Here is a 72,089-nt window from a genome sequence, read left to right on the forward strand (position 1 = left end):
GAGAAGTGCGATTTTGCAATGTGAACTTAGTAGTGGAAGGCCCAAAAGGTTTTTCATTGTGGTTATGCTGCTTGTGCAGTGGTAGTTTGAGTTAATAACACGTGACGAGTTGTTCTGAGCCATTTCCAACAAATGAGAAAGAGTTTCCGTGGAAGGATCCCGTATGAATGATGCGTATTCAATTTGAGAGCCTAGGATGCTTTTGTAAAAATAAAGCTTTACTGACGAAGGGTCGGAATGAAAGTTGCGTTTCAAATAACCAAGCATGCGGTTAGCTTTGTTGGCGATGAATTCGATGTGAACTTTCTATGATAGGTCGGATGTAATAAGATGGCCTATACTTTGTAAGATGAAACAGATTGCGGAGGGGTGCCGTTTAAGCGATACGAAAACGAGTTAGTAGCGGCACGACAAATTCGCATGGATTTGCACTGGTCAGCGTTTAAGGTCATCTGCCACTTACCACACCTGAAATAGATAGTGTTAATATCATCCTCTAGCGCATGCGCGTCATTAGTTGTAATTTAACAGAAAAGCACGCAGTCGTCAGCGAATAAATGAACTAGAGAAGGAATAATATCAGGCCTTTTATTTTTATAGAAGACAAGAAGTAGTGGCCCTAATAGTGAGCCTTGGGTGACACCCTACAGCACAGGCTTAAATGAAGAGCTTGTCTCATTAGCCACTACCAATTGTCCGCGGTTCGTGAGAAAATTCTTCATCCATTTTAGCGTGTTATTATGAAGAGACAAATTTCTTAATTTTAGTAGGAGTACTCGGCGCGAAACTATATCGAACGCTTTCGCAAAATCTAAAAAAAGTTGTAATCGGCAAAACAACTACGATCAAGAATACTATGCAGCTTGCAAGCGAATAGCAGTAGTTGCGTGTCGTGTGAAAATGCCTTACGAATGACATGTTGTGCTGGATAAAAAAAATGAATTAAATTTAAAAAAAAATGCTATGTCAGAAAAACGTATGCGCTCAAGGATCTCGCAGGGAACGCTGGTGATTGATATGGGTCTATCGTTGAAAGGTGAATCTCGGTGCACTGATTTAAATACTGCAACCACCTTCCCTTTTTTTCATTCCGATGGCAGTTCACTGACGCATAAAGAGTGGTAAAAATTTTAAATAAAATAATAGAACAACACTGTTTAGTACTTTTAAGGAACTCTGGATTAATACAGTCAATACCTAAAGCGTGCGATGTTTTGGTACTGTCAATGATTTTACAAATTCCATTGGCATCTATGAGCTGAGGGGCATCGGGATATAATCGTAAGAATGAATTTCTGTGGTATCACAAAAAATAATGTGCGTGAAAAAGAACTAGAATTGGAATTTTTTCGTACACTAGCACACTCACATTCCGGTATCGGTTGACTGTTTGAATCCGTCTAGGCTTTTGTTGTTCTCTCGTGTGGGTTTATTACGCAGCATGTCTGCTAAAGTGTGACTAAGGAAGTTCATTTCGCGTTTTAAATTGCAGATACGTACTCTTCACCTGCTGCATGGTACTGTGACCAACGGCGTTCACTATTAGTCTTCTTGGCTAAGCGGTTAAAGCTTTTTTTTTCTATTAGCTAAACGCCTGATATTGTGGTTATCCCAAGGCGCCTTAGGGTTATACGAAATTTCTCGAACGGGTATGAAGTAGCTGCTGAGGTGTGCTACTTGATTTTTGAAAAGGGTCCAAATAGACTCAACAGTACTTTCAGCTCAAAGCCACTTACAAATTTACAAAAAATGCGTCTAGTTTCTGGTTTATTCTTGTGAAATCGGCGCTGCTGTAATTACGTAAGATCCTGGTTCCCCTAGAAGCATTTCGCAGCGGTAAATTGATGGAAAAATTTAATAGGGCATTATGGCTTAATTTTGGCCAACTTAGTCTGTTGCAGCCGCAACGAAAGCGCTGACAGGTTTTGATGATCAGACGAACACTGGTGGGGATTTGCATGGCGAGCGCATTGAACACAAAGGCGCTAATTTCTTTCAGGACGTGGCGAACGAGGTCTTCCTCCATCATGTATTTGTTGGGGCGTTGACAGAGGGCCAAAACATCCTCAATGTATGACGTATATGACTCGCCTGGTTGTGGAATGCAGTCTTGCAATTTCTTTTTGGCCGCTTCTTAACGTCGGGAGGCAGTCCCCAAAATGCGAAGCAGTTCAGTTGTAAAGCCGTCCCAGTCAGTCAAATCTGCTTGGTTGTTGTAAAACCAAGTTTCTGCCACCTGGGTAAGGGACCACGACACGTTCTAGAGCTTGAAGGAGTCGTCCCACCGATTAAAGGCACTCACACGGTTGTAGCTGTCAAGCCAATCTTCTATGTGTTCCCCGGTGAGTTAAGCGACAAACGGGCGGTCACGCTGCCGGCATGTGACAGTTTAGCCAGAGGTTGGAGTGCTAGCCGTCGTCGCATAGGCCGTAGTCATTGTGGCAAGTCGCCGACTGGAACGGAGCTCTAGGAAAGTGCTAGAAGGGGTCGCGGCACGAGAGATCGATGTTGGCAACCTCCACCACTTGAGAGACGCTGACCAGGGGTCGTGGTGAAGCGTTTATTGCAGGGCAACAGCACGACAGGCTTCGGTGTGCGACCATCCAAGATGGAGCCCGAAACAAACACGCCCCACGGCGAGATGATGACGGTCAGCACTCCGTGAATGAAGACGAAGAACCAAGTTGTGGGAGTGTTCCTAGCTGGTGCAGGTAACCGTGAGATTGATCAGAGCAGGACATATTCGATAACGCTGTGACACGGGGCTCACAATTCGTGTAATCTCAGAACATGGGTCAGGGCAAGTTGTGTACACTAAATATAGTATTGTAGAAGTCGCAGCTGTTATTTAGTGGGTTTTAAGACCATTTGAGTTCGACTAAAGTGCGCACATAGGTTGAGAAATCATTGCTTATTGGATAATGCGTGACTTGAGAAAGGAATTGGTGGAAACGAATTATTTCCTTGGTGATGAAAGTCTGCCAACATGAAAACAGAAAATGAAGGATAGCCAGTGATTCCAATATTTATGGCGTCATAAAGTTCAGTGACATATGTGGCTCGGGCATTAGGGGGGCGATAACACTGTCCTAATTTATTCTACGATGAGACAGTTTTACCGACACCCATACCATTTCCAAGGACGATGATATGTTAATATGAATGGTTCAAGCTGCCGTTTGACAGCAACTAAAACTCCACCACTTTGCCTCGCCTCCCTATCACAAAGGAAAACGTTACGCGTTAGGGGAGAGTAAAAAAATTCACTATCACGGATGTTTCTATGGAGCCATATTTCTGTTAGAATGATAATGTCAGCTGCACAAGAGTGCATTGCCACGGGAATTTTAGTGCGCTGTTTTAATAAGCTTAGAATATTGTGATATCTTGATTATGCTTCGGATATCTTCACAAGGCATTACATAATTTTTTATGGACTTTGCCAAGAATACTTAAGCGATAGAAACAAGGGTGAAGTTGTGACTGCCACATTCTTTAACTCTCGGTGCAAGCTTTTCTTCCACGCCCGTTGGAAAATGAGAAGGGGAGCGGGCGGGTTGTAGCTTGGGCGGTTTGGTGGATATAAGTTTTCCTCTTGATAAAGTGATTACTACAAACTTGGGAATTCCGCTTCAGCTCGCAGGTTCCCATGCTGTGGCTCAAGAAAACCGATAGAACGAAGCTCACGGTTACAGAAAACACTGTAAACTCCGCGACAATTCCAAGGCCACACGGTATTCTATCTCGAACGTAAGTGCCTTTTCCTTCAAAGCACACGTTTCGACATACCCCACCGTTAAGACTAGCGCGTAAATTGTAGTCATTGAAACAGGTGGAAATTAATTTAAAGTGGTACAAATGAATACAAATAATACTAGTTTTCTTCCTACTCAGATAGCATGTAGACTGGCGCAGAGCGCCGCAAAAAAAACGCTCATGTCAATACCGGCCGTTTCCAAACCTAAAACCGAACAAAGATTAAATAGCCGTAAGTGCATTTAAGAAAACTAATAATAGGTGTTTTATACCTACGCATCTAAGGTGGAGCCAAGTGTAGATAACTGCAGAAAGCCCTCATGTCTTTTTAGCCCATAGCCAACTTTAGGGTCGTCCGACATGTTTGCGCAGCCGTTACTGCATCTAACAACCGAACACATCTGCGTAGACTTCGTTTTGCTGCACATATCCGCTCATAACGCCCCTACAACGTTTAACGCACCGAAGCAAACACGGAAAAACGACGGAAGTATGCGCAGTTCAATGCACCGGCTCATTCCACTAACGACGGGAGCGAACAGTGGTGGCGCCCCCCGCCAAGCTGCGAGGTCTCTATACTCAGAAATACTATACTCACGTGCGTAATACTTACGTCCATGCTCACTTGTCATCGTAATCACACTTAAAATCTGGGTGTGTACTCACTCATCATCGCACTCACTCGTGAGTTTGAATACAAATGAATAGACATGAGTGTTATCACGTGTGAGTACGCCGACCTATGCTTGTCAGAAATCCTCTTTTCTCCAGCCATGAAAAATACTCAGACGAAACAGGGCTATTCGCCACAGAGTATAGCAGGCGGAAAACAAAAAACAGTACCCAACCTTTGCAACCTCTTCATCGCCACTCCTAGAGAAAACAAAAAAGAGCAGCACCTTTTTTAGCAGCGTGGCTGCAGAAAATCTAATGTTTTACTTCCATAGAAAATACCACAATATGAACTTCGCCGAAAGAACCGAATACTCTTGATGTGGCTCTCTTCAGTGACAAAAGACATGACAGTGAAAGAAGGAATGTCTTAAAAGGTGGCATGGTCACGTTAGCATATCTCAAAAGGGAGGTGTTGTTTGATAATGTTTTATTCAACGCCGTCTCACATTAGTGCGCGACAGAATTTCATTCAAGCTTGAGATGTAGCCATAGGATTTCGGAGACTCGTTGTGATGGCCAGAGCCGCGTAATTATTTTATATGCGAAGCATCTCATGGTCGGGGCTATGTCCCTTCCTTGTCGTTGTCGTTGTTGCGCTGTCCACACTCCCATTACGCTTGCGTGGCTTGCTGAACGCCCGGTGATGTCTTACCCTTCAATGGCTCCTGGAGCAGCAGTGTTGCCGGTGTCTTCCTGGGCCTGCACGAGACCAGAGTTCACGCGCCTTCGACGTTTCATTGTCGTCGGTAGCGGCGTGCGTCGGCGAGTCTCAGCGGGCCGTCATTACAAGCAGCCCACAGCCATCCGAGGAACGTGCATAGACCTCATCTTCCTCAACTGTAGGGTTCCTCCACTACAACAGCCCTTGACTTTATATTTCACAGACCGTAAGGCGGTCATAATCAAAGCGGAAGGAAGTACTCTACTGCTGAGCGTGAAGCTTAAGCATGCGTCTCGGCATGTGAAAAATCCTATGTGTACTTATGGCGGCGACTTTTCACGCTGCAAACGGATCATCGTGCGTTAACGGCATTGCTGTCTACCCAGGGAACAGGTCGACTAGTTTTTCGATTGCAGGGGGGTCGGAACGACTTTTTCGGTACAACTACAAGTTGGAGTACAAGAGAGATTCGGAAAACAAGGTCGTAGACGCGCTTTCGCGCCTGCCAGTTTCTGCTGCCATCGATGAGCAAACTTCCCTGCCACAGCAAGACGCTTCTGTTCAGGAAGAGGTCGTACTCCTCGTGGAGCCGCTCTGCATTGCCAAAGAGGAATTTGAGCAGGCCACGCGTAGCGACTCAACCTTGAAAGGCGTCAAAGGCTACGTGTTGGCGTCTTTGCCCCCGCACATGTTCATTTCAAAGGAAGCCCAGCTGTACTTCACTGTGCGGGAACAACTTTCTGTCGTCAATGGCTTTATTCTGCATGGAGAACGACTTGTTGTTCCAAGGTCTCTCTCACATCAGGTAGTTGCCATTGCCCATGAAACGCATCTTGGAATAGTTCGAACGAAGGCACGCTTACGACAACGCTTTTGGTGGCCCGCTATGGTTCGGCAAGTAGAAGGCGCCATACAGAACGGCAGTGTGCGCCAAAGTGCAGATAAGAGCGCGGAGACCACTGTTGCTCCCCTTCAACCCATCCATCTACCTGAACGTCCGTGGCAGAAGCTGGCCATCGATATCGTTGGTTCGATCAAGAAGGCTCCTCAGGAATGTAGATACGCCATCACATTAGTTGACTGCTTCTCCAAGTGGCTCGAGGTGAAGTTCAGCAGGGAGGTCACGAGAAGGACAGTCACCAACTTTTTGCTTCAAGTATTTTTCCGGGAGGGGTACCCAGTTGAAGTGGTCGCCGACAATGGGCCTCAGTTCTTCTACCAAGAGGTTGCCCGATTTTTCAAAGAGCGCGGTATTCGCCTGGCACACTGTTCAGTATATTACTCTCAGCTGAATAGACAGGTTGAACTCTTCAACCATGTATTTAAGAACTTCATCCAGTTTGCCCTTTTGGAGCAGAGAACACTTCAGGAAGCCGTGACGGAGCACTTTCGAGGTTTACCGCTGCACACCACATGCTACCACTGGGTTACACAACACTGCTTTTCCATGGGAGGTTGCCTCAAACTCGCTTAGACATTGTTGGTCACCCGTCTCCGTCATTCTTCATTGACCCAGTCGAAGAACTTCGTCAGCTGAGGTACAGAGTGAAGCAGAAGCAAGCATACAGCAAAATCTTCACCGGCGGTCGTCGGGCAGCGAAGACCGACGACCATCGGGCAGCGAACTGTGGGCGACAAGGTGCGTGTCAGGAAGCCAACTGTTGGATTAAAGGGGAACCTCTCCTTCAGCCATCCTAGAAAGGTTATACTTGGCATACGGCAACGCCACATGGCACACTGGCGCAAGCATCAGCCCTTCATCACTGTTCCAAGCCAACTACTCCAGGAGTAACAGCACGTACAACGCCCGGGGGTAGTGAGCACAGTTCTGCAGTGACTGTGCAACACGTGCCAGGTCAGGAGGAAGTGCAAGCTACCTCTGGTTTGCCTTACGTGCCACCAGCACGGCGGGTGCAACCACCTAGAGCAAGAAGGCCACCCAACAGATGTCTAGAATATGTGTAGTCAGTCCCTTGCTCGGTGTTTCCTAACCGTTTGGAAATTATTTTCTTGTGTCATTGTGCGCAAAGGTTAAGTGAATATGTTTGAAACTTTCTGTACATATCTCTCACAAGTGTTTGTTAACTGCAGTAACCTGAGTAAACCACTAACGCATGCACCTGAAATAAGTAAGAGATTATGTTGTAGTGTAATTACATTCCGCACGACAGATGGCGCTCCAATCTGTTATCTCTATATATACATGCGCACATCATCAATAAAGGTGGTTGTTGGTTAGCCAGCAGTGGTGGCTCGTGTGCGGAGGCCGCTCAGGTATAGGCCGTCGGCCGCGATACTACAGCAGTGTTACTACCTTTTTTGTAATGCTTTGATACTGATAAGGTTGACCAATCAGTTGGCCAGGTAGCATTGTCAAGTCTGATTTCCAAACTTCAACCATAGTTCAATGCATCTAGAATAGTTACCACTCCTTTTATCATATTGCTACGTAGAACTGTTCGTAACAAACATGACAAGGTTTGGTTTGGTTTTCCGCTAGCGTGACGGTGTGTCCTTGTTTATTTTAAAGTTTGTTTGTGTTTTCACACATTTTAGAGCTTCTTCACTATTGCGTCTGAACTGACTTGCGCGATTTTAAACACTTCGGCTTCGGCGACGGTGCTTCGCGTGACCGAACTGAGGTGGCCATCTTCGGTTTGCCGGAATGATGGTTAGCGGGAAAACCACAGTTTCGTCTGTCTTGTAAAGCAGCAAAATACGAATTTGTCTCACCATGGTTTTCTTACCCAAGGTTATGTGTTCAGGTAACTAGGGTATTAGACTAAGAAGTGAACGTGTATGTTAAAAAAGAAATATGGCTAAGAAAAACAAAGTAGCAGAGCGAACAGAAAGGCTGGGTGCTGGTCAAACGGGACAGAACTGGACGGGCGTCTACTTTAGTGCTGTAGCTTCTCCCAAGACAAAATCCGCTGTGCTTGTAAGGTTGGGGGATACAGTTTCCAACAAAAGTGTCTATGACGCCGAAACCGTATTTCTTGATTTATCTATTATCTTTATTCGGATATGTTAAAATGGGTATCGTGTTCCATGCGGAGAGAGCCGCGCGCAGGAGCGCAGCGTGAAGAGCAAGTGGACAGCATCCAGCTCACGAACATGAACTGGTTTATTGGCACACAGTGCGCGCTTCTTATATGCGCTAGCGGTTGCTTATCCCCAAGGTAACAAAACATAACAGACGCCACCTGTCGGCGCTATCACAATGGGTACTAAAACAAAAACGATTATACTAGGCGCCACAGTGCACGCTGAGGACACGATTGGTTGTGAAAAGTCTTGAACAAAATCTTCCTGCGGTGCTTTGCTTATTCGATGGCTGAATGAAACAAAAGGATCAGAAGTTATTCGTGTGTGACCTCAGCGTGGAATTGCGAAGCATGCGATCGGGCCTGCATTTTAAGTTTTTACGCAGGAACACATAGCCGAAAAAATATTTGCGGATTTCATGCTTTGAAGTCAGTGCTCTGCAATGAAGCACACCGTATAATGCAGGCCTCCAGAACAATTTAGAATACCTGAGGATGTTTCATGCACGTTGAAGTCTACACAAGCACGTTTTCGTTTTTTGTTTACACCAGAAAACCGGGAGCCGGGTCCGGGGGTTGAAGCAGCGTCCTTGCAGTCGCCAGTCAATGGCTCAGCCACCGAGCAGTGCTTGGAGGCCCCGTTTGTCAAATATTTACACTTCTCGGGCTGGCGACCTGTTAAAAGATAAATATGAAATGCCCCAGTGTGCACATTACGGGTGTAGGCCTTCGACGTTGCGCAGTGCAGCAATATATTTTCGCCCAATTGCCAGCACACTGTAACATCGTGGGAAAGGCAAGGTTGATTTTCACATCACCTGCGGGTGCACGAGAGTCCAACATTTCGTTTGCTCAGATTCGCATCTTGCCCGCGCTACCGCCAGTAGCATGTCATAGGAACATTGGGCGTGTACATTTGCCTCTGTTGCAGCGACGGATAAAGGGTTTCTATTGTTGACGGATCTGTTTGGGAAAGTGCATGAGAAGTTACTAAACCGATGTAGCGAAAAAGAAAATTACAGTTTAGTATTGGCCCCGCATTAACCACACATGATGGTTCAACCGTTTCGTCGTGAACCGGTAAACGTTGTTTCTTATTTCAGTTCAGTTCCGCTTCGGGTTTTGCGTTCTGGAAAAATATCTGTTCAGGTTACGGTTCAGATGCGGAAAAATACCGGTTTAGTTCCTGTTTTCCGTCCAGTTGGGTTCCAGTTCGACGCCCTGCTGAACATGTATTTAAGATTGCAAGAGCAGGTGTCTAAGGAGTTGCGTCATTTTTATCACCAGAAGCAGCAACTGCTGTATCCTGTTAGTGTATATTTTTGATACAGTAAACAACCAAAGCTTTCAACCGCGTCATTTCTCCTTTTGCCTGGTTCATTCTTCTGCCAGATATTGTTCAGTTCGTTCTTCGTTCAGTCTGTGTCGGCCTGTATTTGGTTCGACCTGAAATCGCGACTTACACTAGCCTCGGTTTGCTTTGACAGAACGGAAAGCTCGCATAGTGAAGAGTTCAAAGCATGCACCCTAACCGAGGAGACTCAGGTTTGTACGAGAATACCGCAAGTGGTCACCCGACTAAACGACAGGGTCGTGAAAGACATCGATCGCCCAACGTCATTTCTGATTGATTGATTGTACGGTTTAACGCGCCGACGACGCGCAGGTGATTGGGCGCGCCGTAGTGGACGGCTCCGGTATACTTTTGACCACATGGAGATCTTTACCGTGCGCCGAAATCTCCTACACACGGGCGTTTTTGCTTTTCGCCTCCATCAGAAAAGCGGCGGCCGCGGCCGGGAATCGAACCCGCGACCTCGTGCTCAGCAGGGCAACGCCTTAGCCACTGAGCCACCGCGGCGATTCGACGTCATTTCTGCTTGCCACGTAAGATCTTTGAAAAAATAATGTGCGACTTACAAAGGCCAGAAACGTTATTTTGAAAACAACTGAATCACACCGTAATACCCTAGGCCAAAACATTTCATGGGTCATGAGTATAATCGCTGATGCGCCCCTTGCGGCGCTTCTCAATATGCTCACCCGAGAATTGCACTGAATAATGTTGAATGTATATTCATTTCCGGCAAGGTTGACAGTAGGAATGTAGGTATTGCAGTTCCAGAGGAATGGGAAAGAAGTGTCAAATGCCCAAAAACCTTGTCCAAATATTTTTTTAATTTTTTTGCGGTTGAAGGTGGTACGCAAATATTGCGTGTGAAAATAAACACACCCAGTTTATTCATTACCGCCAGGTTACCAAGGCAGCTGAGATGACCACCAGAAGAGCTGGTTAATCGTGCTGTGGGGTTTCTCGAGATAAAAATAGTACTTCCAAAAAAACGGAGATGGTTCCAACGTGTTTTGTGTTTGTGCCATTGAAGTACACCCGTAAACGAACAGAGCGGAATAGCTACAATGAGAAAAAAAAATATTGCTCCGTCAGCCCTCTTGGTGACTCGATGACAAGTGTCGTGGTGGCTACCAAAACGTGATCACCATTCTCCGACCTTCCAGTCTGCAGTCAAAATACCAAAGTAAGTCTTGCAGACCTGGAAGGACGTAGATGAAGCTGGGCGACAACTGTAACTGATTTTCTCGGTTTAAAATATGGCGCGGCGGGGTGAATACCATAAGTGGAAACCACGACCAACTTTACTTCGGACCTGCCCAGCCAGCGGCGCTCTATGGGAGCGCTTGCGCCGAGTCTCGTTTCGCGTGAGGCCGCTAGGGGCGCTTTTACGCACTGTTGCGGCGAGCGGCGGCTACGCTGGCAGTGCGTGATCGAGCGCTAGTAGCAGCCGTCTGGCGCGGGAATTCGTGTTTAATCAGACTTCAGTTAATTCATTTCGGTAATTACGAATGAATAAGTAGCAGTTTTACGGTGACCATCCCTGAATGAATGTTTTTTTTTTATTCAGCGTGTTAAGGTGGAGCGGGGCCTTTTGACTGGCTTTCCCGTTGTGAGATGCGTTACGGTGCACGCGACCCATTTAGTTTCGTGGTCTTATATGAAGTGATGCCGAAAAGAAATAACATTATCTCACGTGCTGACAACGGAACTGGCTAGCTAACCAAAGTGTACAGGTTTATACTCGCAAGGGAAGGTTATTCCCGAGTTTGATGTACATTGGGAAGTTCATAGCATAAACGAAACTCATGTGATAAAAGCTTCTGAGGAACTCTTTTTGTTATAGTAAACACAACAAAATTGAAGCTTTCTGTTAAAATTCCTGATGAAGTGTAGCGGTTTTTCCTTGCTATGAGGATGCGGGCCAATTTTCTATGCTCGGAAACCAAAATGCAAAAATTCAAGCACCGAAGGTGCTAGTTACGGTCTTACGCGCACAAATTAGCGACGATGATTTGGCCCCTTCCTTGCAAATAAATTGGAAATTCTTTAGTGCGAGTGCATAGGAAGTGCCACAATGACCTGCTACACAACTAACTCAACAAAGATGACATTTTAAGCCTATTTGCAGGCTACTTTTATTTACATACACAATGCCATGGTTTAGGCACACAAGGCCACACTGTACTCCGGTTTTCAGAACATTAATTAACGCTAGTATTGCACTATCCTTTTCATTTTGGCATTTCCTTTTTCAAAAGTTCATTTTCGTTCACAACCATACACTTCACTTGAACAATGGAGCACAGTAGTCACACTTTCAGCACTATTCTGGAGTCTGGTTTTCCGCAATGTTTTTCCCTTTGCCACAATGGCCGTCTTCTCCGGAACAAAATTTCTGAAACAAGGGAGGCTGAACTTGTCCAGCAAAAGCTCAACCATTGCCCAGGTATGACAATCCGTTGAGCAGTTGTGGCTAAAAAGCTTGTTTTCCAGTGCAGCTGGTAGCATCGTCCTCACAAACAGTGCCATCGGTGTTTTCGTAGCATATCGCAAGTTCTGCGAATGCTTGGGCCACTCTTTCCAGTGCACTGACGAATTACAGGAACTGAAGTCTCGGATAAAATAGCCCACCCCGTCCAAAGTGAAGATCATCGCAGTGGCAGGCCCAATGAGCGAGGCGCTTCAAGCCGCTCCACGCAGAGTGAGCACTTAATGTGTTCTTCGACGGTTCTCTTACGGAAGCCCGCAATGAGGCCCAGTGTGCTGGCCTTGATGCTTGGAACTGGATAACCTAAAAAACACACCAATAAATTCGGTGGGAACATGAAGGTACGCTTAGGTGTAGAGACAGCGCACAACTGCTCGTTGCTATTTAACACCAATCGTCCATATTAAAATACGATAACTATGCGGAGCGAAGCATGCTATCTTCAATTTCTCGGGATCGGTTAAGCGATAAAGCGCATAATTTCAAAAACAAAATACAATTGTGAAGGAAAAAAAATAAAAATAAAACAAAAGGGTGTTCTCATCTTTTCTTGAGATTTTCTTTATCCATTTGTCTCAAACTTCGGTGATTGGGAACTCGTGAAAGAACACATTTCTCACCTGACCTTCTTCAGATCTACAATAAGGTACAAAACAGTATACCATCGTGCTCCTTCAAAAGAAAAAACTCGCTTCAGAGGACTGAATAAGCTGTATTTTTCACGTCTGAAACTTCGTGCTTAACATACAGCAGACGCAACTGCTGCAATAGCGCGTTCTGCATGGCTGCGCGCACGCGTGCAGCAAGCGCGGCAGCAAGGAACGACATTGCGTAAGTAGCACACTCCACTAGCAGCGGCAAAAATTGTCCCTGCGACGGCGGTGCTGGGGCCGCGCTCGCTGGGCAGGTCCGAAGTATAGTTGGTCATGGTGGAAACTAGATTTTGGGTGTTACTTTGTCTGATGCGGCTAATTCTATTCCGGAAAAGTACGTGTAGGGAAACAATTACAGAGCGCTGGGCGCCATCATTTGAATATTACAAAAGCAACATTTTGGTACGAGGCATTAACATTTATTCAAAAAGGCTGCACATGCTCAAGAACCAAGAAATTGCGAAGCTGATGACGTTAAAACAAATTTTGTTCTTGAGAAGAAGTGTATAAACCGTCAACTATACTGATCCGACTTGCGCAATCGTAAAACACGCCTCCAGTATCTTAAACCGTGCGCATTGTGCAATGATGCCGCTCTTATGTCTTCTGTAGCCACAGCATTACTTCCTCAATCACTACACATCTTTGGGACAAGTTTCCGAAATAATGAATACCTTGTAGCTCGAATTTTGGCGGGCTTGGCTGCTCAAACCCTAAATCTGGTTCTTCAAATCTGGTTTTGCGTTGTCGAGCGACACCCCACAGTGTGCTTACAGGGTCAGTGGTCATCTGATAACCACGACTCTTCACTGACGTCTTTTTCAATCAGAATGAGCAGTCGAGAAATCCTATCGTTCGTGAATTTTTCACGGTGTGAAGGTGGGGTGCGAACACAAATAGAGGACGGGAAAACGGCACGGCTAGGAGCTAACGGGAAGGCGTCCGATTGCCGCATTTATACCCCTTTGCCGCCACGCGAACAAGAAGCGTGAAATACCAATGGGAGTGATCTCTCAATATGGCGGGACTTACAATGGGCGAGAGATAAGTTATCACAACGCATAGCAGAGCATAGTAGAACTCCACGCATTCTAGATGCCTCTAGTTGGTGAAAGCTTGAGGATGGCACATTGGGAGTTAAGTGTTGTAACATGTATAAAGGGGGAGTACGCTCACTTCAACCAAAGTTTCAGGGAAACGAACATTGCCCTTTTTTCTGATTGATGTAGAGAGGGCATCGTAAGGGACGTTTGGTGATTTGTCGCACCGCTATGAGCGCTCCGTGTCCTTTTCTAGCCAGTTGGACGACGCTTTGCCGTTGGAGCGCTGGTACGACCAAAATAATAAAAAGTTGCGACAATGAGTTGAATGTAAATATTACTTGCAGGATAACGTGCTAAAAACTAATAATGAATGAGTTCTATGAACAAGGAATCTTTGTTCGAAGAACCGACGGACTGGGTAGAATTATTGCGTAATTTGTGGCCTCTCCGAAAACTTGACATATTGGTACGTCTGCATTTCAGCTGGAATATGTGTAGGAGAGAGCTGATTCTGCTGAACTTCAGCGGCCTCATTCGTATGTTCATGGACGTCATGCGTATCCTGAGGGCCGTTTACCCATCTTAACCTGCATTTAAATTTTCCTAATCTTAAGCACATTCGGGTAAAATGTTCCCGCTTACCAATATATACTTCATGTCAATAGTTTTTCCCAATTTCAGGTGTCACGAACTACAGTGATACTTGGCGGCCCTCTGCATAATAACCAGATCGTTAGGGGTATCGTAATTTAGGCATTGTTAGGAGACAAAAGGAGTGAGCAGCGCAACATGAGGTGTGTTTGTACCTTCAAACAGCCTTTAGGCACCTCATCTACCCGTAGTTTGGCTGATGATCAGCCCTTTCTTAAAGTGCTATTGCCGATGGTGCAGCCATGGTGTTATTTCCATGCATGCACTAGGCAGTAGACTTCAACAATCCCGAAAAGGAGACAGGGACTGACTACATGTAACGAAAAAATTCGGAAAAACAACGTCCTCCACTTTTTAGACACGACTACTACAGCACAGCGAATCTGATAATTTATAAACTATGGATTTAAATATTGTATTTTCGTGAGTTAAAGCTCCAAACACAAAATAGAAGTTGATATTAAAGATGACTTAAACTGTCGTAGCAAAAGACGCCGTAAAAGGTCTATACGAACAACCGTAGTGTTGGCATATTTTTGTATCTTTCTCATTCTTTGATTTACAGGATTTATTTAAAACCTTCAGTGAACAATTTTTCTTACCTCACAATCATTCCTTTACGGAGTTTCTGTACCTGAAACGAAATTGCTCTTTCGTTGGTGTGTTTTTTGTTGCTCTTCGTGCTTTAATTAGCGGTCCATCAACCCGCGACCTTTGTTACTGAGGAGGCTGAAGACCGAATGAAAATCTGTTTTTGGGAAGTCGTGTATTCCATGCGCTGGTGTAACTACTACACGAGGTGCCCTAGTGCTTATACAGCGCAAAATTACAGAAAAGGGCTTCACTTGTGTTATTTCTTAAATTTGTTTTGCCTTGATGTGTTCAAGGTAGCTTTTGTATTAGTAGGAAACATTGTATAGGAGAAACAAAATGTTTCATATATTGTTTTAAAGTCTTCACGGGATTAGGAGTTAAGACCGTGCAGAAGAAATAAGCCCTCAGCAGGAATATTGCGTGGTAGACGCCAGGCTGTTTTGATTTTTATCTCGCTCAGATTAAACTGCGCAATATACCATCACTATACTGCTATCCTAACTGCTCTCTAACGAAAATAGTCGGCAAAAAGAACGCACCTCGCAGTTATGCTAAACACCCCCTGATTAATCGAACAGGACGCTGGGAGGGGTACGTTTTGTGCTCCCTCATCGTCCCATCATAATACTATGTATGTCCACGCACCTTTACATTTATTGTTAAAAAACCAGTCCCTAACTAGCAGCGTAATTATAATTATCGTCACGTGCAGCAGCAGGGTGTTAGGGACGTTGTTTGACGATGGTGTTACGTTTTGCCGAGCTGAGCTCCAGCCCGATGCAGAAAGTCGAAGCCGGACACTGAAGAAGAAACGTTTATTGAGGCTCACTTGCCGACAGATGAGAGAAAAAAATTTACGCCATATACACGGAAGGAATGATGATAAGTGGGGCGAAGCTCGAGAGGGGGAGATCATCGGTAACCGTAACTCTCCCGTGAAAGTTCGCCCATTACATCATTAAGAAAGACGTAAGACTGTGTGCGTACATTGTACAAATCAACTTTTATTTTCGGAGTCAATGCTCCCAGGCCCAGACCTGGTGAACGACCCCGCGCCATCGAGGACTACCAGCCACCTCTACCACAATTTGTAACGTAGGATGGGACACAACGGTAAAGAAAGAACTTTTATTTAAGGCGAACTTGTGCCCGAACAAGACAAGAGGAAACGAGCAAAGGTCCTTGCGTCTCGTTCAATCTCCGAGAGCGACTGCCTGCGTTCGTGGCGTGATCTCTTGCGTGATCTCCCCCTCGCAGTGCACGTGCGCTCGCGCCTCCGTTGGTGAACACAGACAAGCTCGCGCTCCCGGTGCCGAGTTTGCGCTGCCGGTTGCAGCCGGTTCTTGCGCGTGCAACGCAGCCTACTTTGGGACATCTCCGAAAGCATGCGGCGGTGACGTACCACGAGACACAAGGGATGGACAGACCCATGGCTTTAGGAGCTTCGCCCCTAAAAGTAGGCAGCGGCGGAGCTCGGATTTGTTTTTGAGCACCGCAGTCGCGAGGGAGAGTGGGAAACAGCACAATCATAGCCCACGTGTGTCCGGCCTCTCCCGTTCTTACACATGCGCTCAACTGCAGAAGCTTTTCAACTACTGGTATAGACCTTACGCAAAAGTGCCGCCATCTACCGGAAGAAAAACAAAACGAGCGCGCGACGCCTTGCTGGGGGATGGCGGTCGCGGGATTGCTTGGTACGGAACGTGTGAGGGGCTTTCTGGGCTTGGCGATCCTTTTATATTCAGATGTAAACGCACCAAAACGAGCAACGAGTGAACTGTGGACCTTTCTCTGTTGCCCACATCTGCGAGCGATTTCGTAAATACGCATTATGCCTACAAAAACCCGTCAGGGAGGGAGGCACTGGCGAGGAAGCTTTTGGAGCTGTCGCGTTTCTTCTTTTTTGTTGTTGTTGTCTTTCAGAACGCAAACGTTGAAAGCACATCCGTGTTGGTTCGCATCCTGCGGGTTTCTCAGGAGGTCATTCCTGAAACCCTTCGAGCCGATGCGGGCTGCCCTGAGTGAGAAATGGGGGAAGAGGGGGGCACTCCGCGATATAGCTATACGCTAAGGATCTTCTGGAACGCAGAGGAAACCTGCAAAAAACAAACAAAAAAACACCTAATAAAATAAATTGCATACCTGGTATTTTTTCAACAGCGGAGTGTTATAGCTGACTGTAATGTGCAGCGCGTAACGCGTTAAACATTGCTAATATATTACCAATAAATTGCCCATGACTGTAATGTGCAGCGCGTAACGCGTTAAATTGCTAATATATTACCAATAAATTGCCCATGAATAATTAAATTACCAATTATTTGCCTAGAGCTGGTGAACGCGTGCCTTTCGGCGACCGCCGAGCGTCCTTAGCACACGCAAAGGCTTTAGTAAAAAAAACTGCGAAAACCCTAAAGAGCGAGAAAATGCCGAGCGCTCGTAAGGGCGTGCCTCGCGGCGACCGCTGACCATCCCCTGCTCGCGCCCCGGACAACAAAACTGGGTGCACACTACCGCTTAGAAAATTCCGCTCGAAAAATTTGATGTTGGGAAAGTATGCTACGGTCGAACAGCAGGCGACGAGCGGTAAATGACCGATACACGGGTTACTTGCGTACGTTAATTTCGCTACTCAAGGCTCTACGTGAAGGTTGCAACTTTCGGGGATCCCTTATTTCCTGTAACGTTTGGAAAACGCAAGAATACTTGGCACTTTCAAAAAGGCCACCGCATGTCCAGAATAAAAAGAAAACACGGGCGCGCTAGCACGAGCGGCAGACTGAAAAATCATCACACACGATAAAGTACGCGCAGGCCGATGCAGTGCGCCTCAACTATCAGCAGGCAGGAGTGCTCGGCGGCAAATACAGGGCTAGAAAATAGCTCACTTTGGGACTTTTTTTAGTCCTGCACATATTCGTTTCGTGACTATACATGCGATCTATCTATAATTTTGCTGCGCTAATGGGAGTCGACACCCGCAAGTCACTTCACGCAGGGCTCGAATAATAAGCTTCCGCTGAGAATTAAAAAAAAATATGTGTTCGCTATATCCGTGGTCGTCGTCGTATCATCTTTGTGCACAGCAAGTTACACGGCAGTATTTCGCATCTTGGACAACGATAAATGCCGACGTGCGCGTCGCTATAACCCTGGCCTATCGTGTATACTGCGGTATCCGGAGATACGGGAATCCCCCAACATGGCGGAAGTGCTCGCTGTTCCCGCAGGAGGGCGCCAGTTTTTGCATAAGGTTAGAGTTTCTGTATATGCTCCCTACGGGAGCAGAGTTGCGCATAGGTCCGCCATCTTGACCGCCGAGCAGCCAAAGCAGCGTGGGAAAGCCAACCGTCGGGCTTGAAGGAGTCGTGCGCACCGCGCGAGGGGAACGTGAGCGCGCCCCGACGTCATTGCTTTTTTTTTTTGTAACGCGCGCTTTGCTTTATTATTAGGGGTGTTTTGCTATAACGCATATCCTAATATCGGGAAGATATGGCGGTGCAAAATGTTCCGAAATGTCCCTCCAGGTCTTAAAGGAGCCATGAAGAGAAAACAAAAGTTTGTTTTATTCGAAAGATTAGGTGTTTCATAGTACCTCAAGCGCTTTCCCGGGAGCAAATGATGCTTTATTCACTGAGAAATAAGGCAATTTAAGCCAAAATTTTAAATCTCCCGCTAAAATTGAATATTCCGTGACGTGTACAATGGCGTCATAGAGCCGGTCCATGAAACAGATACTTAGTATGTCGGCTCCATATAGCACCCACACGCGGGAGTCGATCGAGACGGCGGCCATTTTAAAAATACTAGTAAAACCTAGTGCACCCGCAGAACCTAGTCATGGAATCGCCTGATCAGGAGAACAAAACTCTCGCCGAGGAGCTCGGGCTTGCATTTAACAACCTCACACCACAAAAACGCTCAATGCTTTTAAGTGCACGAGCGGCAAGAGTTGTGGGATACGCGGTGGACGGGAAAGCGACCATTCCGCGATAGCCACAACAGACGAACGCCCAGCCGTCGGCACCGCTGCCTCGTCAGCCCCGTCGCGACGGACGAATATAGACTGGTACGTATGTGCCGTATTTTGATTACGGTTAATAATAGTTCAATTTCAGTAGCAGTATCACTTATGCCAGTTGGCCGGGGTCGTGTATGGGAAGCCGTTCGCGCGAGCTCTCTGCTTCGACCAGAAAGATACGAGCGTCAATGCGCGGTGTTTACGGCATTTTTTCCCCAAGGTCAGAGCGATTTGACGAAGTCGGCGACGAGCGCCAGCATGTCCCAGGAGTGAGCTAACGTAAGGGTCCCTGCCGTAATCACTTCCTCGGAAATGAAGCGAGCACACTCGTACTTCCTTTAGCTCTCTTTCTCCTCCGTTTGCAAAGTTCACAAAACGTAGCCACTTGCTTCGCCTAGGTTCGTCGTTGGGCAGCACATGAAAGGAGATCTCCTCACCGGCGGGGATGTCGCACTCCCTCGACGATTTGCCCGTACTACATGGGCATTTCAAAACGCAGCAACGAAATTTCATTGTAAAGTACTCGAACAAACTGAAGTTTTCAGTGGTTGTAAACTGGAAACGAGCTCGTAACGACAGCAGCAAGCCAACACCATTCGAAACTTACGCGACGACTGGCACTATCTCGACGCTTCTTGCTGTTCCTTACTCCCCTCGTTTCTATTTTTACCTTTGCTGGTTGGCGATATGACGGCCAACCTCCTGTGAAGGGATTACGATACGAAGCAAGGTCGCGGCTGTGCGTGCTGAAACGGTTCGTTGGCCCCGAAGAGCCTCGAACCCGAAAATTCGTCTGCGCGACGGCGAGATGTCGAGCTCAGCCGGCGCTAGTTTCGTAAGCATTGGCGCACACGCTTGCGAGTTTGTTCGGACCTTCAACCGTTTACTCACCTTTCTTTGTCATAAAAAGAATGTGCAGTATGTTTCACGGGCATTTAGCTCGCTATACAAACTGTAAGCCCTGCCTAACATGCGTTTGCTTTTGCCGGCCTCCGCCAATCGCAGAGCATTCCCAAGTGACATCACAGGTTCTGTTGCGGAAAATGAGCTGGTGGGTCGCATGGTCATTTCCTTTTTTCCTAATTATGTAGCTTTTTTGAGCGAAGTTTGCGTTATAAGTGGTGTCGTTATGGTTCTAACGAGGCAATCTTTCGAATGAACCAAACTTGTGTTTTCTCTTCATGGCTCCTTTAACAAACATATAAGTGTTCCTATAAATTTAACGAAGACATGACTCGTTTTGCTCAATAAACCTCCATACTGGTTAGATGCCTGGTATAGAATCAGCACGCGTGTATATACACACTGGGTTATTTGGAACTCAACCTACAGTTTTTGCTGTCTATAGTGCATGTCGGCAAACTTTCATGCCTTGACAACGTAAAGTGATGTGCCCAGGCATCTAACCAGTATGGAGGTTTATTGAGCAAAACGAGTCACGTCTTCGTTAAATTTATAGTAACACATATATGTTTGTTAAGACATGGAGGGATATTTCGGAACATTTTGCACAGCCATCCGATATTCGGATATGCGTTATAGGAAAACTGCACTCAGGAGGAGGAGGAGGAATAAGCGGAGGGGGAGAAAACTTTGTTTAACAATTAAGTCGATCTGGTTAGCCTGGGGAGGGGCGAACCATGCAGTGTATAAGGGTATTCAAAAATTGCAGGTCTCTCTCTTGCCACACGGCGTGTTTCACCCCTTCCAGACGCGAAGAACAAATCCTATTCTACTCGGGATGGCGTTCTATGATTTTAAGAAAATTACTTTTACTCTCTTGTCCTGGACTGAGGACCCGGCCCACTAACCAGATCGATTTAATTGTTAAACAAAGTTTTCCCCTCCTCCCCGTACTACTCCTCCTCCTCTTGAGTGCAGTTGTCCTATAATGCATATCCGAATATCGGGAAGATATGGCTGTGCAAAATAGAGTTAGGCGTCAGATTCTCATGTAAGCATTCGAACAAAAGGAACAGTCAGCTGCTAATAACCGACAACAGCGAAAATGGAAGACCAAAACAAATTATAAGCCTTCAGGCCTGTCGGCTTGACCGCGTACTGAAGTTGTACAAAAAAGATACTCTTCATGTACTAGCGTGTTGCGGCTTGTCGCTGTCGCGCTACGAACTACGAATGCGGCATGGCAGCTGCGCGAAATGTACGAAAGACGCCGACAGCAGAGGGCAGCAGCGGCGTTGCAGCCGCATCGCCGGCTTTTCTGCGGTGCGTGGATGCTTTTTGTGCACGTGACGGCGATCAGCGAATAGGGTCGTGAGCGGCGAATGGAAATCAAAGGCGCAACTCTGCTCCCGTAGGGAGCATATACAAGAACTCTACATAAGGTCTATTGCTTCGGCGCTGATTGAACGCGCACACACGACGCACGCCCACGCACACACACGCAGGCGCACGCGCAAGCGCAAGCGTGCGTGGGTGTGCGTTTATACTTGCCACCACTGGGACAAAAACATCTACATTTTGGTGTAGGATAGTTATGTGGGTTACGTCCCGGTTCTGCTCGTTAATGCATGTATATTTCGGTGCAGGCTCTTTTTGGTGAAGAGATATTAGGGACACGAACATCTCCAACCCACACTGTGGAAAGTTTTCTCTCTTGCATTTATTCCTTATCAGTTGTAACCGGTGTAACGTACAATGTCTGTAACTGAATACACAGTGTTCAAAGGAAAGACAAAGTCAATGTTGCAGCGCTGCGGAAAAAGGCGCTGAAGAATAATTGCGAGAAAATAAAGCAGTGCATTTACTTTTTTCTGTAAGTTTGGTATTTCTTTACATAGACAGCCCTGTTCTCAGAATTTCTCGCTTTCCAAAATAGACATTTATGAAAACAGTTAATAAAACGTTTTTATTTTGTGGCTCAAATAATATTCACCCAAAAGTCTCAAACGGTTTCAATTGAATTAAAATAAAACTGAGCGTGAACAGGCTAATCAATGATTTATGATCATGTCCCATTGCCGACACTCAAGCAAGTGACTTTGCGGCAACTCAAACAAATGACTTCAAAGAATGCTAAGGACACCTGGGGTTTCACGATTTTCCTAATTACCCCTTCTCTAATGACTAGGTAACAAGTAAAGCCACGTAGTGTACGTCAAAGGAATTTTGCGTTCCTGCGTTTTGTTATCTTCTCCAGGTTCAGGTATCTCGTGACCATAATGGCTAAAAAGAACTGGTTATCGCAGTTAGTTGCGGGCTAGGCTAGTAACAGAAAAAAATATCAGCTTTCACCGCTTTCAGTCGTCGCAATCTATTTTCCACATGTCAAAAATGATGATCACAGAACCTTTTACGGACGCTGCCGGAAGGGAAATTGTTCTATGCAGAGGATATGACCACAGTACACAGCGCACCCAGACGCTGGCTGTTTCCCAGTCCCTCTGAACACCCTGTTACACACAAAAACATAGCAAACGACGCTTTCTGAAAAACGTGTGAGGGATAGTTGTGTTTTAGTTATATCATTTGGCCTATTTGCGACTTTTTTGTTCTTGGTTGCGCGTTATTGAAAAATCCCAATACTGCCGTTTCCATAAAAAAGACTACATGGCATGCCTTTCCACAATGAGCAGCGTCTGTCCACGTGAAGTGATTCTCTTTAAGGCTTTCCCGCATACCCCGCGTGAAATCCATTGTTAAGTGTATATAATTACAGGATAACATTGACGAGTAAACCACGAGATTTCCGGCTATGCAGAAACATACGCACTTTACCGGCTTTTAAAACCCTTCGTGTATACCTTAGAATACAAGCAGGGCTGCTGGTTGGTCTTGAGCGGCTCTTTTTGCATTGAGTGCATGAAAAGCCATAGAAACTGCCCACGGTGTTCGGCTTAAAGGAGAATTCGTCTTAACCAAGTTCGTTTTAACGGGAGTTCACCTTCTACCCGCTGGTATAGACGCACCCTGCCGTTCCCAAATCATGCGGCGTAAAATTTTGCTGACAGTTATTTATTTTGCGAAAATATAACATTGAATTTCCACTCGTTTTCAGGGCGGCGCTTCGCCGGTGTTGTCAGCTGAGCTAGCTCCACTTCTCGCGTCCGCTTGCATACTCCCGCTTAAGCAACCTTATGCTATAGCAGAGCAACCTCAGTTTATAGGACGGCAACGTTGTGCGTTAACGCTTCTTGCGAACTGTTCTTTTTTGCAGCGTACGCAAGAATAAAAAACGATAATATTCGTCAGGAAGTTACACCACCCGAATGTGTGATATTGACGCGCGTCGCGACGATCGGGGCACCTCGCTCAAAAGGAAGCCGAAAAATTGTCTTGTAGCGGATATTGTCTCGTTTATCTCTGCAACTACTTATTTTCTATTTTATTTAGTATACTAATATTTCAACGCCCCAAAATGCGTTACAATAAGTGCAACTCAGTTGTCTCTGGGTTGTATTTGAAAATATAAAGAGGGCGGTTCGGGTTGTCCGCTTCAGTACTATCCAGCTCTTGTTGACACGTGGGGGCGCTCGATGTTGACAAAACTCCAGCGCGGAGCCCTATACGGCGCGGGGAACGAATAAACCAGCAAACTGGAGAGACGAGTTAGTTGGTGAACATCCATTAGTGAAACTTAAGCAAAAACAGACACAAGGAGCAAAAGTTTGTAGAATACAAAAAAGATGTTTGTCATCAATCATAACCATGCGGAAAGGACTACGTTGGACAGTCGGGCCGCTGCGTCAACACGATGCTCAGAGAGCATTGGAATAACTGCCAGCAGAGTACTCACCCGGAAGGGGGGGGGGGCGGGGCTCGCCCATCTTTGCCATCATTGCCGCCAATCTCTCAGCGTTCCAGACTTCACCAAGACAAGTGTCATCGGCCGAGGCCTAGAGGATAGAAAGAGAGATTCTTGAAGCCTTTGCAGTCAAGAACGCTTGCATAAGCATGCCGTCAGTCACCCTCACAGATAGCGGGGTATAATTTCTTACACCTGCGCAGACGTGCTGAGACGAAATGGCGTTTTTGACGGGTTGAAATCTTCTTGTTATCAATTTATACCGTTGATTCAGACGAGTGTCTTTTTATGTGTAACTGTGTGTTGTGGAAAATAAATCAGTTGTTATTTCGCGCTTCGTCCCATCCTTGCGTTCTCTTCCCTTGTTTTAAGTTTCAAAACAGCGCAGTCAAGAAGATGCATTCACACGCTGGCAATAACTAGAAACGGACACCCTACTAACCCTTTCACTGCCACTCCCACGATCATTCGAGCAAACACACACGTACACACGTTTACCTGCGTTGCTTCTTTACCTAACTGCCTTCCACTTCTTGACAATTTATTTAAAAAATATTGTGGGCATGTCGTGCCATGCATTGATGTGTCACAGAAATGCATAAGCCGTGTCAGGTAAATTTCAGACAACAACTGCATCAGATGTTTCTTCACTCAGGTTACTTTGTCTTATATCAGTGGCATGGCCGCCCTTGCCATGGCGTGTCAGATTTGACTAAAACACCAAAGAGAGCCTCGCTATCTGTGTGTTAGCAGCCAGCTGCCACTTAGTGCGGTGCATTGTTTTAAACAATATTACAATAAAAAGTTTTCGAAACATCCTGACATCGTAATAACAGGTAATTATTCTGTAAATAGTTAAGTGTAACCTTGAATAGATTCTTCACGTTTTGCAAAGAATCATACTGGATTCCTACAACATTTCTCGTAATTGACAAGCCATAAGAAAATCATGGCCGTGAAAATGTTAATTGTCTTTTTCAATATGCGGAACTGCTGACAAAATTTTGCATTCCACGAAAGCGTGCGGTGAGCAACGTCGATGCAGCCCTTGATGATTGCTTGACACATAAGCCGCCCCTTCCTGCTCACATATACGTCAAACCGTTGGCTTCAGCTACGCACACTGCCGAACTGAAGGATCCCTGCTGGGTATCGGTTTATGAACGACACACCTAGAAGCACACTGTAATTGGAGAGAAATGACTGAGCTGAACTCGTGCACTGTTGAGTGAAGCGAGCGTGTCACAGCTAGAAGTGCTTGCGCATCAGTTACTATTTTTTTACACAACCAAAATTTCAGCACTTCATAGCTCAGAGCCTTGATTTGGTGGGCCTTATTCACCAAATAGTGCACGAGCCCACATGACACGCGCAGTGCATCGGTATCACTAGCCTTCATTAGGGGCTGGGGTGTGCTAGTAGAGGCCCATCCATTGCATTGCTTGCCTTCTTAAGTTCGATAATTAACTATAAATCTTTAGTTGATTGAGCGCCTGCAGTATTTGTTGTTAGTTTCTGTGTGGTAAGTAGTCTCGGATAAGGGTACGTTGTAAACTTCCTTAACTTCCTGCACTATTTACAACGATGCAGCTGCCTATAAAAACAAACCCCAAATATTCGCAAATATTTTTGGGGCACCTCCTGTACAAGTTATTTTTTAATCTACCGCAGGTGTCCACCCGGGTGTTGTGGCCACGGCGTTACGCAGCACACGCTAAATTTCGACTTTGATCGGCAGACGCGGGCAATTCTGGATAGACAGGCTGCACGAACATGCCCCGCTGTTAAAAGCGTTGCGTGGTGTGAACTAAAGCGTAGACCTCTACTACAGCACCATTATCGTAGCCAAGGTCCAGCTCAGCATGATTTGATGCTGATTGTCGCGGAAACTGAACCGGTAAATCCGGCAGGCTCACTAGGGTCACCGATGCCTTCAGAGCAAATGAGGAGGGGCGAAGTGGGGGAGTCTAGTGAACTACTGATCCACAAATAACCCAAAAAACTCCAAACAAGTACTGATTGTAAAAAACGCGCACTTACCCTACTACAAACGACGTTTACAACGCGAAATTCTTCTTCACTGCAGTCTTGAGCTTGCGAACAACAGCACACTTTGTTCGCATGCAACGATATCCATCAGTTACGACGCCTGAAGGAGACGGCGATGATCGTAATACCTGCGCTCTAACCGTCCCCGTGTGTCCAACACACGCGTGTGTCGGAAGAGAAGACATCACCTTATCAAATTCCTATAAAGATGACTTAATACAAAAATCAAGGTATACAACTGAAGAAAACGCACCAGCAACAGGCAGCGCACATACGCACAAACAAACATAGACAAAGTAAGAGGTAGTTGCAAGACTGCAATAATAACTGCTCTATATTTAATGAAAGTCATGTTCGTACGCTAATATTGGTAATAATCGTTCTGTTTCCTACAAATATAATAGTTTAAATCTCACAATTAGGATTTTTCTATGCAAAAGTAAATACATATGAATTTACCCTGAGAAATTGGCGCTGATGTTTGAAAAGTTGGCTTTTTTTTGCTTAATTAATTCACGGTAGTTTCTTGACGGAGAGAAGTTTTTCACTCTTGGATTAGGAAGGGGTGGCAATCGGTTAGTCCGGTAAAAGAAGGGGGAGAACTGATAAAACGCTCAGTGCAAAAAAAGGATTTGCGGCGGTTTGAACCTTGTACTTTCCAGGCAAAAGCGGGAAGGTCGAGCATTGAACCCCTGAGCTATCGCGCAGAGTCTGATTTCTTGCAAAACGTTCATACAATTACTTTCGTTCTTGGTGATTATTGTCGCTTGTTGTTGGTTTTCCCCCATATTTGAGAAATTATGGCAGTTATCACGCTTTTTCCTCACGCACAGATCATGCAGACGAGGCCAAATATACTTTTGGTACAAGTGATTTCGCGAAAACTCCCGTATATACTCAAGAAAAGCTTTCGGAGATCATTTCCGATTCTTCTCGGCAAGCCACGGTAGCCATTTGTGAATTGGAATATGCGTCCCTGGCTTTAATAACACTTGTTTGTCACGCACCGATCTCACAAACAAGCCCCATCATGCTAATCATTACAACAAGCGATGCCACTCCAAGCACGTCAAGCGCAGCAACCCCGTCGTGCAAGACGACAGCTGACAGCAGTGCAGACCTGTGATATCCATTGATGTGTGTGTGGAGGTTGCAAAGGCCACCAAAGCAGCCCTTCGCGATTACAGAGATGAAATTCTCGTTGGTTCAACTGCTACAAGGACAGCCGCAGTTGTCATTGCTTGTTGCTTTTGTGTTTCGGTTTCGGCCAATGTGTTGCCGTGGGACTTGGCTTATTTGCTGCACTTCATTCACACGCCGCCTCACAAATATTTACTTAGCTGTACAACCCCAAACTTGCAGCTACGTTTAACAATACGTTGTTGCATTTGGCAGCTATGTGAGGAAGTGTGAGCCAAACAACGTGCAGTGCGAAAAATTGAAAGTGCCTTTTTTAATGCCGCTTCTGAAGCAATTGCACTGCTTAGTTATAATAACAAAATCGTAATGGAAAATACACGAGTGAACCTGCTGGTGTTACCAGAAACCATTTGACCACATTTAAAATAATAAATAGACAACAATATTGACCACCATCACAGCAGGTTCTCTGTACGATAACCCTATGCATGCTAGCAACATAACAAAAATGGCCTCGTTGAAAAAAGCCCTGTCTACTTGCCCTCTGAGAGATCTGTATCGTCATTTCAGTTTGTGATCAATGAAAAGCTACGCAGGCTGCAGTAATGAACAACTGTGCTTGCCGTGGTATGAGCATAAACATCTTTAAAGGGCAGTCTGAATACTCATAACACAAACGTCTACGTGCAGCTTCTTAATATTCATTGTTGAATATGCCACCGTATGCTGCGGTATGCAGTCATATATTTCACAAGGAACACCTAGGGCGCGCTGCAAACCGTTGTCGACGCGATCGAACACCAGCTGGAAGGCACCGTACTGAGATGTTTGCCGAGCGAATCGGAGCTCCTAATACTCCCACCCACCAAAAGCAGATGCAGGGCCAGCCAACGCAAATACGAAAGATCCCAATCGTCACCAAATCCGGCATATTTATCCCAGAGTTCTACAAAGTCAGGATCCTAGGCAAGGTCAGTGAAACGCACTGAAGAAACGGCGCAACCGTTGCCCTTCTCACAGCAAAAGCGGCCAAAGCGATGCGACTTCTTAAACGAGACACGTCCCCGAAGGCAGGCATGAGGGAGGAGAGCCTAATCAGGCTATTAAATGCCTTCATTTTCAGCCACATCACGTACGTTGCAGTTTACCACAGGTGGCTGCCACACGAACGCCTTCGCAGCGGTCTTCAACGAGGCGTCGACCGGTGCCACGAGGATGGCAGCAAGCGTGAGAAGCGCCGGAGCAGAACAAGTAGGGTGCGGGGCCGTCGCCAACACAGACTGCCAGACGGTGCTGACTCGAGACGGGGCTGTGCGAAACTTCCCCAAAGGATTTGATTTGATTGATTTGATTATCGGGTTTAACGCGCCGACGCAACGCAGGCGATGAGGCGCGCCGTAGTGGAGGGCTCCGGATTAATTTTGACCACCTGGGGATCTTTATCGTGCGACCAAATCTCGTACACACGGGCGTTTTTGCTTTTCGCCTCCATCAGAAAAGCGGCCGCCGCGGCCGGGAATCGAACCCGCGACCTCGTGCTCAGCAGCGCAACGCCTTAACCACTGAGCCACCGCTGCGGGTAACTTCCCCAAAGGACAAATATGCAGGGAGGCCAAGCGCGTTTTGCAAGCGGCCGAACTGCGAGACAGAAAAGTGCGAATAAAGTGGTTTCCGGCGAAGGCGACAAATTTCGACGCACAACGAGATGGCACACGGAACGGAGCAAGTGCTGACGAACCGCGTCCCGGCGACCAGCCGTCTCAAGTGGTTCGAAGCCACGGGCCACATAACGGACTAGACTGATCTCACGAAAGACTACCGCATGACTTGCAGGACTCTCCCGTCCCCACACCCAAGCCTGTGTCGAGCGGAGGTGGCACTACTGAGACAGCTCCAGACTGGATCACTACCGAGCCAAGGACTGATGCATCGCATGTACCCCAAAACATACCCGTCCGACCAGTGCATGGTCTGCCAGAGGGCGCCTGCAGATCACACGCACATCTTCTTGGACTGAATCAAATACCCACAGGAAGAAAGATCAAGAACGATCCCACCGCGGCCTCAGGCAGCGGCGAAGAGCCACGACCAAGACCAACAACTTTGAGCCGTCCAGCAAGTCACTGGGCGCTCGAAAGGCAGAAACCCGTTCTGAGTAACCGCAACCCCGAAGATGACGTAGGTCCTCTTCGGGGCGCGCGAGGGCTATATGTGTACGTCGCCAAGTGTGTTTAAGGTTTCAGAATGATTAATTGAATGGTGGGCGAGATAGTCCAAGTGCCAGCGCGCGCAATGTGCCATGCCCTGGGGTGGGGACCGGTGTGCCTCCAAGTGTTATAAGGTGGGGAGAGGGGATAGCTGACTGAGGGAGTAGAGGAATCAAAACACAAACTATGACTAATAGCATCCTTGATAAACGTGCACGGGAGTTGCCCCCAAAACCGGCGCAGTGCACACTACTCCATCATGGTGTGCACCAGCACGGAGCGTTGGTCGAAATCAAACTGAGTGTTCTGCCCTAGCTCCAGCTCTAGGGCTGTTAGAGCAACTCATAAAAGCACTAGTAAAGCAACGTAAAATGACGACACGCGACAACAGCATGATATTATTAAAAGCCAACGATGATATATACATACAACTTATATCCCTCACTCATATGCGACAAGGTAATTCCACTTTTCTACTGAACAGCTGCCTACAAGCTGCTTCTCGTCTTTTTATGCTAGCCAGAATGTGAGTGCCTGTTATTACACGTTCCCTACTTCCACTACCGCAAAGCATGTGGGCCATTCATGGTCAAGAAACTACGGTTACTGTTCGCGATAATTCAGTCAAACAAAGCAGATGTAAAGCTGCAAAATTACTTTTACTGGCTGGCCATGCAATGCAGCCTTCTTTGCAGTACAAAACGTTTCTGCATGTCACAGTATGTTGGCATGCTCATTTGAAATGTCTGGCTGGTATTAGCGTCCTGTACAGAGTACATTGCATCATTGTCTGAGGAATTCACAAGCAACTCATTCTTCTGAGCAACAATATACAGCTGATTCCGCCTTTACAAATGTGCGCTGATGCACCGTCCGTGCAGCAGACGGTGGTGGAAGCCACTTTGCCAAAGCCGTTTTCGATGCCTGTTGGGATTCGACCCCGGCACTTCGTTGCCTTTCTCGGTGCACGACGGGAGAAACAAAAATTGTCCCCCAGTGGTGCACCCCCGTTTAACGAGGACAGAATGTGCACATTGGTGCAGTTTGTAGAGGATGAAAAGACGCACCAGCGCGCCCTGGTGAGGACCGGTGTGGTTTGTCGAGGATGCTATAAAAAACGAAAAGAGGTCTAAAACTTAAATTTCCAAGCAATAGTTGCATGCAGAGTGCATTAAGCACAGGAAGACTAATGGAAGATGTACACAGCAGATACAACCTAGAGATGCCACTGGAAAAAATTCAAGGGAACACACGCGCACATGTAGCTATTTACAAGCAATCCGTTTGCAGTTGTCAGCTGACAATCACAGCTACACCCCAAAATAATACGTACCCAATGACCACACTAAAAAGATGTAGGGGACTTGTACATTGCAATTCCATACCAAGCCCTTGCTGCGAATATCCGATTAGGCTACTGTAGCAAAACTAAACGTGGCTTCTCAGTGTCCTTAACTTTTGCTCATAGAAAAAACAAATGGTGTAATTATTGATTCTGCCCTGCTCGTACAGTCTACTCACATTATTTAGAACTTGAGGGGACCTGAAGAGTATGTTTGAATGACCAGAAGTTTTGATATATTTATTTATTTATTTATTTATCAATACTGTAGGTCTTCTGCAGACCCATACAGGAAGCGGGCATAAAACATCCCAGGTATCTGATTAGATACAAAGTCAAGGAAATACAATATTTCGAGGGACGATACGCAGAACAGCGGAACACTTACAATAGCGAGTACATCGATAGTACTTTGGTGTTCTTCCCATACACGAGAAGAAAAAACAAAAATACTAGAAACCGCGTTCTACGCATGACAAACAAAGTATGCACAAAAAGTACAAAACACCACTGCAAAACACATTTTTTGCTATCACAACAATAAGAAGAACAACAAAAATAACTATTCAGGCTCTGTTACCTGCTCCACAAATGAACAAAATTGGTCAATAGTTGTAATATTAACAGCTTCACTTGGTAGCGCGTTCCAAGCGTTCACAGCGCGAGGGAAAAAGGAATATTTCAATACATTGCTATGCGCACTGAAGGGACGTATGCATTTATCGTGGTTCGTGCTACTAGAACGGCAGCCAGGCAGATGAATATAGTCGTCTTTACAGATTTTAAGGTGACCGTGAAAAAGGAGATAAAAAAACTTCATGGAAGCAACGTGACGCCGGCAAGACAGAGTTGCTATGTGCGCTTGATTGCGCATGTCCGTTGCACTGTCGCGCCAAGAGTATTTTGAATAGATAAACCTCAGGGCCCTGTGCTGCAGTCTTTCCAGTTTGTCGCGAAGGTAGTTTTGATGAGGGTCCCACACTATACTTCCGTATTCTAGAATGGGCCTGACTAGGGTTTTGTAGGCGGTTAGTTTAACTGCTGAAGGTGCTTTGCCCAATTTTCTACGCAGAAATCCTAATTGTTTATATGCCTTGGCGCATGTATTGGTCATGTGCTGTTCCCACTTTAAGTCTTGCGAAAATGTGACTCCCAGATATTTTACCTTGTCAGCTTTACTAATATTAAAACCATTAAGGCTGTACACGAAAGACAAAGGTCGTTTTTTCTTGGTTAGGCTTATGAACGCGGTTTTAGACACATTTATTTCCATTCCCCACATCTGGCACCATTGGGAAATGTTTGGTAAAGAAGAATTTAGCTTTAATTGGTCATCAATACTGCGTATTGTACTGTAAATGACGCAGTCATCTGCGAAAAGTCGCAATGTTACACCCGGTTCCGCACAAGAAGAGATGTCGTTAACGTAGATAAGAAATAATGTTGGCCCCAAAACAGACCCCTGAGGTACACCGGACAAAACACTGAGGCAGTCAGAATCTATGTTGTTTAAAGTTACATACTGAGAGCGATTGGTTAAGTAAGCCGAGATCCATGCAATTATTTAACTATTAATTCCAAATGATTCAAGCTTGGATATTAATTTGGAATGAGGCACACGATCGAAAGCTTTCGCAAAGTCTATGAATATTGCGTCATCCTGAAGTTTGGAGTCAATTATGCCAGCGAAGTCATGCGTTATTTCTGTAAGTTGCGTTACCGTGGACAGACCCCTACGGAATCCGTGTTGCTTCGGGTACAGCATATTGTTAGACTCTAAGTAGTTTATAATGGCTTTGTTGAGGATATGCTCCATTAATTTACAACAGTAGGTCGTTAGCGATATGGGTCGGTACGTGTCCACCAGAAATCTGTTACCACTTTTATGGATCGGAATTATTCTTGCGCGTAGCCAGTCTCTCGGAAGTGCACCAGTTTTCAGTGAAAGCATAAATATTTTAAACAAAAAAGGAGCAAGTTGTTCTGCATAACGCCTAAGAAACGCATTTGGGATTCCATCTGGACCCGGCGATTTCTTAGCATCAAGTTGTAAAAGCAGGTTCAAGATACCTTGTTCGGTTATCTCGATTTCCGGCATGGCAGAGTCACGTTCAACAAGCGGCCCTTGGACTGGGCATGCTTGGGTGAATACCGATTGAAAAAAGGAATTGAACGAGTTAACTATTGCATGCGTATTTTCAGTGACAATGCCGTTGATTTCCATCTTACGGATTGGACTGTCCGGCTTAGCAAGGTAACGCCAAAATTTTCTCGGTTGTGCCGTCATAAAATCGGTTAGGGTGTGTGAAAAAAAATTGTTCTTCGCTTGGAGCAACAGGCTTTTAAATTCTTGGTAAAACTGGCTTATTACAGCTGGATCGCATTTACGCTTCCGCATTCTTTTCAGCTTCCATTTCATATGAATTATTTCTCGCGTTATCCAAGGAGTCCTTCGTTTTGTCCTCTTACGTTTCGTAGGAATGTAGGTTTCTTCACAGTGAAAAATTGCTGCCTTAAATTTTAACCACAAGTTGTCAACATCATCGGGAGGTTCAGCGTAAAAATCGTCTAACTTCATTTCTAGGTAATCAATAATGCTTTCATCGGCCGCTCTGGAATAGTCTTTAATAAATACATGTGAATTTTCATTGCCACTTTTTACCGGGCTAAGATTGGGAAATTCAAATAGAACCAGTTTATGGTCAGAGATTCCATCTTCCACCGTAACTTGAGCATTTATTGAGCTAGAAATTAACGCAAGATCTAAGATGTTTGAAGCAAGCCCTTGAATGCGTGTCGGTTGCGTTACTGCATTGCGATAATCAGAAACTTAGCATGGTATCCAGAAGTTGCTCGCAGCTATTTGCCTCTCTATTGCTGACAGTTAGGTTATCCCAATCTATTCCTGCCAAGTTGAAGTCGCCAACAAGTACTAGCTTCGTCCGATAATGCATTTTCTCGAGAAGATGGTTGTGCAATTCCGTAAGGTAAGATTCAGGTGCCCCAGGTCGTCTGTATACTCCACCTATTAGTAGAGGCGTGGTTTGAAATGTGACAGTGCACCACAGACTCTCATGGTTCGGTATACCATGTTCTTCCTGGAACGCTAGGCCATCTTTTATAGCGATAGCCACTCCGCCTCCGCGGCTATCACGGTCTTTGCGAAGTAGGCTATAGCCATCTGGAATTATTTCTGAATCATGGATACTGGCATGAAGCCACGTCTCGGTAATCACTAAAATATCAGGCGCGAAAGCCAGTAAAATCTCCTCTAGTTTATCCGTTTTGTTCACTATACTTCTGGCATTGAAACATAACAAAGAAAACGACGGCGTACCTGCTTGGCTTCATGTACTTGAACTACTGCCTTCGTGGCCAGCAGTTTCGGAACGCGCCGGCTGCAGAGGTATCCTTTTTCCAACTTGGCTATCCCAAACGTACAGCGTGTCCTTTATTTTCAGTTTATCGAAAAGAAGCACAGCCTTATAGCCGCTGTCTCGGTTAGCTTTTGAGGACTCCCATAATTTCCTGCGTGTTTCACGGACTGAAAATGAAAAATCTTCGGACACCGATATGTTCGTGCCTTTCAACTTTGAACAGTTGCGCAGTATTGCCATCTTTTCAGCAAAGTCATAAAAACGCAATATGACGGGACGATCCCGATCAGCGATTCTTTTGCCAACACGATGAACGCGCTCCACGGTCTTCACTCCGGCAGATGGCTGAAGATTTTGTTCTCGACCTATTTCCTCAAAGATGCGGGGCCTTCATCATCATTTTCTGGTATGCCGTATATCACGATATTGTTCCGGCGGCTTCTGTTTTCCAAGTCGTCCATTTTACTGCATAACTGTGCGACTTGCTTTTGAACCGCATTAACAGTTGCTTCACACTTTTCAACTTTTTCCTTACAGTCGTTGAATGATGCCAGTGTATTCTCAATGAGAGACAAGCGTGTTTGGACTCCTCGCATTCCGATTTGAAGTTCAGTTTGGGAAGCCTTAATTTCTGTGACGGCATTTAAAATCTTCTGCAAAACATGAGAATCGGGACCAAGATTACCCTCTACATCAGAATCGGGACCTCGGTTTTCCTCTACGTCGCCGCTCAGAATTAGCAATAAGGTAACTATACGAGACGCATCCATACAACATGACCACAAACAGCCGGGGCTCGGCAACACCACAAGGCATGCACAGCTAGTTCTGAAACACTTGGTGAAACAATTTTTTTCACCAACCTGTGCATAGAAGAGCACGAAATTTAGCATCGTGCGCCTGGCGGTGCCACCGAGCCCACTGAAGCTTGGACGTAGGCGTTGCCCCAATTTATGCTGTTCCTCGTAGGTCGCGGGGGTTGCTGGGCTGCCGAAACTTCTATCGATATGGACCACGTGACGCTTCGCCGAGTCAAACCGGGGAAGCGATATGGCTGTAGCAGGGGCCAGGCCAACTTGATACGATGCTGTCGATGTCACGGATGCAGTGTGTCCCAAAGGCGCCGGAAGCGAGGCATCGCCGCGCAAACCCAGTCCCAGGAATACCTGTGCATAGCGGAGCACGAAATTTAGCATCGTGCACCTGGCGGTGCCACCGAGCCCACTGAAGCTTGGACGTAGGCGTTGCCCCAATTTATGCTGTTCCTCGTAGGTCGCGGGGGTTGCTGGGCTGACGAAACTTCTATCGATATGGACCACGTGACGCTTCGCCGAGTCAAACCGGGGAAGCGATGTGGCTGTAGCAGGGGCCAGGCCAACTTGATACGATGCTGTCGATATCACGGATGCAGTGTGTCCCAAAGGCGCCGGAAGCGAGGCATCGCCGCGCAAACCCAGTCCCAGGAATACCTGTGCATAGAAGAGCACGAAATTAACATCGTGCGCCTGGCGGTGCCACCGAGCCCACTCCATATATGACTCCAGGCAAGAAGACACCACACGTTATGATTGGGCACGGATGTGAATCACATTTTTAAACACTTTTACACTTCAACTACACAAAACAGATAGAGAAGAGGGGAAAAGTCCAGAACTAGTTTATTGGCAGTCTACTGCTGATCCAAAACCAGCAAGCAGGTGCCTGTATGACATGACTGGTTATTTTCAACCTGTGAAGTGATGTCAAAAATGAGCGTTTTAAATTTGGCCAAACTCTGAATATAATTATGGTTCAGAAAGTTGATCTATACTAATTTTTTGCTTGATTTGTTATGCTTGTTTACCAGCCGCAAATCATTTATTTTTTGTATACCCAGTTTTACTACTCCCATAATAATATATGGACCGAAATTGTTGTCTGTTGGTGCGAAAGTAGCAGATATTTTCCTATGTGGACAACTAAAAGTATGAATCAACTGAATGACTGAGCTCAAATTATGTAGCCCTTAACTATATTGAATGAGTAGAAGCCGGCGAAAAAAAATTTTAATTTTAATAATAAATAAGGACTATAATTTATACGTTTTCACTGTAAGGCATCTCGAAAAAGATGCCAGTTCAGGTTTGTTCTCCTGTAGTAACAACTTCCTTCTAACATCTAAGAAAATTTTTAGGAACTTCTGCAATACAGGTATTCGCAACCTGGATGCATGAACATCTTGTCCCTACCTTTAAAGTAGCAGCAGATCGGTGTTTTCAAGGCATGTTTCTGTTCTGTGAAGCAAATGGTGTGCCTGTACTAAATCCACATACCTGTGTAGCAGACTGCAATTAAGAGCAACACATATGGTAGCTCGGTACCTTAATGTTTTGTCCCAAAAACAAAAGAAATGCTTAACATTTTTACTCTGCCTTGGAAGTATCTTGAATGTGTTCACAATAAAGGTTTCAAGAACGCCATAATAAAGTTTATTAGCGGGAAGTTTGTACGATATCAAAAATTCAGTATGATCAATCACGTGGTGTAGGCAGGTATTACTAGCAAGTAAAATGTTCAAGGCTTACGTGTTGCATGCCTAAATCAATCAGACTGCTGTTTCCTCGTGCAAAACGGCTGCTGCATGCTTGCTGTGCTTTATGTGGCGTTTTCATTTTCCTTACATCATGTATTCTACAGTATCTATACATTTCTTGCTGTATGCATTGCATGGTGCGTGCTACATGGTACACTTGGCAGCGGCTTCAGCGATATGTTGTGTCTGTTGTGTGAAGCTATACAATAAACATTTCCTAACTTGTCAACTATGTAGGACATTGTTACGTTTGTCGTAACATATATTCAGCAGGTGGGTTCTCCAAACAAGGACATAATTCTTGTTCAAACCTTCAGAACATTCCGTTAAGCAAGAAAATTGTAAGTTGTCATTATTATGATCCATTTTTCCTCTCTGGCTTCTCGTGTTCGCAGTGCACTATCGCGCCAGTAGTTCCTGCAGGCTCTTGACTGGCAACCAGACTTCCTGGTATGTGGATACTATAGCGTAAATGCTGAAGCAGTTGTGCGTGAGTGATTGTGATATGCAACAACTTTCTTTAAAACACGGGGCACGAACAAGACAGGAGGGATAACGCCGCTTCCAAGCGCGGCCAGGCAACGTGACAAGCGCTTGGCGAAAAATTGTGCGGCCGCCGCGTTCGGAACTTCCGTGCCCAGCCCAGTAATGAATTGTGGCAGCTATCCGTTCGTCCATTAGGGTGCCGCTACCTGTACGTCGCAGGTACGGACATCCGTTTTGAAGTCAGCTCTTCATTCTGGCAATATCTGGTCGCTCGCCTACGCTTGCCCCGTTTCCCCTATTTCTAATAATTAGGTTTAACCGTGGTTACTAAGCTTTAACCGCGGTTATCGCAAACTACGGTTTTGGCTGTTGCACGCGAAATAAGCAGTCACTTGGTTGTGAGCGTAACAAAAGTAAATTGACCAACTTTTAACCTCACGATGAAAAACAACAGAGAAGCAGTGTAGACAGAAGGAAATATCGTTCACAGTTGCTTCAGACCCAAACGTGTCGAAGTCGCGTGCGGCAAGAGAGGGGCTTCCCCAACAGCTCGCAACCAGCTTGAATTTCTCGTGTCGGCTTAGCATCGCGGTGGATATTTGACCACCGCCATCTCTACAACTGCGAATTACAATACATAGCACAATTTTTTACCATACTAACATCCACTTTCTCGCATGTTTAAGTTCTTTTCCGTGATTAGATTGATTTCTATTAGCGGCGACAGGCTTTTGCTGTCGTGGTCTGGGCCGGATTAAGCCGCTTCTAGTGCCGAGCGGGCAGGCGCGGCAGCGTGTTTGAAACCACGGCCGACGGGCGCGCGGATCGTTTCTGAGTGCTGAAAAAGCTTCATGAATGCCTGCTTTAATCTTTTTTATTTTGCGAGTGACGCGCAGACTTTACGAATTTAGCACGGCTCCTGTCGTAGATGATCGGGTAGATCGGGAAACCAGACGCTGCTTATTGGCAGTCGCGCTGACTGCGAGAGCGGCGTAAAGAACGCAAGCGCCCTTGGGGGCAGCTTTGGGGCTCCCGGTATTTCAGGGCCTTCGTGTCCTCCGGGCACCAGGGGACAAGTGGCAGCGCATCAGGCTCCGCTGATGCGCTGCCACTTGTGTCCGAACTGACTTGTGCGAGTTTGAACACTGCGGCTGCGACAACTGCGGCTAGCAAACCTAAGTTTGCGTTAACCATGGTTAGCAGGGTAACCGCAGCTTCATCCGTCGGTTAAACGTAACGGTTAAACGTAACTGATACTTCCGCCGTGTAAATAGTGTATAACGCAGCAAACTGGGGATTTTTCTAACCGCGGTTTGCTTAACTAGGGTATAATCATTCCTTAAATTGATCATCGCCCGTTGTCGGGCGGCGCAGGGGCTGTCATTTGATTGCCGCGAATTATTTTACTTCTAACAATACCAAATTTATGGATAGAGGTGCAACATTACGAAGTGCCTCAAACCCCACTGCCTGGATCGTATTCACGCACCTACGCACACGCTAATATCGTTAGCGTTAGCTGTTTCTGCGACAGTAAAAAGGGCAGAGTTTTGGGAGCCTTGATTTGGCAATAACGCAATTTTTCGAAGTTTCTGCACGCAAAGTTTTTCTTTGCTTCACCGCACAGCACGCGCGCGCACACTGCAGTGCCAGCACCGCTTGGGTCCAGCGTACCGCCCGCCAGGGAGACGTCAATTCCAGCATGTAAAGCGCTGTTCACAAGTGAGGTTGGAGCGCCTGCAGCACATTTCAGAGCAATTCAGCCGCTCCGGCGCACGTCACGCTGCTTGACAGCGGGACTGAAGCGCTTTTAAGCAGCGCAAGCGGCTTTCAGCGGCGCTAGCAGCGCGAACCATCGCTTTCAGTGGATTCCAGCACAAAAAGGGCGCTTAAATACGCTGCCTTTTCGGTTAGGGACCAATAAAGCAAGATGCGAGAACCACGGCCTGACTGGGCGCGCACGTTCAAACGCCCTGCGTACCCACGAAGGGAAGAATGCAGTCTATTCTTTAAAAAGTGGGGGCGCTTCGAACCAACCCTCTACCCTTCCTACTCTCCTTTTTCTTAGCAGACGCATCGCTTCCGGCCGAGTGAGGCGCTCATCCTTGGCGCACGTGTTTTGGATCTGCGGTGTAATATCACCGGTATCAACCAATACATTCGCTGCGGTATCTCACCAAGTAAGGATACAGTTGCAGGATTAGAGAATTTTATCTAACCTTTCGTGACAGTCCGCTCTAGTCATGGGCGCCCGCGCAGCTCGACCGGAGCGTGAGCAGCAGAAACAGTTTTAGCTAAGCGAAAGCCACACCTGAGCTCGACGGGTAACCTTTCGCTTCATTGGTCGTGCCGCACGACCAGTGATGCGAACATTCCAAGACGTCATCCGAAGTGAAAAAGAATTGATATTTCAATCATGCAAACAACTCTGAAATCTGTACGACGAGGCAAAAAAACACCCCTCTTCGAACTGCTTCTTGGAGAATTAATGCCGGTTCTATGTTTTTAGTTTTTAACTTCGCGCTGAAATTTGATAAAATAATGTTTGAAGTGCAACAGGTGCTTTCAATAAAAAGTATTCGGGACAATTGTTTTGCTTATTTGTCTTTATGGGCCCCGCAATAAAATGTTGCTTTCAAATGTTTATAACTGAGTGGTTCTCGACGATTCGCTGTTCGACCCTACTAGGCGGTTCGACCCTACTAGGCAGAAATTTCCGAAGGTGGGAAGGAATCACCTATTTTAAGGACAACCATGTATATTAGCCCGGAGAGGTATCACCTCTAACCACGACACGGCCAGAGGAGCGGCAAATCTGCGCGCGCCGATGCTACACCCCGCCCGTGCTAGAGCTGAAGTGTCGAGGGTTGGGCCAAAGCGCCACGAACTAGCGGCGGTTAAAGGTAGGAACCATACCTGAAGCGCTCGCCATGAAAGTGCGCGCCCGCCGCTCCTCCAGTCCGGCCGTGCGAGAACGAACGCAGCCGCCTCCGCCGCCCGACAGTGTGGTTCGTATTGGTGCGATGCTGCGTTTCGTCTGTAATATTGTTTCTTTGGCGTTTTATTGTTCCATTGAATTGCTGCGTGGTTGGCTGTACGAATGCCCACGAATACGTCATGGACACCCGGCATATTTCACAGTTTCTTCACTCGCCCGTGCGTCGTTGAACAGCGCGAACAGTGTATCATAGCCGTGCGACGCCAAAAGTGAGTTGGACCGCGATTATGCTCCGATCACCTTTCTAAACGTATCGCCGTGACCACCATATTTGTTTGCCGTAGTCTTGTTTTCTGCGTTTTTATCTGATGCTTTAACATCTATACTTTTTAGCAACGACGGAACGGACTGGGAGCCCACACTCTAAGAAATGTGGGGAGTAGTTGAAGAATAAAACAGCTTTTCTATTCCTGCGAGGGTCATTTGGCAAAGCCCGCACCACGCGTGACGTTAGATGGTGTGTTCACTCTACTAGGAAACCAGAATAAAACTGCTGGCGAACTCTCCACACTCTTGATGGAACTTACCGGCGGTTGTACCTCTTTCGGGGGAGAGAATAGAATAGCGTACCGACTCTGTCTCGCATCGATGGAGTTCGTATATCATCCACGAGAGAGAATAGAACAGTATATCGACTCTATCAACTTCACCTGCACGCTTTCAGGTGTGCAAAAAGGCAGACACCTAAGTGGCGGACGCGAACTCTTTAAATTCGTATGAAAAAGTAGTTACCTAAAGCACCACAGCACCGGGCCGTGAAACAAAGCGTACTTAAACCAAATTGCAGCGTATTCAAAACAGCGCGGGAGATAGTGTTACACGTTCACTGGGAATGGGTCATTTGTGTGTCCTTACGCAACTGTGGCCGCCGGACTACTTGAGCGTTTTGCCTTTGCGCTTTCTTTTCTACGCGGCGGGGCTGGTGGACGGACGCGTCGCTCCGACGTCTCCGTCTCTATTGTGGTATTGCAACCGCCGTAGTGCTCTTGCACGTGTCTGTGAGGTGCTTTTTGGGGTCGGTGGCTGTGTTTGAAGTATACCGGACTCGTGGTATAACACCGTTTGCCTGCTGCGGCCGCCGCTGAAAACGTAAGTCACCGCTTCAGTTTGCCTTGCGCGGTACGGGAGAGCTCGTGCTCGTTCCCGCTAAACTTCAGCTGTCGTTTGTAACAACAGGCGCTTGTGAGGGCTGCTTAGCGTTGTTCGTTCATTCGAAGAATTAAGTGGTCACATACCTGTGCGTCCATTTCTGTGACGCCAGTTCTACCTATCCTTTTTCCGGCTTTGTGTTTCACGAACACGCGGCCGTGCTCCCATTGCATTTTCACGACGTTCAGCATGCGTTGAAGCAAGACTCGTGTGCAGTATAAGAGTTGCTGATTTATTAAGCTGGCTTCATTAAACTCTAGCTGTAAATTCAGCTTTTGTTTCATTGTTTTCTTTAGCAACGTGAAGATATAGTCGAGCGACAAGGTAATTACACTGCCGCTGGGCTTCTCCGTCGGTTCCGTTCGCATCTGGCGCGTCTGACGAGGCAGACATGTGAGCGACGGCGACAGCAACACCGTAACCCGGTTAATACCCTATCAGTTAGGTTGGTAGAGTCGCTTTATTTGGTTACCCCTATAAATACAACGGATTAAAAGGTCACAAGGTTTCTATTCAACCTCGAAGTTGGCATAGATTTCTTCCAAAAAAAAAACGTGAACGTTCCTGTGTTGCGAACCCATTGTGTAGTGCGTTGCCTTGTAGCCTCTGGTCCCGCGTTGTTAGAAAACAAAACTTTTGCTAATAAAACGTTGACGCCACGACATTTCAGTCGCGAATAATTGTTTATGTGGCTACAGTAGCCACAACAAAATTTCACGGAACCACTGGCGTGTTGCTTTGTGTATTGGACTTTTTTCATATTACCGTGCGGGACTACAATAAGAGTGAAGCCCATTCTCGGTGAAATTCCGGACTGTTTTCTCAAGAAAGAACCAAGTAACTGCTACCGCAAAACGCAGTAATAAAAATTATTACTGCAGTACGTTTTATGTTGCCTAGCGAGTGTTGACAAGCTAGAACTTTAGACTGAATATTTTCACGCAGACATGTGGTAGGGCTGGTGCTTGGTGCTGTATTTAGTAAGCAGCGTGTATTTAGCATTATAGTGTAGTATTTTTTTACTTATTACAGGCGCTACGACATAGAACGAGAGTGCCGTTCCAGAGATGTGCCGGGTGCCGAGTTTGTTCCGTGCCAGCTGGCCAATCTGTTGATGATGATGGTGGCGCTTCAGAAAATGATGACGGTGGCGCTACAGTGTCATTTGCATACACTTTTGCTTTCTAGCATCAACTGACCTTAGTTGTGTTTTATTATAAATATCATCAGAGACATAACACACCTGCATAACCAAGTTTCTGCTTGGTTAAAAGTGTGTCGCTTCCACTGCAGTGCATTAATGCTGTAGCTGTTGCAAAGTGCCAAACACTGCAGTACTTTTTAACAAACTTTATTTGGTCACCAGTAAGATGCCATGTACAGCTTCATTATTGATGGGGATTAAGTATGCGGCTTGGCTGAATTTATTTTCTGCTTGCCTACTGTTGCTCTCCATGATTCGGCCTTGTTACTGTTAACTAATCCCCCGATTAATTCCAATAACGAGAGGCTGACAGTTTTGCTGTAAAATTGATCGACTTCAAGCCACCCTTTTTATAAAACCAAGTACTTGCAGGTGGGCCTGAGTTTGCAGGTTCTCTTGTTGGTCTGGCTGCTTTTTCTGGTAGAGGTTGAAAGAAGAGAAGGAGCATCCTGTTGTTTAAAATTTTCAATAGGTGATCAGGACCTCGATGCTTTAAATTAATCCGTGGTCTCCTTCTTCCAGATGGCTTTTCAGTGGCAGTGCTGTCTTGCCCGACCCTTCTGGTGAAAGAAATGCCATGGGCCTTGCTCTCAAAGCTGGCATGCATATTTTTCTTCTGTATGTTGAGTAAGTGAAATCCACTGTAGTGGTTGGGAATTATGCTAAGTATTCAATGTGTAGGCCGGCCAAGCCTTATCTGTGTTTTATGTGGAGCTTTAATTTTTTCCCCTCTACAATTGTTTAGGTGAGATTTTTCGGGCCGTCAGTGTGCCAACAATTCCAATTGATAGGTATGCCATGCATTTTCTGGGTTTGGCAGAAACGAAAAACGGCTATTGCTCCTGCTGGCAGGACATCTAGAAGTCGAGCTCAGTGTTTCGGCACCTAGTCTTGTTTGCAATCAGTAAAACTGCATTATTGTTCTGTGCGATCACAACAGCTGTTCGCGCAGAGACTAGAGAGTAAATACAAAGGGAGCAAAAAGTGCACCCCCACATACTGCACGTGTTGCTAACGGCGCACCTAGGTCACTTATTTTGTGGGTGGTTGAGGTCAAACACTGATACAGGCAAGGCACAAAAAACGCCTGCAAATGGAATATCCCCCTCGGGGATAAATCCTCTTCAAGGATAAATTTGTCTCTTTATTTAAAGGGGCCATGAAGACAAAGTACAAGTTTGGTTCATTTGCCCCGACAACAATAATGCTATTTTTATAGCAAGCTTCAAATTATATTCAGGATATTCAGGGGAACAGATGAAGCAGTGGCTGGTCCCCATCCATTTTCCTGCAGCACCTCTGCCATCGCAGGATCTTGTTTGTGCAACGGGCAGCCACTGACCAAAGCAAATGCCAATATAAACATGAATGGGTGATTGTAGTGCAATGTTCCTGATTGTAGGATTTAACGCCCCGATGCAATGCAGGCAACGCATACAACTGGAATGGTAACGTGCAGTTAACACACTGAAAACTATGGTTTTTGTGCTGTGCATTCTCCGTGTCAGGCCTGCACATTATCTGTCGCTGTAGCGTGAAATTTGCATGCTTTTCAATGTTTCTTGTGTTTTTTTTTCAGCTACAAAAAGTTCTTATGGGGTTGGAATGGAGCTGAGTGAGTTACGCAAAGATACTTCTTTCAAACTGATTAAAGTTTTATTTTGTCTTCATGGCCTGTGTAACTGCAGGCTTGAGGAGTGCTGGGCAAGGTAAAGCTAATACATTAAAACTTGTGAGAAATGCCGGGATAAAAAAACACCTTTTTAGTAAGGCTACATCTTCAGAACTGCATTATGAAAGCATGAATATGAATTTAATTAAAAGATCCTAATGTCAATTCGAAAGGGACCATAAAATTGTTGAATTAAGCGGAGTTTGAATTAGCGGGCGGGAATTTGAATGAATAGACATCCTGCCACACTGCGCGGTCAAAACGCAATGAAGCCAACTCAGGAAACGTTATCGCCGATTAGATACTACACTTTTGTTGCGCATGCCCCGAGATCGCAGGCCAAAAGCAGCGACTGTGGCAGAAAGAAAACCTGCACCGGTGTGCACCGTTGCAGCGAAATAAGTGATCGCAGCAGCAAAGCGAGCGCGCTAAGCTGTTGTTTTTCTGTTTCATTCCATTGCATCTCTAGTCATTTTGGTTTGTTTTGGATTTGCAACACATTGTAAACTCTCGGGGCCAGCGTATTATGCGGGGAGCGCAGGAAACCAAGGGATCCCAGTTCGAATTAATCGTTCTGGACACATCAGAGTTCGAATTATCAGGTGTTTTCACCCACTGAAATATACAATGTTTTGTCGGGCCCAGGGCGCCAGCTAAAATTAACTGTAAGTTCCAATAGCGAGATTTTACTGTATTTGACTCTTATTGTTTAGCTACTTTCATGGAAAAAAATCAGCTTGAATGGCATTGTAGACAAGTGTGGAAGCACTGGGGTTTTTGCTGGACTTTGCTTCCCCCTTTTACTGAAGTCACAATGCCTGAAGCAATGACTAATAACAAACACTTCGTGCAAATATTCGGAGCATTCCAGTCACTCAACTAGCCAGCCATTGCGAGCGCATCAGCAGTTTCTGCACACACTACCAAACTGCTTCACAGTGGAGTGCTGACCTACTGAATTTGAGGGCCTGAAAATTGTGGTGTAGTAACCATCACAGCAATTCAAATTTGCTTAAGAAGGGGCATTTTGCCTCATCAGTGGACAATTGTGAATGTTACATCGATGAGTCGTTACCATGGTCATAAATTGTTAGCTGTAAGCGTATAGACTACTAATTAGCCATTCGTTTTCTGGGAATCACTTTTTACAGTGTTGGGTAAGGCAGGTCATGCAGTGAATGTGTCCACTGTGGAAGGAAGAGCAAAATACTGTTACTTGTGTTACCTCTGCTAGTAGCATTTGTGTCCTTTTTATGCAGAAGCCATTAGAGACTTCCCATTACCCCAGGATCTTGTTCTCGGGCCAAACTGTGGAGTAATCTGGAGCAGTGACTGTGCAGGTCGAAGAGATCCAGCTGACGGCTACGTACATAGTGGCTGGGCTCGCTTTGCTTTTGGCTGTCTACTGGACCTTCAACATCCAGTACGCCCCAAAGGCAAAGCGGACGTGTCTGCTTTTTCAGATGATGCTCGGCCTATCAGCGAAAGAACAGATTGTTTCGGTTATAAAAGCAGCGACTGCAATACAGGTGGGGCGACGTGTGTGAGGAAAGAAATGATGTCAAAATAAGGCATGAAATGCAGTGTGAAAACGATTTGTCTATTTTTCTTGGCTAAGCACAAACGATGGCTTTTTTTGAACCTACGCTTTGCTATGTTTACTTGTGAAGTAATTTTACTGTATTTCAGTTTGGAAACTAGAAGGAAAGAGGGCTGACACTAATGCTGTTGGGGATGTTAAAGTGTAGTATTGTAAAAGATAACATCATGCTGCATCTGAATAGTATAATTTGGCAACTTGCAGGTAGTGCATAAATCCTGCTTGAAAGGAATACATTTTTTCTGACAAAGAGTAAGCTAGCCCTCCTTGAGGAGGCATTTTGGGACTCTGGGTGAAAGAATACATTGATTCTGAAAAGAGTAAGCTAACCCTTCTTGGTGAAGTATTGCAAAATGCTGTTTGGTGGAATAAGGTAATTCTGAGGGAGTGTATGTTAACCTTCTTGGCAGAGGTATAGCAGGATTCTGGTAAATAATTGTATAACTCCCTCACTGGAGGAATTATTGGACCCGCGGTGAAAGAACTGCCGGACGCTGTTCCCACAACTCCTGTGAGAATACCCCGACCCCCTCTCCGCGAGAGGCCGGCGACTCCCTTTTGAAGGTAAGGCTATTCTGCTAAAAAGGGAGTTACCTGATGCTGGAAAAAGGAAGCGTATATGGGACAAGGATTGGGCAAGGATCGTTGGAGGTGTGCCGCCGAAAGATGTTTCGACCCATTGGTATGCGCCCAAAATATTCTACGAATACTACCGCAATCGTTCGAGCCTTCCAGGGGCCAAATAAGAGCGCGATATGTGAAGGTGAAGTCAGAAGAAAATCGTTGTTTAGAGGTGCGGGCCCAGCGGTACTGAGATCTTCCGATGGAAAGCGAGGTGCTTCTCTTCCTCGTGAAGATTAAGTGTGGCATGACGTTCTCCACCCTGGGAGCACTCTTTGGTATTCATCGTAGCAGCGCATCGCGCATTTTTTACGCTATTGTGGACTCTGTATGTAAGCACAAAACGCTGGCTCTAATGTTTTTCGGGGAGGTGGTTTTCGGGGCAACGCCTGCTTCTTTTCGTGCAATGTACCCTAAGGGTAGGGTGATTGCTTATTGTACTGAAGTGAGAATTGAGAATCATAGCAAAGTCTCAAACTGCGTAAATTGCTGGAGCGATTACAAGAGCGATTTCACACTGAAGTTTCTCCACACGTTACCCCATCAGGGTACATCACATTCGTTTAAAATGTTTACGGTGGCAAAGCAAGTTACACGTACATCCTTGCTAATTCTTGGTTAGTTGATCTCCTGGAAGCTGGTGATGTGGTTATGGCGGATAAAGGCTTTCCACACGTGAAATAAGTCCAGCTTGGATAGCAATGACGTTACGCTCATCATGCCACGTTGAAAGGTGCATCCAGCGCATCAAGATGTGTTTGATATTGAGACAAAATGTGACTCCAGAGCTCAAGTACAACATCGGCAAAATTGTGCACGTATGTAGCATTCTAGCAAACAAGCAGTGTCCAGTAATCAAGACTGCATGAAGAAAAATGTGTGGTTTTGTTGTGTTTTTTTTATTTTGTACTTCGTATGCAATAAAGAACAAGTATGACGTGCACCACACGCTTGTTTGTCTCTCTAGAACAGCTGAGAAATGGTGCCTACAGAAAAAGCATTCCAAGTTCGGTACTACTTCTGTAGAAAAGAGTCATCTCTCTTCACCTACACAAGCAGAAACCCCTTTGGTGAGTAGATGGAAACGTCACAGACCATTGTACCAACAACGCACATGCTCACTTTCACCTGCATGTAGTACACAAGCTTTTTGTGCAGCTTAAGTTCTTTTTCGTTACCTTAAAGGTAGTCAACGTTGATGTTATCCCCTACTATTGGCCCCTTCTCTCATTTCGCCGGAAATTTATTCCCCAACAGGCAAATCTTGCCCTCCGTTAGTAACAACTAATCGGGGCTCCAGCATAACCACGGTTGCGGTATGCAAACCACGAGGCCGACTTCGGTCCCTTTGCATTTCTGCGATGCTTCATATTCTTTTCGGGCGGCGTGCTTGTTCTCCAAGCCGTCAGCCCATGCTGCACTGCTGAACTGCCGAGGTGTTCCGAGGTCTTGTGCAAGTGTGTCAAAATTGGTTTTTCTTACCTTGATTCGATGGGCTCGTGTGCTTGCTAAAATCCTCATCTCTCTTTCGAGATGCCACTGTGGGCACGCATTCTGTAGCAGGGGGCTCCTTGCTATTTCTGCACAGTCCTCGTCACTAATCATGACTTGACGCATGAAGTCCGTGCAAGCGTGTTCACTTGAAATTTGCGTGGCACCGAAAATTGCTTCTGTGTGTCCCATGTGCGGAACAGGCTCGTTCAGTTTTGCAAGATTTTTCTTTATTTGCTTCTTGCGAATCATGATGCCCTAAGGGCAGTCCGAGTCCATGATTCCTGGTAGGACAGGTATCTTTTCGTGCCTTACAATTGCCACTTTCGGTGGGTACATATCCGAAAACAAAACACCTTTGTTATACATTCCAAACTGCTTGATATGGTTTTTTCCACACATTATGTATGGATATTTCTGTTGCGGTGTCCTCCATGTTCACATGCACCACCACTGCGGCTGCATGCTTGCACGCGCTGGAAGTGCCCCCTTCACAGGTACAAAGGGCTTGCGCAATCGCCCTTTTGTCGGCACGCTGATGGGAAAAAGAAAACACAGATGATCAAGCCAAAAAATTTGACCGAATGTTGTTACGAATACTGCTCTACTGCTACTCCTCAGCTACGTCTAAAAAGCAATAACGTCAAAATACAGGCGTCAACAAAATATAGTTAACAAAATCAGATATTAGAACGGTTCCAGTTTTTGAAAAGGCTGCTGTCATTGTAATTCGCGAATGACCCCCTTCCTCTCCTTCGCCCCCCCACCCGCGCGAACATAACATATTTTATGAAAACGACAACCTTGTCAGTACGGCTCAATTACTATATCCAATTTTAGCGTTCGCCCCGACATAACTTCGATCCTTCAAGATGCAAAAACTTTATCTAGCAGCCCCGAAAGTAGTACTACAACAGACGCGCATCACAAAATTGGTTACCGGTAATTACCCGGTGTCTAGGGTGCGGTAAGACAGATGTGCTCCATAAACTTTGTGGCACCGTTTTTTTTACTTTTAATCCCGGGTTCAGCAGTAGGTTTGAGCTCCACGGGCGTTTAACGCAATTTCCCAAAAGCGCTTTTGAGCGGTTTGTGGTTTTACTGATTGAAGCACTTCATATACTTCGCGTAACCGCAGCTTCACGAGCGCACGATCTGACGAACCAGCAGTAGTGCGGAGCCGAACTTTTTTTTTGCGAGGAAACGAGAAGTGATACTCCACAGCACTATACGTACACGGATACACGCTGTGACAATATGTTCGAGCCACCGTGATCGGCAGTGAACACCCTCTTGCAATTTATTACCGCTTGAACCTAATGGCCCGTATATATCAGCAGCTATTAATTATGCACAAAGAATTTTGCGAATACAGCGTTTACGAGCGGTGACTTACCTTCATAGTAATCGAGTAGGCCTCTTGTGGGACGTTCGTCTGGCGGACTCACCTCGCTCTCAAAAGCAACGACGCTGTACTCACGCGCTTATTCATGTCAACGATGTGCCTGCTGCCGTACAGATTTTCACCTTTCGTCATGGTGCTGTCACGAAAGGTAGAGCGAGCATATATGCTCCTAAAGCCAGCGCGAAGTATCACGCCACCGAAAACATGTGCTTGCTTCGCCATAGCGTGCATAGCAGACAGCCCGGCTACCAGTCGGTCCCGTCTCGCAATCCAACTCTGCTTCCGCCGCTAGTGCCGCTGAGCGCCGTTCTCGCAGCGCAACCACATTTCCCGCATGTAGGGTTACCTTTTACATTCGGTGTGTAGTTTAAATGAACATAATCATATGAGGAAAACTTGGCTTATAGAATAGAAAGTTGTAAATAGGTAGTTGCTATCGTCAATATCATCTTGCTGCTTCGTCATCTGAGTGAAAATACTTTATGCCCCCATGATTAGCACTTATGCATTGTGTTGTATAAAAATTATCAACTTTTCTCTTCTTCCAGAGGGGTGGCTTATGTCATTGTGCTGATGTAGGAACAAAAAACACACAGTGTGCGTGTTTTATACATAGAAAACCAATAACATAAGCATGAATGCCGACAAACATCAATGCCCAGGCGACATTAAAGTGTTTGCGATTACAGTAAGCCATTAGCCTGCAAGCGTAGAACCCACGAAGGAAAACAGCCGTATAATGTACTTATTTTAAACTAAACACCTTCTTTCGTCGTCTGGTAGTCGTGTACAAACATACAATATATGTTGCTCTCGTTGAAGAATGCAAGAATGTAAAACGAAAATCCAGCGTTCCAGTGCAGGCAGAACACGCATCGGCCACAACACAACGAAGATGCGAGAAAAAATGTGTTCACCAGAAGGTAGATGATAATCAATACGGGCTGTGTTGTAGATGATGTAGCTGCACTCGTCCATCTGCCTACGAAGGTAATTCGGAAGGGTGCATAGGAGAGAGTGGAAAGGGTCTCCCGCAGCACAAGACGCTCTAAGCGAGCTATAGCGTGAAGCAATTTTTTTTATTTGGTTTTTATTTCTTGGCAAAAACCAAGGGGAGGCTGAGACAAAAGGCGAACGTGGCCTGACAGAGGCGTCAGCCACCGGATTTACAGCGTACATAACAACACGTCTGTTCCCAAATTTAAGCATGATGGCACAATCGTAATAGAGAAATGGCACAAAGCAAAGTCATTACTACACTTCTTTTGTATTATACAAAGCATAGGTCTCAAATTCACAAATGCATCACAATGTACACATAAACGCAGTAATTCGTATGCATGAACTTTCATCAGCTACACTACTATGTCACAATTACGTATTATTATATTTTTGTTTGTAATTGTTTTTAATTTCTACCTTTAGGGGAACATATACACATATACTTCGAGCCCTTAATTATATATCAGTATTGCGAGTGTTTTGCTTAAGTAACACTCCTTTGACCTGTTTTTTAAACGTAAGTTCACTGGCGTTGAAGTTTAATTTTCCTTCAAATTTATTTAATATTTCACTTGACTGGTACAATAGAGATTGCTCGCCATTGTTCGTTCTTACTTTTAGATTGTGCCGTATTGTTTGCCTGAGATGGTAGCCAGAAGATTTATTGTTAACTTGATTGTGGGTCTTTTGCTTATAAATGGTGTGCAGAACCTTCATGTAATAGATTTGGTCAGCTCGAAGCATTGAATATCAGTAAATAATGGACTTTTCCTCAAATCTGTGTAACAGCCACAATAATCTAAATATATGCGCAACATTCTTTCTTGTAATACAATGAGCCTGTTATAATTAGTTTTAGTTGTTATCCCCCACACCAAAGACCCGTAGCATAGTTTCGAATAAATGAGAGCATTGTATAAGTTTTGTTTTAGCCATAGTGGTATCGAATGACCGATTCTATATATGAGACCAATACTTTTAGAGAGTTCGGAGGACAGGTGAGAAATATGCGTATTCCACGAAAGTTGTTCTTGAAACCAAACACCTAAGAACTTCTCCACTGTCACCCGGTTTAACTTGGTTCTGTTGAATATAATGGGGATTTATTTCTCGACATTTTTATTGTACGGCCTAAATATTCATGTAAGTGGTCTTTGTAGCGTTAAGTTGCAATTTATTATCTAATAACCAATTTGATAATTGTTCGAAGAACAATTTCAAGAACAACAGCGGTCTGAGGTACAGGTGGTGCAAGTGGAGCACCGTCAACGTGGCAACAGCAGACGACAAGCGGTACGTTATTTCGAAATGGGGAGCAAAGCGCAAACAGCATCTGTACGTTAGTGCTTTACTGTTTAGCAAGGTGTGCAGTCTGCAAGCAGTGTAACAAAGGCAAATGTACCGTCCAGTCGTAGCCCGAAGGCCTGCGGGTAACCTTCCTTCCAGATGGAATGAAATGGAGACCTAAGCGTCCCGTCCTGAAAGAACCGACGGGAAATGTGTCGAGTTCGGTCCGGACGGAATGAGAACCATCGATTAGATGCCATGTCCCGTCATAGGATTTGCTATAGAGCTTACGCCTCGGTTGGGGACTGTATAGTCGCGGGTTCAGTTGCCCCCCTCCCCCGGATTTATCATTTTAATTGGCTGTGGCTATTGTCCCATCATAGCTGCATTTCATTCCCGCTTTACAATTCACGATGTCTTCTGGCTAGTCTGTGAGTAGAAGGTGTTTCGCCGGTTGTTTATAGGTCAAACAGGACTGCTCTTGCGGAAATATCGAAAAGTGGGCGTGGGATAGCGGCTTAGAGATCCGTCCGTATTGATCGATACAGTTAGCCGATCATCTGTAATTACTCGTAGTGATTATATATTTACAGTAATTCTTGTTATTCCGTTCGCACAAGCGCTTTGGCTGGTCGGGTAGAAATCAAGAAAGAAAACTCTCGGCCAAATATCGTGAGGGTGACGGTCCGCATTGTGCTAGAGGTAGTCTGATCATGTGTAATTATTAAGAAAGATTATTCCCTCACAGTGCTTGCGGCTATTGAGACAGGGGAAACGGTTTGACCAGTTTGGGTAAAATCAAGGAAGGCTGTTCTCACCGCAAGTTGCGTTTCCTCTGGACGTAATTTTAGTGATAGCTGCCATTTCATCTGGCCGAAACTCAGCCCTTTTCGCTTCGAGTTCCGTCTGGACGGTACTTTGGCATTTCATACCGTTCCGTCTCAACGCAACGCTAGACGAGGCATTACGCAAGCTGCAAACCTGAGCACTTGTTCTGCTTGACGACAGGCGGTAGTGTTCCTGCAGCACTGAAAATGCGGGTCTTGGTTCAAAAACGTGATCCGGCGTTTGGCAATGTTCGTGGTGAGGAAACCGTCAGAAATTATTGGGGAACTAAGCCTGTCGTGGGCGCCGTCTTGGACCGGCACACTCAGCATTGTGCTCCTGGCAAGCACGTACGTAGGCTGCTAAGGGAAGCATGGCCGGTTGGTTGAAGAAAGTGCCAATTTGATCTCAAGTCTGTGAGCTGCCAAGCTTTGCCTACGTAAGTCCAATCAGGGCTCAAAGACGATCAGTGAAGTTTGATGTCGGAATGATGTGTAACATGCATTCCAAGTAAATTGTGATACCTTATCGTGAAAGTGTACATTTTTTTCAAGTCCGTCTCTGTGCGATTAAGGGGGCCGCTACGCTGCGGCCGTCCAATCTGCTTGGTTGACGTTCAATACTGACGTACGGAGAGGCCCGTTTGTCGGCGCCCCTGAGCAGTATCCCAAGTTCGGTCAAAGACGCAGTAGCAGCCATCGCTATCGTCGCGGCCTAGCGCTACGTTATATCGGGTGCGCTTTTGACAGGAACGGCGGAATTGGTGGCACTATAGAGCCTCAAAACTCTTCTAGGTAGGTTGCTTTCGCAGGTGAGAAGGTACACACTCCTAAGCAGGATCGGACTACATGGCGAGAGCACCATAGCTGGCCACGGGCACACGTCTCATTGTCGCGTCCTCGTCCACCAGGTTTTAAATGTGTAAGGTAATCTTGCTCTGCCAGATGCTGGCGTAGCCAGCTAGGGTAGGTGCTCCGGCAAAATCAGCATCCACTGGGGAGCGAACTGTGGACGAGGAAGAGAAGTAGACGCGTTTGAAGATCGCAGTGACCTTCCCGTCATGGTCATAGCTTGGGACCATGTGAATGTCCCCCCGTATGCGCTCATCGTGGGTCGTTTTTCTTCGATCTTGCGTTGATGACGCCCAGGTAGACGTGAATCTCTATGCAATCAGTGGCTGTGATGGCCGTACACAACTATGTTTCAACCAGTGTGTAGCAAGCGTAAACGTTTTTCATGTTTAGGTGAACAGGACGTAATGTAGTTTAATTCTTGTGGAGGTGGTGTAAAAGAATAGGGGCTGTTCGCTTGCGATATATTCGAAAGTGAGAGCGCGAGGGCGGGTCCACCCTGCGTCCGTCAAAGGAAAGAGTGGTTGTTTTTCATAACACTTGGGGTATGTTTTACAGAACCGGAAATGAGAGGTCTATGCATTTTTTATTCCCAAAATGTCAATTCAAATTTTGCACATTCATGGAAGTCTATTTTAAGCACGGGTTAGCTGCAGGAGGGATCAATTGTAGCTACAGCTCATTTGATAGCAGTTACGAAAAATCCTGGGGGGCCATGCAGCTTCTCAATTTCAGGAGAACGATGAGGTTAGGAAATCGGGTTGCTTCTGCAGAGTGCCGGAGGCAGGAAGCGTCCACAAATGAGTCCAACTGAATCAGGTGACTTCAAGAGAATCCCCGTCTGTGCTTCCCTCGCAGTCAGATGCAGCAGCAACGCCACAAAGCCAATCCCCCAATCGCGGTGTTGATAACAAACCAATAAAACGATACCAAGGAGCGGGTTTCCATTGCCGCGGGTGGCGCTAATTTTATTTATTTTCAGAACATGGGTTGCAGCTTCTTTAAAATTAAAATATGCCAAACCTATGTCGACTTTAAAACAAAATGGTGAATAGGTGTTTTGTTTTAATGAAGACTCCTCGTTTATTTGTGCACTTAAGAGACTGATTTATTATGACTGCCAGCCGGCACATACCGATACAGATTACACAATGGTACCCTTTGTTTATACGTGTATCCTTAAAGTGAGTTCGTATATTGCTTAACGTGCAGCCTTATATTGAAAACAGCATACCTACACCACCCTCTAGGGAAGGAATAAATTGAGATTGAACAAATTTTTACACGAAAGTTTAAACAGCATGCGGTTCATTTGATATACATAAATTTTTTTTAATAAGAAAAGAAGTAATGGTGCATGCATTGCAATAAATTTCTGTAGCACAACAAACGGCGCCCAAATTGCATAATTTGTTATCTAATTTTTTTAATTTTTCGTAAACTTGTTAGCATAATTATTAAGTTGTTTGCAATCCACTTAAATGTTAGCGCAACATAATTTAATTCGAAAAGGAAAATTGGTTGGTTAGAAACACCTTACTTGCTCACTATATAGATGTTGCACAATGTTGACGCACAATGGTGAACTGTTGTGTGACTTGGCACTGCTCAAGTTGTTCATGACTTGGCACTGCTCATTGCTCCCACTAAAGCTGCGCACACAACACACTGTTCAAGCCGATTCTCTTTAATACGAGGTTCAAGAGGACTGCAAAAAAGTTCGATTTAAACAAATTTACACCAAACAACAAATAAGAACAGGTCATGTTGACGCTTAGTCACTGGCAAAAAAGTCAAAGGCAAAAAAAGCAAACGCTAGTTATAAAGAACGAGACAAACAGCTCCGTGGAGCTTCAGTCCTGTATGGTATAGTAAAACGCTTTGTAAAAATGATGTGCCTGCAATAGCCTCGGCAGTTTCTTAATTTATTTGAACATTTATACTAGTAGTGTAATGTGCATTAAAACGGTGCTGTTTTGTATATTGCTACCAACAACGCCGCAGGGAAACGCGTAAATGACGTAACATCCAACATCATCATCACAAAATTTTTTGAGAACAGAACCAATGTGCTTTAATCACAAAATATTATCATCATACGGGACGAAAGTTTGGTTTGATATTGAACAAGTTGAGCATTTATGCGCCCAGCCATCGACCACGTGCCCACGACAGTCATCACTAAAGGTTTGTGAGTACCCTTGCAACATATTCTTTAGACTCACGTTCGGCGAATACAAACTGAGGTCATCGCGTACCGTACGTGACAGATTGCGCACGTATGCGTACCTAATCATGGCGTAGCGTCCGTGTCAATGTTAGGTGTGAGGAAGCGCAGAGTCAAATTTCTCCTATACAGACTGACAGATTTCCCGGATGATTCCGTTTGAAGTAGAAGTACAGGAACGACAGAACAAAACATACTTGAAAAAATAAAAATAAAAGGGAAGCTGGATCACTTGATTTCTAAACGTCTAGTCTCATACATATTACACCTCGTTTTCAAGAAACTTTTTTGGCTTGTCAACATTGCTGAGAGTCACGATTTCTTGGTCGAATTCTCCGATTATATCTCCATTTTGTTTTGCAATCACCCTTAATAGTTATGATGATTCTTTGGCAGCCTCCTCGACTTCAACTGCGCACTCTAGTGAATGACGATAAGCAAGAGGCGATTCAGACAAATATCTTCGCATTACATTGATTCTTCCAAGTAAGCTTCAACAAGTTTTCTACATCATGCCATCATAAGTGTGTGTAAGGAAAAGTACCGCGAATTTTTGAACTACGTAGTTCGCCAAAGTACTTCGCCATAATTTCGGAAAAATAGGGACCCCTCCGTCTTCCGTATACAAGCACCTTAACACGTCACTACTGTTCGAGAAACAGAGCAGCTGCAGTAGGAGCGATGCAAGCACCGACAGGCGCTCGTCGAGCGACGGAGTTACCGTTGCCGACATGGTTAAAGGTGATTAGAAGTAAAAATATTTGCGCGAAAAATGGGAGACATTGAGCACGTAAAGGACGGGCACACATGTGCCGTGTGTGTCCATCCTTTCCTTCGTCCGTGTCTCCTATTTTTTGCTCATTTCTTTTTAGTTAAGGAATACCAACATGCCACGTGGCTACCCGTGACAACAACGCAAGCACTAGGAAAAACGAATGGCAACCAAAATCAAAGCCAACCATACAGAGACGACGAAATTAACGCTTTCAAGCAAGAAAATGAAGTCATGAGAGCCGCGATTCAGAAGCTCACTGAGGAGATCGCGGAAAAAAGAACATAACGCCAGTCCGCGAACGTCGCAGCGTCGCAAGACCGCCCAAAGCAGTGAAACAGCCTACGCCAGTGGCCGACGAAGACGACAGCACCGAGGAAGATCAGAACAACGAAACTCGAGCGGCCAAAAAGAGGGAAATCTCTGAACCTTCATTCAAAAAGCAGACTCGCGCAACAGATAGGCATCTGCGAGCAGAAAACAAAGAGGTCAAACAAGAGATCCAGGAGATAAAGAACACTTTCACCAGTATGCAATCAGCGATGGAGGTCATCATAAACCACCCGATATTTATTTATCTTTTAATTATTAGTACCCTCAGGACCATATGGTATAACAGAGGGCAGTGGTTATAAGCAGAAACAGAACAGAAGTACTGCATTATAGAATACAAAACATTTTCTTTCTTATACAATGTTAGCTAACAAACAGAAACAAATAGAAATAGCGCAGTAAAACATAAAAAAATATTCTAGCTTATACAATGTTAGCTAAAGCGTTCCTAAATATTTGGCGATCTTGAATGGTGGCCGGAAGTGGGGGAAGGTGGTTCCATTCAATAGATGTACGAGTTGTATATGACTGGGAGAAACTGTTGGTTTGGCATGATGGCACTGCTAGTTTATGTACGTGATCTAAATGAGATGTATACTAGGGATTACGCTCCCCACGTAGAATTGGATGGTGAAATATTTTATGAAACAGGCTGAGGCGAAATATTTTGCGTAGAGATGCTAAAGATGGAAGGTTAATACTATATTTCATTGCTGTTATGCTAGCTGTTCCATTATAGTCAGTAAGTACAAAACAGACCAAATTGTTTTGGATCACTTCAAGGGAATGCATTCGGTCATGTTTGGCCGAATCCCAAGCCGAGGCGGCGTATTCCAGTTTCGTACGAATTCGTGCTTTATATAAAAGAAGTTTTAGTGAGGAAGGGCCTTCAGAAAAATTGCGGAGCAAATAACCCATATCCTGTAAGCGTTATTGACATAATCAATGTGAAAACCACAGGCCAGATTGGGGGTTATATGAGCACCTAAATATTTATAACTGTTAACAGTATCTAAAGCAACGCTATTAAGGAAGTAGGAAGGCAGAGCTTTACAAGTTCCCGATACTTTCATGAATTTACATTTGCTAGTGTTTAGTTGCATTGACCACTTGGTACAACAGACAGAAATTGTATTATGGTTTGCTTGAAGGGCGGCTACTTCATCATTACAGGTGATTTCGGCAAAAAGAACGCAGTCGTTGTCAAACAAATTTATGTGAGAAGAAAGTTCAGAAGGCAGGTCATTTATATACATAAGAAAACAAGAGGACCAAATGCGGAACATTGCGACATCCTTGAACGAACGGGTGTTTGAGTTGAACAAGTATTGTTAGCTGACACGTACTGGAAACGATTGCTTAGAAATATTTGAAGCCAAGTAAGAAGTTTGGAGTCAAGATTTTAGTTGGTGAAGTTAAGATAAAAATAACTTATGGCAAACTTTATCGAACTCTTTCGAGAAATCAAGGAATATGCAGTTAGCTATTGAAGAACGGTGAAGGATTACGTCAAGTTTGTGCGCAAAATATACCAGTTTTGCTTAACATGAGTAAATCTTACGGAAACCATGCAGCATGTTTGTAAAAAAGTAACTTTGACTCGAGGAATTTAAGATTGAAAAACAAAATGTGTTTAAATTTTTTGCATGGTATAGTAGTAAGAGATACAGGGCTGAAATTCAAAGGAGAGTACTTGCTACCTGATTTACGTAGTCGAACCAGCTTCCCGACCTGCCGATCTAGAGGCAGGCAACTATTTTCGAGGGGCGGCTGTAAAATCGCGGTAATTATAATAAAAGAGTTAACACAAGTACTTATTAAAAACTTCAGAACACTTATATCACGTCCGACGGGCCGAAGAAGGTTTATGCAACTTGATTAGGGCAGCCAGGCCACTTGATCCACTGCCCTGCGCGCAATCCTACGCATTGGCACATGATCCAGAGTTCGCCGGATTGTGATCCAAAACATGTGTACTGTGCTCGGTCACACTTTCGGTTTGCGGCTGCTACATGTACTGTTTGTAATTCAGGACAAGCTTATTATACTATAGTTTGAACTGACGAGCATTAGGCTGGCTTTTCGAAAAGTCGATAGGTTGTTAGCGAACATAACGTCTGGCTTGGTATATATAAGCCGTAACAGAAATATCCTTTTCTTTTAGCTTCGGTCGCACGCGAAGTATTTTGCTTTTCATTTCATACAAGAAGATTTTAACTATTATTGGACGACTCTTGTTTGGCACGAACGTTCCCAAGCAATGCGCAGGTTCAATAAGATAGTTAAAACATTCCGCATCAACTACGCTTGTTAGGGCTTCTTCAATGCGGAATTCCGATTGTAGCCATGTTTCTACATACAGGGTTGCCATGAAATAATAAATTATTCCGCAGAGATCTATCTTTCAATTCATCGACGCAGGACTGCCGAGCGCCATGCTGAGGAGATAAGGTCGCAATTGAATCTTGCATTGTAGTCAGAGCATGATCAATGAGTTCGTACTTTTTGCATTTTTTCCGCTAAGGCATGCAGCCTTCATTGAATACAGTAATCTTTGTTTTCATTTTGACCAATGCATGTTTGAATGGCATTTACATCCGCAATAAGCTCAGCTTGTTGCACTGAGGATTGCACAGAACATGACTGTAGGTGCTTAAGAAGCTAGAAGATAACATTCATATGTTCTGATGGTTTGTGAAGCAAGGTTTCCACGTTTAAAGAGGTTTCCACAACTACAGAGGCTGCAGAGCGGGTTTTAGGCGATCCCGCGTTTGTTTAAACGTCTCCGGAATGAAGCAACACCAAATCCATCCATACACGTTCACCAGAAACTTGGGAAAGCACTAGTGTGCAAGGGAGCAGAAAAAGTTAACGATTACCGCTTTTCTAAGCGTATAATGAGTACTTCTTGCGTACTTACAGAACGAAAAAGCGCGACATGCCATCTCTGAAGCCGTGAATGCTCCCGTGCCCACTGAAAGGCTGTCGTCGTGGCGATTAGTTTATATCTTTTAAGGGGCGGATATTGCCGTCGATGATGTCGATGCGCAGCTGACACTGCGCATCAGCAGAAGGAAGTCCGGTTCGGTGAGGTTGGCTGGCCTAGTGCTGTCATCCTGGTAAGCCTATGTCCGTGGAATTTCATAGGGGTCGAGCAGGAAACCGTCGGCGCCAAAAAACCGGGAACGCCACAAGCGCCTACAAAACGCACAAGCGCGACATGTCAGCTGTGAAGCCACCAATACTCCCGAGCCCACGCCCCATTCACCCAATACGCCCAAACACACAGCCACCAAGGCAATCACGCGCAACCCACCTTCCAATTAACATGCCCACGGACACACCACAACAATATCTGGCAATTCAATTGGCGCAGCTTCAAGGGCAAGAGAGCGGCGATACAGCAGCACATCAAATACGTCAAGAATGCACCGGACGTCATACTACTGCAGAAACACACGGGGATGCCCCGAAACTTCCAGGATGCAGAGCTCACTCCAGTCCGACGGAGGGCCGAAGCGTCTGATCCTTCTTCAAGAAAGGGGTAGCCTTAGAGCACGGCTACAAAAACACCAAGATAGAGCATACCTTCATCGAACTAATACATACAAAGAAAAGAAAATGCAGCATCTTCATCCTCAGTACATACCAATATATATGTATATGTATATATATATATATATATATATAAGACAGAAATACACTTTGACAGTCAAGAAAACCTCGGAAAGCAAAGGGTCAGAAGAGACGCCCTGTTCTGGCAGTCTTGTGCCGAAAGTAGCTTAAGAGGGAATGCTGGTCGACCACTCAAGACATGTCATAGACACTAGAGTCACGACCCGGGGGTTAAAAGGAGGTCCTCTTCACCCCGAGTAGTCCGAGCGGCGCTGGATAGCACCCCCAGTGCAGGAAACAAAAAAATCATCCTCATCACCAGCCTATCTACGCCCACTGCAGGGCAAAGGCCTCTCCCATTATTCTCCAATTACCTCGGTCCTGTGCCAACTGTGACCAATTTATCCCCGCAAACTTCTTGATCTCATCTGCCCATCTAACTTTCTGCCGCCCCCTGCAGCGCTTGCCTTCTCTAGGGATCCACTCTGTTACCCTTAATGACCAGCGGTTATCTTGCGTTCGCATTACATGCCCTGCCCACGTCCATTTCTTCTTCTTAATTTCTACTAATATGTCTTTAACACCAGTTTGCTCCCTGACCCACTCCGCTCTCTTCTTGTCCCTTAATGTTACACCTATCATTTTCCGCTCCATTTCCCGCTGAGTCGTTCTCAATTTAAGTTGAACCCTCTTAGTGAGCCTCCAAGTTTCTGCCCCGTAGGTGAGTACCGGTAAGATGCAGCTGTCATATACTTTCTTCTTCAGCGACAATGGTAGGCTGCTATTCATTATCTGAGAATGTCTGCCATATGCACCCCACCCCATTCTGATCCTTCTAATTATCTCTGCCTTATGGTTGGGATCTGGGGTCACAACTTGGCCTAAGTATATATATTCGCTTACCACATCCACTGCCTCGCCATCTATCTCAAACTGCTGTGCTGTCCCGAGGTTATTGATCATTACTGTAGTTTTCTGCATATTAATTTTCAGGATAATTTTCAAAATTAATTCATATAATTTTCAAACAAAAAAATACCTTAACATAAATACCCGAGAAAGTGTTGGGGAAACAGCCCCGCCGGTAGCGTAGTGGTTATCGCATCAGACCGGTATTCTGGAGGTCGTGGGTTCGGATCCCACCTGGCGGGCATTTTTTCACCACTTTCTTTCTGACTCAAAAAATTCTTCATCTGTTTCTATGACCCACCACAACCTCCCCTTTGCTTACCGAGGTTTTCTTTAGTGCCAAGCCTTATTTTCTGTCTTATTTCACTGAGCCCCTCATTTCCCATTTCTGATTCGCTATATATATACTGTAGTGGCAAGCAACAGTGCCAGCGGCAGCAGCGTTACGCAGGCCCACGAGCGCGCTCACCCGCCGCAGGGCTCACGCGCCCCTGGCATCAGTAGATAGAGACCCCATGGCGTTCGGAATAAACCGGCCTTGCTACGTGGTCTGGTCGTCTCTCTCTTTCAACGCCTCCGTGGCTTGCGCTCTACAGTTGGTGACCCGGACGTGATATCCCTCCCAGCGAAGTCGTAGAGCCATATCCAGCAACGACCCGAACCAGCGAGCGCCGCAAGCAGTCGCCACCGAGATCGCCGCCCTGGCTAACCACTTGCCGCCGTAATGGGAACACAGCCCGACCATCTGGTTCCTCCAGGCCCAGTCACAGTTCGCGCTGTATGGCATCACCTCCCAAGTATGCAAGTTCCAATACGTCGTGAGAGCTCTACCAGCGACTGCTGCGGAAGAGGTTGCGGACATCCTTGCCTGCTTCATACGCAACCTACCTGCAGCGGCCTAAGACCAGCTCACAGCAGCGCTACTCGAACGCACATCACCATCTCAGCGCACGTGCCTGCAGCAGCTACTTTACAACGCAGAGCTTGGCGACCGCAGACCGAGCGAACTCCTGTGGCGCATGACCCAACACCTCGGCTCACGTGCCCAAGCCATGGACGGCGCATTGCTGCGCGATCTCTTTCTGCAGCGCCTGCCTGCGAACGTGCAAATGGTCCTCGCAACAGCGTCATCAATGGATCTCCCTTCGTTCGCGTCCCTGGCCGACAAGGTAATGCAAGTAGCCAGCACAGCTTCACCCATTGCTGCCCCGCACGGGGCACCTTGAGTATTCATGGTGACGGTGAGCAGCGACACCGCGGACCCCGAGCTCCCAACATAAGCCGTGTCCAACCGTGGCGATGTGTTTAAAGGTGAAGGGTAGAAGCCGTAAACGGTGGCCGTCGGAGCCTTGGTCAAGCTCCGGCCGATGGGCTCCCTGCCTGTCTACCAGGCAGGGAGCTCCGGGACCTCTTTGACTACCAGGGTAAGGTCAAAGGAGAAAGTACCCCCGTCTCCCTGCTTTTATACTATGCTTTATGGTATTGTCTAAAACCCCCCCCAACCGTGATCGGTCCCTGAAAAGGGGCCGCACCGAAGTATCCTTTCCTCCGTTGCCGTCGTTAACCTTTCCTGAACCGGACCATTTTTCTCGATTTCTTGTGATGGAATCCCTCAATCCAACCCATCCTCTTGCATCTCAGTCAGTCTTCTTGATCGCCAAGTATCTTGAAGCCATAGTAGGAAAAACGTATAAGTGCAAAAAACAAAGGTCTGGTGAACTCCTCATCGAAATAAATGACAAGCAGCAGTCCATGAAGCTTCTAGCTCAGACTAGACTGGCTGATCTAGACATCAGGGTCACACCCCATCGGAGCCTCAACAGCTCCCAGGGTGTGATATCCGAGACAGATCTTTTGAACGAAACGGATGCGGATCTCCTTGCCGGCTTGAAGGATCAGGGCGTCACTGCCGTGAGACGCATCACTATCCGCAGAGACGACAAGGAGATTCCCACCAAGCACATTATCTTGACTTTCGACCGCGCAGTTCTTCCACAACACATCAATGCAGGTTTTATCCGTTGCTCCATCCGTCCGTACATCCCGAAGCCGCGGCGCTGTTTTAAGTGCCAGCGGTTCGGGCACGGTACAACCTCTTGTCGTGGCCGAACGACGTGTGCGAAATGCGCGGCGCACGATCATCCGACTGACAACTGTCCATCCGAAACCCTCACTTGTGTGAACTGCGGCGGTCCGCATGCAGCGTACTCCCGCAAGTGCGAAAAATTTCAATTGGAAAAAAAGATAATTAACATCAAGGTCACGGAGAACATCACCTTCCCAGAGGCGCGAAAGAGGTTCGCCTCTTTCCCTCTGGGGAGGTACGCCGACGCAGCTCGCCGGGGGGCGGGGCGGCGTCTGGTTTCCACAGGGACCCAGTTCAGCGAGTCTGACCTGGTCCCTCCCCCGCCCCCCCCTGGGTTGCCTCAGGCAGCCCAACCCGCCACCACGCCGCTTGCTAAGGCAGCAGCGGTTGTGGTGCAAACGTCTTCCGTCGGGACCGGTGCCGCTCCCGCCTCTGTCTCCCCGTCCTCCAGTGCGTTGGAGGGTACCGAGGTGATGGACACCACGGGCCCTGCACCGGTTCCCACCGCACCGCCCGTGCCACCTCTGGCGCTCCGGACGCCCTCGGCGGTGGCGGCTCAAACGAAGGGCTCCCGAGGGGGGGCCAAGTCCGGGGGGCCCGGTCCGTCGGGCACCCCTCGGACATCCGACGACGATATGGATGTCGGGCCGTTCCTGCCTGCAACGCAGCGCAAGGAACGCGTCCCGACGCCAAAGCCTCCCGACAAGCCTAAAAAGGCGAGAGTCACAGCCCCGAAAGACGACACATAAACAAACACACACACTCCAGTAGCTCTCACACTAAATAATGGGAAGAGAAAACATAATTCAATGGAACTGTAGAGGCCTTCTCAAAAATCTTGACGATGTATACGAAATACTGCATGCTAATCAGCCAAGTGTTATGTGTGTTCAGGAAACACATTTGAATTCCAAGCACACAAATTTCTTGAATAGTTACATGGTCTTCAGAAAGGACAGGGATGGCTGCACACACTCCTCTGGCGGTGTGGCCATAATCGTCCGGAAATCCTTAGCATGCCACCCTGTCACTTTAAACACTATCCTTGAGGCTGTAGCAATACGCTTAATAATATTTAATAGGTTGATAACGGTATGCTCCATATACATTCCTCCTGATGTTCCACTTTCGAGCTCTGACGTTGAGGCGCTGGTTGACCAGCTGCCCGAACCATACATCCTTACAGGCGACCTTAATGCTCACAACTCTCTTTGGGGCTCTTCCAGAACGGATGCCCGAGGTCGCCTGATAGAAAAATTCCTTACATCTTCTGGAGCATGCCTTTTCAACAATAAACAGCCTACATACCATAACATAGGTCACAACACATACTCATGTCTTGACTTGGCTATTGGCTCCGCAGTTCTCTTTCCTCTTGTCGAGTGGGGAGTGGGAACTGACCCATATGGCAGTGACCACTTCCCCACCTCACTCACATACATAGGTAAAGGCCCAAGCAGTCCATCTTCCCATAATAGGTTCAATGAAGCACGAGCTAACTGGAATACATTTACACAGACATCCAAACTACACCACTCATCCATAGGACACCTACACGTTGAAGAAGCTACCCAACTCCTCACGGCGCACATCCTCGACGCCGCCGAAAGGTCCATTCCCCACGCCTCTGGAGCCCCGCGCAACCAGCGGAGGCCGTGGTGGAATGAGGACTGTAGGCGGGCGCGAGAGGCCCAGAACAAGGCGTGGGGTATCCTTCGTCGGTACCCCACGTCGGGTAACCTCATTTTGTTCAAACGGGCCAAGGCGTTCGGAAAACGTGTGCGCCGCGAGGCAAAACGAGAGAGTTGGCGCACCTTCCTTACATCCATTAACTCATACACAGATGCACATAAGGTATGGACAAGAATACGCAAACTTAAAGGACAACATACACACAGCCTGCCCCTGGTCAGTACAACAGGGGACACACTCGAAGACCAGGCTAACACTCTTGCACAACACTTCCAACACGTTTCCAGCTCTGCACACTACACAAACACTTTCCTGAAACATAAAAATACATGTGAAAAGAAGTCCCTACATTGCAATAACAGGTCAAAATCTGGTTACAATTCTGAATTTACACTCTATGAGTTGAGGGCTGCACTGAGCACGTGTAAACCTTCAGCTCCCGGCGCAGATAAGATTACATACACCATGATACAACACCTACACCCGGACACTCTTGAAACACTCCTACACCTATACAACAACATATGGCTTTCGGGGCACATCCCAAAATCTTGGAGGGAGGCTATTGTAGTGGCGTTGCTGAAGGAGGGTAAGGACCCTTCTTCTCCCGCCAGTTATCGACCCATCGCCCTCACAAGCTGCCTGGGCAAGCTTCTCGAGAAGATGATCAACAGGAGACTTGTGTACTTCTTAGAGTTCAATGGTCTTCTCGAGAGCTGCCAGGCCGGCTTCAGGGTGGGGCGATCCACAAACGACCAACTCGTCGCCCTTGAGTCGTATATCAAGGATGCGTTTGTCCATAAGCAGTTTTGTGCTACGGTGTTTTTTGATCTCGAGAAAGCCTACGATACCGCTTGGCGATACGGGATACTTTGCGACCTAAAAGCCTTCGGTATCTCGGGAAATATGTTTAATACACTTCATAGCTACCTGGCGGAGCGAACATTTCGTGTGAGAGTTGGCACTGCCCTTTCAAATGTTTTCCTGCAGGAAAACGGCGTGCCTCAAGGCGGCGTTTTGAGCTGCACATTGTTCATTGTCAAGATGAACTCACTTCGAAAGGCGTTGCCACGAACCATCTCCTGTACAATATATGTAGATGATGTGCAAATATCTTTTAAATCATGCAATATGTCAATCTGCGAACGCCAAGTCCAGCTTGGTGTCAACAAACTAGCAGGCTGGGCAGATCAGAACGGTTTTAAGCTGAACCCAGTCAAGAGCTCTTGTGTTGTGTTTTCCAAAAGGCGTGGGATCAGGCCAGATCCAGACATCAAACTGAATGGTGTCTCGATTCCGGTCAAAAAAGAACACAAGTTCCTTGGTATAATTCTTGATGAAAAACTTTCCTTTATCCCTCATATGAAACAACTAAAACAAAAAGTCTTAAAACAATGAATATCCTGAAGGTTCTTTCCCACCATTCGTATGGTTCTGACAAAGAACTCCTACTGCGGCTCTATACTGCTTTGGTTGGGTCTCGTTTGGACTATGGCAGTGTGGTATATGGGTCGGCGAGTAAAACAGCATTGCGAATGCTTGACCCAGTACTACACTTGGGGCTACGGCTTGCGTCGGGTGCTTTTCGCACTAGCCCTGTCGAGAGTCTATATGTTGAATGTAATAAGTGGAGCCTTGAGAGCCAGCGAACGTACATGGACTTACTTTATGCTTTTAAAATTTCATCTCAGAATAACCACCCTTTTTATCCTGTCCTTAACGATACATCCACATCTGTGCTGTTTCTAAATCGCCCGTCCGTTACTCCGCCTTTTTCACTTCGAGCGAGAGAGCGAGCCTCGGATCTGAGTGCTTCGTTTTTAGACGTGTACAGGTCATCCTCTTTAAACATTTTACCGCCTTGGCAAGTTCGCCCTGTGTCCTGTGACCTTTCTTTTATAAAGCTTGACAAAAACCGGGTACCGCGAGCTGCAATACTTCAGCACTTTCTTTCTTTGCAGTTCAAATACCCACGTGCTGAATTCTACAGTGACGCTTCTAAAACCTCCACTATGGTGTCGTGCGCTGCTCATGGTCCAAATTTCAATGCAGCCAGAACCATGAGCGTGCACACAACAATTTTTTCAGCAGAAGCGTACGGAATTTTACTGATTGTACGACATATCCTTGAAAATCAAATTCCCAATTCTATCATCTACACAGATTCTTTGAGTGTTGTTCGCGCATTATCATCTCATAAACCCCCCAAAAACCACATAATTAATCTTGTATTCAACACTGTAATGTCGGTGTATGCGGAGAAGCATCGGCTGCTCCTCTGCTGGGTCCCAGGACACGCTGGGATCGCTGGGAACGAGTTGGCGGACGAGAGGGCCGGTGCTGCTGCACTCAGGAACACTGTCGACATAACAAGCGTACCATATACAGACCTCAAGCCTCACATAAAACAACACCTGCGCAGAACATGGCAAACACACTGGGACGAACAGACAGACAACAAACTACACGTAATAAAGCCACACTTGGGACGGTACACAACTGACTCACACAACAGACACAAAGAAGTCGCCTTGGCAAGGCTGCGGATAGGGCACACCCATGCGACGCACTCGCATCTGCTGACGGGATCTTCTAGACCCCAGTGCAGCAGGTGCGGAGAGGCCCTATCCGTAGTGCACATACTAATCACATGCAAGGCACTTCACACAACACGACACAAACACTTCAGAGAACTCTACAGACAACATATTCCCCTACATCCATCATTTTTTCTAGGTGACGATGCCATTGTTTCTGTGAAACGTGTGTTTGAGTATTTGTTAGACGTCAAGTTTTTAAACCTCATTTCCTATCACGCATAATCAAATCTGGCCCTATACACCAGCCATCACCATTTTCTTTAACTGATTTTACTATGTTCGGTTTACACTTTTTTTTCTTCTTTTTTATACCTACCTTTGTATGGTAATCACTTCTCCATTAAATAACGTCTTCTCTGGCGCTCTTTGCCCTCGTTGGCCTTGCGCCATTAAACACTAACCATCATCATCATCATTCACCCATTGCTGATGTGACCACGACGCCGCCAGTATCACCTGCTCCTCGCACTACGCCAGCTGCTGCCGACCAAGGTGCGTCTGCGTCGGCTGCCAGTGTCGATAACCTGTGCGAACCACTGGAGCAACTCGTCGCGGCGGCGAGGCGAAACAGCTCAACACATTCTCCTCGCTCGTCACGCCAATGCGACCGCTCATCTTCCCGACGCCGTGATGCCGTTCGTGGACGCAGCCCTACTTCAGCCCCTGGTGTATGCATCTACCACCACCGTTTCGGCGCTGACGCTCCCCACTGCCTTAGCCATGCTCATGGACGGGAAACGGCCCGGCAGACCGCTACCGGCGACGAGCGGTTCTGGCCCCTTTGAAGAATGTCGCCTGTTTCACATCGTCGATCGTACCACCAGACAAACGTTTCTCAACGACACGGGAGTGCAAGTGAGCGTCTTGCCAGCTTCACACCACAATCGCAACTGCAGCGCAGTCTTCTACCGCCAGGCAGTGAACGGCACGCGCATTCCCGTGTTCGCGAAGCGATCCCTAACTTTGAACTTGGGTCGTTGCAGAACTTTTCGGTCGCTTTTTGCGTCGCGGACGTTCGCTCTGCCATCCTTGGTGCGGACTTTCTTACCAAACATGACCTCCTAGTCGACGTCAAGCGACGGCGACTTCTCGACGCCACAACCCTCCTCTCGGTTCAAGGCGTCGTAGCGACAACAGCTGCTGACGTAGCGCCTTCGTGCACTACAGTTGCTGGAGAACCGTTTACCGCCTGCTAAAGGAGTTCTCCACCGTCGCGTCACCACCCGACTGGACTCAGCCGGTGAATGAGGACGTTGGTCATCATATCACCACTGCTGGACCACCCGTTTTCTTTCGTCCTCGACGTCTCGCTCCCGACAGACTCAAGATCGCCCGTGCAGAGTTCGAGCATATGCTGGAACTTGGCATCGTCGGACCTTCTTCTAGCCACTACGCATCACCCTTGCACATGGTACCCAAGAAGAACGGTGACTGCCGACCTTGTGGCGACAACCGGTTCTTGAACCTCTCCACCATCCCAGATCGGTACCCACTTCCCAACATACAAGATTTCACCGCCAGTCTGCACGGTGCCACCATATTTTCAAAAATGGACCTTTTCCGGGCTTACCACCAGATCCCCGTCTCTGAGGAGAACATAAACAAGACGGCCATCACAACACCTTTCGGCCTTTTTGAGTTCCTACAAATGCGGTTCGGCCTCAGGAAGGCTGCCCAAATGTTTCAGCGTTTCATCCATACAGTGACGCGTGGACTGCCCTTCGTCTATGCTAACGTGGACGATCTGCTGGTAGCAAGTACGTCCCTAGAGGAGCATCTTCGTCATCTCCGCATTCTCCTTGAACGCTTAGCTGCCCATGGCGCTGTCATCAATGCAACGAAGAGTGAGTTCGGTGTTCCCGCCCTCGACTTTCTGGGACATCGACTGGATGTGACACGCATACGGCCCCTCTCCAACAAGGTCCAGACCCTTCTTGACTTCCCAACACCAACGTCGGTCACCAAGCTTCGCCAGTTCCTGGCTCTGGTAAACTTCTACAATCGTTTTATCAGGAACTGCGCCACTCTGCTTGAGCCTCTCGATCGCCTGCTTTTCGGGAAGCGCCCCACCCCTGAATTGGACTGGAAGGAAAGTGCTGAGGCAGCCTTTTATGCCATCAAACGTGCACTGGCAAATGCCACTCTCCTGGCTCACCCAAATCCAGGACGTCCACTCGCGCTGATGACGGACGCCTCAAGTTCTGCTGTGGGAGCTATCCTCCAACAGCACGTAAATGGCGCGTGGCAGCCCTTGGCCTTCTTCTCAAAACGTCTAACCTCACCGCAGACCAGGTACAGTGTCTATGGGCGTGAACTTTTGACAATGTATCTAGCTGTGCGTCGTTTGCGACATCTTCTTGGGGGTCTTCAGTTCACCATCTTCACTGACCACAAACCCTTGACGTACGCCATCACGCGGCCCGACACCCATTATACGCCATGAGAAGTGCGGCAGCTTGCCTACCTGTCCGAGTACACGACGGATATCAAGCATGTCGGTGGCGTTGACAACACAGTTGCGGATGTTTTAAGCCGCGTGGAGGCCATTGCCTCCACTTCGCCGCTTTTAATTGCACCCGACCTCCGCCGGCTGGCTGCTGAACAAGCAGACGACAAGGAGCTGCTGCGTCTTCGCACATCCCCAACTGCGTTCCAGCTCGAAGACGTGACACTCGATGGACAGCAGATTGTTTGCGACTTGTCGAACGGAAAGCCACGTCCATTCGTACCCAGAACCTGCCGTCGCGAACTCTTTGACGCCCTGCACAACATGGCCCATCCTGGTATTCGTGCCACGCAGAAACTCATCACGGCTCGTTTTGTCTGGCCTCGAAAGAACGCTGATGTTCGCGATTGGCTCCGCGCGTGTGCACCCTGCCAACGCGCAAAGGTTCACCGGTATCCAGTTCCGCTGGCAAAGACGTTCCTACAACCTGATAAGCGCTTCACCGTCGTGCACATCGACCTCGTCGGTCCCTTGCCCCCTTGCCAAGGCTACCACTACCTACTGACTTGGGTGGACCGATTCACACGCTGGCCTGAAGCCACACCGCTACCCGACATCTCCGCGCCCGCGGTAGCGTCAGCTTTCGTGTCGACGTGGGTAGCGCGCTTCGGATGCCCATCATCCAACGTCACCTACCACGGACGGCAATTCGAGTCTGCTTTGTTCGCCAAGCTCCTTCGCCTCCTCGGCACGACTCGTTTGCGCACGGCAGCGTACCGGCCACAAACAAATGGAGTCGTCGAGCGCTTTCACCGCCAACTTAAGGCCGCGCTCACTGCACACGACAGCCCAACACAGTGGGTCCAGCGCTTGCCCCTCACACTTCTGGGCATACGCACCGCCTTCAAAACTGACCTGATGTATTCTTCGGCTGAACTCGTTTTTGGAACCACGCTTCGACTACGAGCCGACTTGTTCGAGGTACCGTCTCAAGCATCTTCAGCCGCGGACTACGTGAAATCTCTGAGATTGATCCTCGCGGACCTTCGACCGCAGCCTACACGCGAACGAAAACCCAGAGGACCTTATGATCTTCCGGACCTTGAACAGGCAACACATGTGTTTGTGCGGTACGGACCCGTGCACCGGCCTTTGCAAGCACACTACGTTGGCCCTTTCCCAGTGGTAGAACGACACTCGTCAACATATGTCATCGACATCAATGGCTCTCACGATAACATAGCCCTACAGCTCCTGAAGCCGACATACGCCACCGCCGCCGACATCAACCCTACGAGTCTTCCAACTGTGGCTGCACACCACCGTGACCATCATGTACGTTGGGTTCATCAGAGCGTCGAACCAGCTCCTTTCTTGGGGGGAGCCATGTAGTGGCAAGCCACAGTGCCAGCGGCAGCAGCGTGACGCAGGCCCACGAGCGCGCTCACCCGCCGGAGGGCTCGCGCGCCCCTGGCATCAGTAGATAGAGACCCCATGAAGTTCCCAATACACCGGCCTTGCTACGTGGTCTCGTCGTCTCTCTCTTTCAACGCCTCCGTGGCATGCGCTCATATATATATATATATATATATATATATATATATATATATATATATATATATATATATATATATATATATATACAAAAACATAGGTCGGCAGTCTACAACGCCAAAGGAGGCATAGGGGTGTTGTTAGGCTCTATTTTTTACTACGGTTAATGAAGATAAGATTTTTTTAAATATAAGGAAGAAAAAAAGAAAGAAAAACACGCGCCCAGAATGGGCGCGTGTTTCGGTGTGGGTTCGGTCCCCACTCTGGGTGCGTGTTTTTCTTTCTTTCTTTCTTCCTTATATTTAAAAAAATCTTAACTTCATTAACCGTAGTAAAAAATAGAGCCTAACAACACCCCTATGCCTCCTTTGGCGTTGTAGACTGCCGACCTATGTTTCTGTATTTCCTCCACGAGCCCCTCATTTCCTTACTATTTATATATATATATGTATATATATATATATATATATATATATATATAAATATATATATATTTATATATATATATATATATATATATATATATATATATATATATATATATATATATATATATATAGCAGAGACGGAATTCTTGGCTACTGTTTAAATATTCAAAAACTTGGGTGCGACCACTTGGAAAACACTAACAACAAATACTTTATTTCGACAGCTTCGACCTGTGGCCTGGTCTGCTTCAGGGAAAATTACAAGTGATTGAATATGCTCTACGATACACACTTCACGAGAGAGGGGAATTTTGCCCTCTACCTCTCTTTCTTGCCAGAAAAGAAACCAAATTAATAAAAGCAAACATGTACAATAATCTCAGCGGCACATATACGCGTCTCTCCCCAGGCGAGCGGCGATACAAAGCAAGGAGAGGGGAAAAG

The 72,089-nt window shown here is 46.4% G+C and overlaps 1 pseudogene; it reads left to right on the forward strand.

Moving 5' to 3' along the window:
• The first annotated feature begins 2,608 nt into the window (after positions 1 to 2,608).
• LOC144163743 (uncharacterized) lies at positions 2,609 to 46,991 on the forward strand (annotated as a pseudogene).
• Positions 46,992 to 72,089: the final 25,098 nt, after the last annotated feature.

The sequence above is a fragment of the Haemaphysalis longicornis genome, unplaced genomic scaffold, assembly GCF_048455015.1.
Source record: "Haemaphysalis longicornis isolate Haplotype H1 unplaced genomic scaffold, Haemaphysalis longicornis Haplotype H1 scaffold_13, whole genome shotgun sequence".
Classification (NCBI taxonomy): domain Eukaryota; kingdom Metazoa; phylum Arthropoda; class Arachnida; order Ixodida; family Ixodidae; genus Haemaphysalis; species Haemaphysalis longicornis.